General features: G+C 46.6%; 1 protein-coding gene and 1 long non-coding RNA gene across 5 annotated transcripts; both read right to left on the bottom strand.

Moving 5' to 3' along the window:
* Nucleotides 1–19,278: 19,278 nt before the first annotated feature.
* Nucleotides 19,279–42,131, bottom strand: LOC130706900 (ninjurin-1-like). Of its 3 annotated transcripts, none has more exons than XM_057539597.1 (2): nucleotides 41,682–42,131; nucleotides 19,279–20,206 (listed from the first exon to the last, which is right to left on the bottom strand). In XM_057539597.1, exons 1-2 carry the CDS (start codon nucleotides 41,872–41,874, stop codon nucleotides 20,139–20,141), a joined length of 261 nt encoding a protein of 86 aa, XP_057395580.1. In that variant the 5' UTR covers nucleotides 41,875–42,131; the 3' UTR covers nucleotides 19,279–20,138. The 3 variants fall into 3 exon arrangements, with proteins under 3 accessions (XP_057395580.1, XP_057395579.1, XP_057395578.1); XM_057539596.1 differs by lacking the exon at nucleotides 41,682–42,131 and adding an exon at nucleotides 32,852–33,265; XM_057539595.1 differs by lacking the exons at nucleotides 19,279–20,206; nucleotides 41,682–42,131 and adding exons at nucleotides 29,069–32,028; nucleotides 32,852–33,265.
* An 11,202-nt stretch (nucleotides 42,132–53,333) lies between these two features.
* LOC130706901 (uncharacterized) lies at nucleotides 53,334–63,769 on the bottom strand. 2 transcript variants are annotated; one of them, XR_009006941.1, is made up of 6 exons: nucleotides 63,243–63,769; nucleotides 62,643–62,727; nucleotides 62,460–62,510; nucleotides 56,111–56,145; nucleotides 54,680–54,799; nucleotides 53,334–53,793 (listed from the first exon to the last, which is right to left on the bottom strand). It is a non-coding gene; the product is annotated as an uncharacterized LOC130706901 (long non-coding RNA). The 2 variants fall into 2 exon arrangements; XR_009006940.1 differs by lacking the exons at nucleotides 53,334–53,793; nucleotides 54,680–54,799; nucleotides 56,111–56,145 and having other exon boundaries at nucleotides 60,506–62,510.
* Nucleotides 63,770–65,549: the final 1,780 nt, after the last annotated feature.

Below are 65,549 nucleotides of genomic sequence, written 5' to 3'. Positions count from 1 at the left end.
GACTGGTAATTAGCAGTTGGTCATATATGGAATGTGAGGTTATATGAAGAATAACAAACATAAGTATGAAATATTAAAAATAAGTATATAAAGAGGCAAGGTAGTTCTCAGGTTAAGAGCAGTCTCCCAAGTCACACAGACTAGGGCTAAGTCCCAGCCCACCACTCTTGCCAGCTATACGATTATAGGCAAGACCTTACCTCTCAAAACCCAGCCCCTTCACTTTGTAAAATCAGGATAAAAATGGTACTGACTATATAAAATTGTTGGGAGGAAGAAAGTACAGGCTAATGCATGTACTTAGCTATATGATTTTGTATATTTTAAGGACTCAATCAATATTAACTTTTATTGTAATGGTATTCATAGTACCATATTCATGAAAGCAAGAGCATCTACCTTTCAAAATATTCTAAGCAAATCAAGTTTATCTTTGTTAGCATGATAATGATCAAGTAGTTCTGTAACAATGCGGTTTTCTAGAGATATATATCAAAGTAGTAGGGGCAAAATGGTATGATGTCATTTTGGATTTACTTTCAAATACTATAGCAAAAAGGGGGACTAGTAAAGCAAGTGTGGCAAACTATGACTGTTGAATCTACGGGATAGGTATATGGTTCATTACCGCAATCTCTCCATCTCTGTGAATGTTTGAAAACCTTCATAATAAAAACGTAAAAAACAATCAATTGGTCTGTCAACAGATATTTATTAAGAACACTACAGGAGCCCAACATAGAACTGGTGCCATGAGATAAACTATTGTTTTAAAAAAAAAAATCAGGAAAGCAGCAACTGTACCTTTCTGGCATGTCACCAAGAAGCACAAGCTAAGTAAAGAGAAGGGCTCTGATCTGTGAATAGAGATTTCACAGCATCACAGATGGCATTTATGCACCCGACTCACTGGAGAGCCTTAGCCTTTCTTAACCACAGTTCCTCATCTGAACCAGAGAACAAATAATAAATGTGAATGACTACTTTCTCATTCCTCCCAGGAGAAAACTAGTACCCTTCCAAACGCATCAGAGAGAAACTGTTTCATTATACATGATGGATGCCTTAGGGCATTAAGGCTTAATTCTCTTGCAGACCCCAACTGGGGAAGGCTGCTGGAACCTCCACTCAGAACCCTCTTGCTCTTAGTTTTCTCACAATTCTAGAAACCTCGATGCTCTTGTTTCTCGCCTAGTGCATGTTCAAAACAGCAAATCAGAAGGTGGAGATCTCCACAGCAGAAGAGTGACATCCTGATCACACAAGAGGAATCAAACACTTTATTAAAAATACACTCAGTGAACCAAAAAAGTAGGGCAGCCCAGGCACTTTAGAGAAAAGTGGCTCTAAAAGCCTCAGGAGTCCATTTATACCTTTTATTTCTAAAAGTTAATATTTACTGAGTACTTACGATACAGAGTACTTACAAGGACTTACATGCTTGTAATGATGATCCTCCAAGTCGCCAAAAAACAATTAAATTTTACCCAGTGCACTCTACTTCACACAGAGACTAAACCTTCAGAGTTCTGCTTCTCCACAGTATGATAGTGGGCAAGTTTAATTTCATTCTATTTATACATTTTTTTAAATTTCTATGATGACTATATACTACCTATTAGGCAAAAACATCTTTTAAAGATACTTAAGTTAAGGAAAATTTCATCCTAAATGGTATTAATTTTAAACATTTTTCATTCATACTTTGAAAGAGTAAAACCTCCACACTGATTCATTTTCCAAAGTTTTCAGATAGGTATGCCTCTTATGTAGGAGTTATCATCTTTGGTGTTAAGGAACAGGTAATCAATATGGTGAGAAGCAAAGTTACAGAGAAAAAAAAAATCAAAATAATTTAAAAGACATCTACTAAACAAGAAGAATAAGAAAAGGTTTCAGGAGAGTGGAGGGATTTAAGCTTGACCTCCAAGGGGGAAGGTGTGGGTAACAGGAACAGGCCAAATGATCCAGGATCCTCAAAGAGAGAGAGCAAAATGTCTGGGCTTCGCACAACAGGCATTGTAAGTTGCTAGAAAAGGCACTAATGCTTCTTTATTCATTCACTTAACAAACACTAATAAAAACAATTACAGGCACCATGAAAACTACTGTTCTATGTAATATGAGGGACACAGAGACCCAACAAACACAGATGCTACCCTCAAGCAGCTTATTATATAAAGCATCACTACAACATGCAAACACAGGACAGAAGTCAGTAGGTGCCATAAGACAAGGCAAAGGACCTCAGGAGATGAGTGGTGAACAGCAGAGGAAATGAAGCAAGCCTTTAACAGAGGAGGTGAAATAATGAAAGCTGTATTTTCGGAAGATTACTGGAATAATGGCTACCATTGATTGGTCACTCATCAAGTCAAGCGTGATGTAACTATATTTCTCATTGAATATTCACACTAATTCTGCCACGAAGGCAACAGGTCCATTCTATAGATGAGGAAACTGAACCTCAGAGATTAAAGTACTTATCCAAGGTCACACAGCACATGTCAGGGCTAAGATTCAAACAGGTCTCTATGATTCCAAACTCAAGCTATTTCTACGATGCCGTATATAAAATCTTTAGCGTGAAAAGCATATTTACTTAATTCAACTATTTGACATGCAACTTTAACAGATTGTAACAGACATTTCCACTTCCAGTCTTGTAAGAATTCCTATGTGGCTAAACGCATTCATCACCTCCTGACAGCACTATTTCTTTTTTTTAATATATGGTTCAGTTACTTAAAAGGATTCATTCTTTTTTTTTAACTTTTTATTTTATATTGGAGTATAGTTGATTAACAATGTTGTGTTAGTTTCAGGTGTACAGCAAAGTGATTCAGTTATACATATACATGTATCTATTCTTTTTCAAATTCTTTTCCCATTTAGGTTGTTACATAATATTGAGCAGAGTTCCCTGAGCCATACAGTAGGTGACAGCACTCTTTGATTGTCCCCCCAATTCAATTACGCCTTTCTACTAAAGACCGCAATTACATTAATTTGACTAAGTCAGATTTTTTATTTTTCATGAAACGGAAATACATCCTAAAGGAGCCAAATAATCAAAATAGCAAATATGAGAAGATAAGCGTAATTTGTTCTACTTGAACAAACAGCTATAAGGAAAAGTTTAATCAAATATGGATTTTCCTGGGGCAGATGAGAAAGACCACTGTCATGACTTAGCTTTGTGATAGAATGAGCAAAGTGTAGGAATAGAAGAAAAGAGGAAGAGGTGAATCTACAAGGTACTTTTTATGAATGAAACACTAAGACTGAACAATACTCTGCCATGCAGAGGAATGAATACAAAATAAAAGGCTCTGCTTGCATGAAAGACTTGTGAAGTCCAGATGTACATTCATGAAACATCTAGAGAGAAAGAAAATACATAATAGTGTATTTCACTATGTCCAATCATCACGGAATGGGGGGGATAAAAACTGACCACTGGAACTTAGAGCCTTGAAAGCCCGGGAGGACTGTGATGACCGGAGAAGGAGGGAAAGGTATGAATTCCAAGCACAGAGACCATCGCAGACCTACAGCTCCACAGAATGGGAACTCTAAGTAATGACCAGAAGACTCAAAGAACTTCAGAACCAGAAGGACTCTCAGAGATCATGTGTCTGTGTTTTGTTTTGTTTTCTCAATAGACTTCACTCTTTAGAGAAGTCTGAGGTTCCCAGCAAAACTGAGTGGAAGGTACAGAGACTTCCCATTTACCCCCCGCCCCACACAGGCATACCCTCCCCATTATCCACGTCCCCCACCAGAGTGGCACATTTGTTACAACAGATCAACGAACATTGTCATGTGTCTGTTGCACCGATTTGGAAAGCACAAGCCAGGGCACTGGAGTCCCCTACCCAAGGTCACATGGCCAGATGCTGTCAGAGAAAGGACCAAAATGCCTGGGTCCCAATCCTGTATCCTTTCCTGATAAACCACAATGCACTGGGTGAAGCATACATGGCCAAGTACAGATCCCCCGACATTCACTCCACAGGATGCCTGATTTCACTTGACCTGTAAATGTACTATTGTCGGCACCAAAACAATTTAACTCTCTTTCAGAAGCAGAGAGAAGTCTGCTTTTTCTCTGAGGCATCTTCTGTATTATTAGCACCAATGCCCATTGTCTAGACTCTACATGCTAATCACTAAGTCCCACAGCTCCTCTATTTTATGTAATTACTGGCATAATATTACAACCAGCCAAACAATACTCATCTGCAGAATGAAACTGTGATTTTTTTCTTCCTGGAGCCAGATCCATGAGGTGTTTTCACTGATAAAACCCATATGAGATCTCTGCCTCACGCCAAGAGATTCCCCACAGTATTTTTAAATGTTAGTAATAAATATCAATACAATGTTGATGGGTTCATTGTTTGAAACAGGGCAACTGCATATCCCAAGGATGAGCAAAGTCTGCCTTCCTTGGCAAGAGTAAAGCTCTGTGCTTTCCCAGTGACACTTCAAAGTTTGATGAAGAGAAGTTTCTCAAGGCCGGGGCCTCCCAACTTCTATGGCCCTCGTCTCTTTCACAAAGATGTGGATAGTGCTGAGTGTGCACTAGGTACTCTACATATACGTGCTGGATGGAAGGGTTTGAGAGTATAGTAATAATTACCTCCTGAAGAGTCAAAACTTTTTGAAAAAGGAAAATAAACTCTGCTTATAAAGATACAAGACTAAAATACATTTCTTGTTTCTTTGGAAAATTATCAGAAGCATTTCAGTTTCTCCCTAAATACTGAAGAAAAAAAAAAAAATCTCCCCTCAAAACGCCAAAATAGACAGAGCTGGAGCTACTTTGTCAAATACAAATATATAGAGGATTGTCCCCTTCCTCCCTGAGTCCACAACACAAACTTAATAATCTCCAAGGAAATATGAATATGTTCTTTCTCCTACCAGAAAATTAACTAAATTACTCTTTCTGGTAGACAATATCACATCTGCGGGTATTGGGATCTTTAGGGTCTTCCCCCTCCAGTCTCTGAGACCATGGAGAAGATACTCTTGGATAAGTTTCCAAAATCATCATCAGGACCACTGTTTGACTATATTTTTCCATTTAGCCACTGGCATTATTTGAATAAAATATGCTCCATTTCAGATACAATGCACTTTTCAGATATATACACCTATTTAACTGCCTTACACTCCTGATTTTTCCAATATGCCTTCACAATATGCTTTGCACGTTTGGTGACATATTTCAACTAGAAAATAAAAGGCTAACTTCTCCCCAAATTTGCTTACAGAAGCTTTGGCAACCAAATACAAAAAACTATGACATATAAAAGATATTAAAGTAAAGGTAAAAGTGACAGAGAAAGGATTTCTCAAAAAAGTAATACAGTCGTCCCCCGGTATCCACAGGATTCGTCCCGGGAGTCCCATGGATACCAAAATCTATGGATGCTCAAATATCTTACAGAAAATGGCACAGTACAATCAGCCCTTCAGGGATGCGGAACCCGCGGATACAAGCCAACTGAATATAGTAACGGAAGATTCCCTGCAACTCTAATTGATGTGGGTCACTCTGGCTTACTGCAGGGTTCTAAATCTGCAGTGTTCATGAGAACCATCTGGGGAGCTTGTGAAAATGTAGATTCCTGGGCTCCTCCTCTCATATGGGTAACGAAAGCTATTGTGGAGCTCAGGAATCTGCATTTTTAACAAGCATCTCAGGTGATCCTGATTCAGGGCCAGAGCCCAGCCGAGCTCCTACAAAGCTAACGGTAAATGGAGGTAACGCAATCTATTGGAATAAATCAGCAAAGACAGAGCCTGAGTCTCAAGTCCAGTACTGCCTCTAACCAGCCCTGTGACCATAGCTTTACCTTCCTTAGGTCTCCAATTACTCGTCTGTAATACAAGGCGCTATCTGTGAGACTGATACCTAAGATGCCTTCCTGCTGTGAAACTGTGACATGTTTAAAAAAATAAAAGAGGTAGCTTTATAAATGCGGACACTATTTATTTCCCTAGGAAACAGTGTTTGACATATTCCTAAGTAATGTTTATACAAGGATCTCTACATCAGAGGTAATAGTCTGCAGACCTTAAACATGCCAGACACCTAGTTCAATGCCAAATGTTAGACATTGAATGAAATCACACACTTACACACCCACAAACACACCCCTGCCTTGTGGCCATGGGGCAGGAGTTGTGTCCACTAGGTGTTCAGTTGCAAAGCTTACCTGAATCTGAATTACAAGAGCAGTTAATTTGGGTATTTTTACCAGACATTAAACACCACAATCTTGACATTATTAACCACATTCCAGGAGAACCAAAGCACCACTTAAGCGGCACCTTTTTAGGAAGTAATGACCAGAGGCTGCTCTTATCTCAGACTTTGCTTTAGGGGAAGTAGGCCTGACTCTACAAAGACAGAAGTTGCAGCCCAGGAGAGTCTCAACACTTAAAAATCTGTATAGTTTGTTGGAGCAGAGATGAAACATTTATCCTTCTCGTGCGACCACTTTGGTTTCCAGGGAAATGACTGTTAATGGCTGAGGCAGGCAGAGGAGAGGTACATTCACAGATGCACACACACCACACACCAAAGTTAACTGAAAAATTTCAAAGTGCCTTTTTATGCCTTTAACTCAAAGATGAACACATTTCAAGGTGACCCAATCCTCCAGTGACAGGCAGCGTTTTAAAAGGGCCAGCGCTCTCCACTTAAACAATTTCTAGTGACACGTCTAAATCGCATCCTCCAGGGCTCTCTCCACTGTCTCGTTGACTAGTCTTTCTTTCCCAGCAGAGGTATCCCATTTCAAATGAGCGCTTGAAGTTCGCCTTCCCTCCTAACAATTAAAATCCACAGAGCTCAGATGCTTTAAAAAAAAAAATGGTTTTTTTTTAATTAGCAGGCACCATGGAAAACTTTTAATTATTTAATTATACAACAAACCCACATGATTATAGTTCTTTCTGGTTACCAAAACAGTATCAGAACAATAAAACACAGCCTCACCATTCATGTTTATAAGCAAATGGTAAAAGACTTCTAAGGTAAAATCAAAGTTCGAGTTCAGAAAAGGATGCCCAATTTAAAACCTAAAAGCGTACATGATCATTATATTGACTCTGTGGATGAATTTCATACGTAGAATACGAAGGGTTTTTTTTCCTTCTTTCTTCACTAAAATATTACTGTTAGCCATTACAGAATGAGAAGATTACACTAGAAATCTGAAAATTGGGTTCCTATAGTTAATGAAACATGCCAGGCTGTTCTGGGTAAGTTCCTTTGCAGAAACTACTCCCTGTCACAGCCATCCTTTCCAAAAACCTCCCCTGGACTATCTGTAAATTCCTCCATCACTTTCCGATCTGATTCCTTCTATATGGTCACCTGCATCCTCCTGTGATGACGTACACGACAGTGTCCCTTCGTTGACTGTGAGCTTCAGGAAAGCAGAGACCAGGCTATGGTCACTCTGGTATCCCAGCCATTACCATGAGCAACAAGTAACCAGTGCCAGGAACAGCAGGAACTCTACTTTGTTTTTTTGGGGGTTTTTTTTTTTAAATGTGTATAAGTTTATAATACATAAGAATAAATTTTTTAAATGTATTCTGGTCCCCTCCCCCTCCTAAACAATTGTCCTAACCCCCCATCCTGGGAGGGTGGGAGTCATTTGAGCCAGGTCAGGAGGGGGACTCACTATGGCCCAGAGTGGGCTATGGGAGCCCAACAAGCTAGGGGGGCACTTAAGCACGGGGGGGTAGGCCAGAGTCCAATCGCAACACAGAGGGTGTCTGCACGAAGGGACGGGGTAGCCAGACGTGGGAGTCGAGACAAGCAGGAAAAGGAGGCTATCTACATGGATGGGCAGCCTGATCCAGAGAGCAATAGATAGACCTGCTGGGGGGTATCAATGTGGGCAGCAGCCTGATGCAGGCAGGCGGAGCCCAGGCTGGATGAAGGTACCCAGCTCAGAGTGTCAGAACCTGAGTAAGTCAAGAAGAATGTCTACTGGCCGTGGAGTATGTAAAGCCCAGCATGTGAAGGGTTTCAAATATGCAAAGAGAGAAAAATGGAACAAATCCGTGGCACTGTACTGGAATTGGAGGAATCAGTCTGAACTCATGGTTTTCACTATATAGAGAGATATAGATAGATGATAAGTAGACAGTTAACAGAAGTAAATGTGTGGGTGTATGTGTGTACATATTCTCTAGCTCTACCAAGTAAGGGGCTTAGGAGCAGAGACATTCCAGTCACCATGAGCATACCTACCGCCCAGATCCTGGCATCTAAATACGATTATCCACTGAAAGAAACGTTCCTTGGAGAAAGAGCTGACTCTAGTGCTGGGGCAGGGAAAGTATAAGATAAGCCTGGGACACCTTGTTAAGCCAAAAAAGAATGAAGTACTTCAAAAATAATCGTATACATTAAAAAAATAATAATAATAATGGTACACGTCAAAAAGAGAGAGAAACTAGGATGAAGGGGCTCCCCTTAGCAAAATCTAAACAATTTGAGTATTAAATAATAATAGTAACAATTACAACCCATTTGGAAAAAATAGGAAACCTCAAATATATACTAATATAAACAAACATAAATAAATTGAAAATCTGCAGAGAAACAGGGTACTTAAATAGTTTCAGAGTACCACCACACAAAATACACATGAATTACAAAGGTTAAAAAGTAAAAAAAAAAAAAAAAAAGTAACTTTACAGTGGTAAAGCCCAGGAGACAGCACCTTAATCGAATAATCAAAATGAACACCATCAATAATGAGACAAATCAATATCATGTGCTACCTAACAGGATGCAATGAGAAGAACACAGCATCATTTCTGTGAAATTCCTGCCAGAGATCAATAATCTGTATCTAACCACGAAAAAAACACTGCAAACAGAAACGGAGGAACATCCTATAAAGTAACTGGCCCGTATGCTGCAAAAGTCAATGAAACACTGAGCAATCATTTCAGCCTGAAGACTAAAAAGACACAACAGTTAAAGGCAACATATGATTGTGAAATGGATCTTTTTAAATAAAAAACATTGTTTGGACAACTGGCCAAACGTGAATGAAGTTGGTGGATTGGATGGTAATAATGTATCCATGTTAAAGGTCTCACTTTGAGGACTGCAGGGTTGTTGCAGCCTTTGAGGAAACTGCCCTTACCCACAGGAAATACTCAAGTATCCAGGGGTGGTGAGGCATCATGTCAGTCAACCGTGTTCCTCAGGTGGTTCAAAGGAAAAAGTTCTTTCTACTGCACTTACAACTTTCCTAAAAGTTTGACATTGCTTTAAAGTTAAAAAAAAAAAAAAAAAAAGTACAGCAAAAAACTTTTGTTATTCTGGTTTATAATCAATACAGGCTTCCCCTACTATCTGAAAGTAGAGGGCTTCTAGGAAACCTTTGGTAAGCCGAACTGGCACAAAGTGAAAAGTATCACCCACTTTCCGAAAGTTCTCATTATGCCATTTTGCTTTTATGGAAGACCTATGTTAGTAGGTCTAATAACTTTCTGTAAAAGCAAAAATTCTTTTGAATTTCTTTCCGTTAGTGAAAACAGGTACTAACGCAGGCATTTCAGAAGTGAAGTGGCGTAAGGTAACCAAGTGCAGTGGGATACCTGTACTCAGTGGAAGATAATAAATTCATCATGTGTAAGATCAGAATTACATAAAAATAATTATTTTCATATTATCTTTCTTCCCTAGTACCTAGAATATTACATATACACACAGAGGCAGCTATGGTGTAAAGCAAAGAATAAAGAACTTGTACTCAGATGTTCTGGATTTGAATCATTACCTATGAAGTGAAAATAACAACTCACCCCAAAGGATTACTGGGAGAATTAAAAGAGGTAATGTTTGCAAAAGTATCACATTAAACCTAAAGAAATATACATATACTAAGCATTAAAAAGAAAAAATATTGGATTCAGATATAAAATCCACACTAATTTAAAATACGGCACAAATCAATTTTACAGTTAAGAAGAAATCTCCAGTTAACTCCACTTGGGAAATCCCCTGCAGAAATCTAAAAAATTTTTAATTCTATTTTTACCTAATCTTCAATGCCCTTCTGTCTCACAAAAAATAAACAACAAAAGGGATTCTGGAAAGGTAATTCACGTTGTTTCTCACCTGAAATCTATAGACTCCTTAAACTGCCTTCTTTATAACTAAAGAGATTCCAGTTCTCAGGAAACTATAAAAAGAGGTCCCAAAATTAGAAATCCAAAAAAACACACCGAAAAAAGACAAAAAACAAAGACAAAAAAGTCTCCTCAAATCAACAAAACATAATTATCAAAATTTTTCTCGATCTTCCTTTCTTTCTTTCTCTCTCTCTATCTCTTTCTTTCTTTTTCTTTCTACACCTAAAGATCACATCAAGAGACACGATTGGTTTTTAAACCCAGGAAGCCAAAGTTAGCTCAAAGACTAGAGTATGAGAGCTGGGGTTTTCAAAAATACAAAGAGACAAGAAAAAGAAAACCAACCAACCAACAAAAAAACACCCTGACCACTTGGCGCTCACGCGCAGGTCCCCACCCCATGACGCTCTAAGGCACGTCAGCACACCTACCTGAAGAAATCCCAGAGGAAGGCTGGCTTTAAGATGCCACCCCAGAAAGTTTCTTATTCAGTTACATCTAAGCCTAGTCTCATAATCCACCAAAGTTTGGATATTTCCATTCTCCCTCAGGATAAACTTCATCTTCCCCCAGACAAACTGCAATGGTTAAGATGTGGGTTATGCAACAAGACCTACTGTATAGCACAGGGAACTCTACTCAATATTATGTAACAACCTAAATGGGAAAAGAATTTGAAAAAGAATAGATACATGTATATATATATATATATATATATATATATACACACACACACACATATATATATATAACTGAATCACTTTGCTGTACACCTGAAACTAACACAACATTGTTAACCAACTATACTCCAATATAAAATAAAAGTTAAAAAAAAAAAGATATAGGTTATGGTAATAAAACAAAAATCTTTCACATAGACACAGGCAAATCAAAGCTAAGAAAGTCACAGTAAAATTATTCACTAGCTATCGACTTGCCTTCTCTTACATCACAGATCGAGTGCCCCAGGCAGCACCAATAGACCAACTGCAGTGGGGAAGCACGTAGTGTTAGCACCAAACCATCTAGGTGTGAATTCTGGCTCTGCCACATTAGCTCTGCCTAACTGGCTTTTGGCAAGTTACTTCAAACTCTCTATACCTCAGTTTGCACATCTGTAGAACAGAGATCATAATAAAATCTTCACAGGGCTGTTGTGAAGACTAAATGAGATAATGCAAAAAGCACTCAGTATAGTACCCGGCGCAAAACTAAAGCTCTATGGTAACCACCATCATTATACCCAGCACCTAGGCATAGTGTCTAGTGTTAAATAAAGAATTATCGTGCAAGCAACCCATGCTTTGCCTAACTTTAAAGTTAAAGATTCCAGTCAAAAAAATTTTTTTTTAACTTTTCTAAGATAACTTTGCAGTGGAAAAATCACCACCACCAAAATCAGAAGCATTCTACACCAAAGTTATGCCTTAGCACAAGTGGCAGAAATGAGCTCCTTACATTTTGATTCTTATCTAAGTTCTTAAAGGGAAAATAAAAGTTACAATGCCAAGAGGGCCAGAACTCTGTTATGGCAACTCATTTAAGGTACAGTTTAGGCACAACTATCTAATTTCTTAAATAGACAAAAATAAATGGAAAGTAACTGCATATCACATTTGCACTTATTTTAATTGTAGTTTTGGCTCGATGCCCAGCTAGGGATCGGACATAGCTCTGTGAAAGCAGGGACTACCCTTGTCCGTCTTGTATCCCCAGAGCCCAGGGTAATACTACCCAGTTCACAGTCGGTACTCAATAACTATTTTTTAGATGAATAACAGTGCTTCGTAAAATACAAAACCCCATCTTGCTTCTTGGTTTGGCAACTAATCCAAAACTGATCTCGTTTATCTGTATTTTAAGCAAATAAACTGCCCTTTCTGTTTGTTCTGACTTGGATTACAAAAAATGCCCCTACGGAGCAAAACATTCCTCAGTAATCATGGTCCCTGATCATTCCAATTGTGGATATATGCCTAAAACAATCTCTTTTTACTGCAACACAGGAAATTCGTAGAATTGTCCCCATCCCGTCCCACTTAAAAATCAGTTTTCAATTAGTTTTTTTCTGTTTTTCAGATATCTTTGAAAATTTCCTTTCTGTACACAAGACCTTACAGATATAAAGACAGATACAGAGCAGAGACCCTTAGAAGTCACCTAATACAACACCCCCATTTTCCAGATGCCTCCAAAGAAAATCACATTTGAAAGGAAGCCACACTGCCAACATCCTTCGTAAGCCTCTTGAGGTCTCTTTAAAGACAGAAGTAACAAAATTGAATTGTAACGTTATTCAGAAAAGAGGGAGAAGATAGAGACTGAACAGCACCTGTCCACACACAAGGGCCCAGGTGGACACCCCAGTGCTCCCAAGCAAGGAGTAGTTCTAAATTCACTCCTTCATTCAGCAGGCATGTTTGTGGGCCTTCCGTGTGCCAGACACTATCCTAACTGCCTGGGATACATCAATGAAGAAAAGAAAGATCACTGCCCCTGCTTCACCTACATTTTAGGCAAAATTTAACAGGCATCTAGCAGAATAAAGAAAAGAACATCATCGGTCCATTTTAATAGAATGCAAAGGGCCAGAAGCACTCCATAGAGCCATAAAGATCTTTAAGCCAGTGGTTCTCAAATCTGAGTGCATTTCAGAACCACTTCAAAACCACCCAGAATGCCAGGCCTCACCCCCAGAGTTTCTGACTCATTAAGAGATCAATGTGGCCTGAGAATTTGCATTTCTAATCAGCTGTCACCTAATGTTAATGCTGTAGGTCCCAGAACCACACTCTGAGAACCGCTGATCTACTGTTCAAATAAAGCAAGTAGCCTGGCCAAAGCCACAGGCTGGAGCTAGACCAGATTTAGTGTTCTTCTTCCTTCTGATTCCAAACTGGTCAAGCCTTCTCCATAGGAGGACACAGCTGTCACCTACCCACTTAACGGCAAACACTGCCCAAAGAAAAAGAGGTTTTTAGCTTTATGTATAAGTTGGAGAAAATCAGAAATTAATGTTTTAAGTAGAAAATATCTTAAACAGATAGGATTGATCACTAAACACTGACATAAAAATGAACATTAGAGAGTCTGTTCTTTCTTTCTCATGTCCAATGGGTCCATAAAAGAATGTTTTCCTTGAAGGTTTTATCATGAGGGTCAGATTCAGTCTCAAATGAACCTATTTATTAAAAAAAAAAAAGTCTATTAACTAGAAGTATATACATGCACTACAATATAAATTAGTGACTGTATCAGTAATAATTTTAGTTTTGTTCTAATTGTATTTTCTAAAATTTTTACAATAAACATGAATTCCTTCGTAATAAGGGAATAAAAGTTTATTTCTTTAAGAAAGTGTTTATTTTAAAAGACTTTTAATTAGAAAACTCTATAAAAGGCATCAACTAATAAACTGCATAAATTAATACTGAATGATTTTTTTCCCTAGTACATAAATATTTCAAATAATTTATTTTAGCATTTTAGGCCAAATCTCTGTCTGGATTAATGATTAATACCAATGAAGGAAAAACACCCTTGAAATATATCTGATGTTATTTAAACAAAGAGAATAAAACAAAACTATGATCATTTAAATAGCTGCATAAAAATCACATTTACTATTATTCTACATAGCAATTGATTTTCGTCTATACTGTTACTTTTCAACAAATGAATGGATGTAATTCTAATTCTTGCAAATAAAGTAAAAAAAGTTCTATGTCAACTATACCTCAATAAGAAAAAGAAAGAAAAAGGTTTGTGTTTCTTGAAAGAAAAATAAACTGCTAAGTTTTGGGGAAATAACAGTGCATCAAATGGCGAACAAAGTCACACAGCCGTACCCTGAAGATACCAAGGTGACTAAGAACTACAGCCCAACCCTATCCCCCGCCCATCATCTTTCTGGATCTTCCAATCTAGGGAACTCCTTTATTACTATACTAAAGTCCACATTCCAAAGATAGAACTAGAGTTTAAAATATAACCTGCTAAAAGGGCAGTGAGTAAAGGAGAATCAGTTTGGTGAGGAAATCACTTGCCTTTATAAAGACAAGCTCTTACCATTCGACAAAAGTTCTGGACCATCTCATGAAGCCTAGACTCCAATTAAAACAGTCACTTTTAAAGAAAAAAGTGTACCCGTATGACTTACATACAATTTATAGCTAATTTTCTCAAAACTGGCCCCTAAAAACAGAACTCTCCTTTTAATACTATTACTGTACATACTTACTTGGTACATTGTGAGTACCTAGTAAACTATTATATACTTACTATATATATATAAAATACTATTATATACTTACTACGTACTCACAATGTGCCAAACAACATCTTCTCATTTAATCTCCAAACCACTTTATGAGGTAAGTGCTACTATTAGAATCATTTTACAGATTAAGAAATTTAAGCACAGAGTGATTATTTGTCCAAAGTCACAGAGCTAAACTGAAGATCCAGGATACCGACATGCAAGCTATAATACTTAAACTGAGATCCTTAACCTTTGGCTCCATCATGGTTTTGCTATGTTTGAATTACAAATTTTTCACATTTTGGGAAATCAAAACCAAGTTTTCTTGCCAGAAATATTTTAGAACACCAATGAAATGAAATAAATGGCGAAATAATCCAAGCACTTTTAGAAGTCGCTGTACTTCTAAAAATCATACAATTTACATTAAGTTATATAGTCCAGAGACAACTTTTCCAACAGCACGATCACTCTGGGGATACGGCTGTGTTAACAATTACCTATGGAAACCCGGCATTAAACCGCACAAGATAATTCTATTAGGAGCGTGGAAGGGAGGTTTTCACCTGGTTTGTTTGGGGGTCTTTGCGGGGTTTTTGTTGTTGCTGTTCTTCGCAACCAGGTGAGCTAATGAGCTGGAAGATAAAAGTCTAATCCTTTCCTATTCCTTCAGCTTATAAATATAAGGCTTGGGAGTCAAGGCTTGCGGGGTCCACGTGCGCAAGGGCTGTGTCTCCCAGGTGCGGCCCCCCGAGCCTGCGCCTCCCGCCCTGGGGAGCACGCGCCACGGGGACCCCTGGCCAGGGTACCGGGCGGCGCGAGGCTCGAAGAGACAGGGGACTGGGAGCAACGGAGAGGGGAGGGAGCGACCGCGGACCCTTACCGAACTCCGTGCCCCGCTGGTGCGCCGACATGGCTGGACCACCACTGCACCGCCGGCTCCCACGCGCCCGCCCGCCTTAGTTCTGCCCTTCCTGCTTCCGCGCGCGCGCCCCGCACGCCCCGCCCTCTCCGCTCTAGGGGCGGAGCCACCGGCCGGGACGCGGAGGCGGGATCCCGGGTTCTTTTCTCTGCCGGGAAAATCCGCTGCGCGCGTTCCTCGGTTTTCTCCACCGGGTGCGGAACTCGCGTACTAACTCCCGCAAAACATGCTGCCAGAACTCGTGGTGAAACCCTTAAGTTGCTGACTGTACTGAATAAAAGCATTTGGAGACTTTTCACAGTAGGATTACGGAACAAGAAGGGAGAGGATCCTTCCAATTACTGCCTGAGACCAGAGCTCGAGGACCCCACACCTGAAACGGGAGCGGTGATCCCTTAGACTGGTAAGGGCGGCCAACCAGCAAACTGGGGCCCGGTGCCCTGTGACTTCTACGCTTGGCTTCCTGAAGAGAAGCAACTCTGTGGCCTGAAAAACCAGGGGGCCTAGGAGTGGGAACAACTGGGGTCTCAGCTTTGCTCTGGCAGCGATTAAGTGTGACACTGGGCCATCAACTGCCTTTCTAAGCTTCAGTGTCCTTATCTGTAAGAAAGCACCTTGACAACATCTTTTTTTATTATTATTTATTTATTTTTGGCTGCATTGGGTCTTCGTTGCTGCGTGCAGGCTTTCTCTAGTTGCGGCAAGCGGGGGCTGCTGTTCGTTGCGGTGCGCTGGCTTCTCACTGCGGTGGCTTCTCTTGTTGCGGAGCACGGGCTCTAGGCGCGCGGGCTTCAGTAGTTGTGGCACGTGGGCTCAGTAGTTGTGGCTCATGGGCTCTAGAGCGCAGGATCAGTAGTTATGGCGCACGGGCTTAGTTGCTCCGCGACATGTGGGATCTTCCCTGACCAGGGCTCGAACCTGTGTACCCTGCGTTGGCAGGCGGATTCTTAACCACTGCACCACCGGGGAAGTCCCTTGACAACATCTTGGAGCTCTAAAATACTGATTCTGTGATACTAAGAATTTTTTCAGCCTGACTTTTTTTGTGAGCAGGAGGTTAAAGTCATCTGGAGTCACTCAACACAGGCTACTAATCAACTCTGTACTCACGGTCAGAGACAGCTCCACTCTGCTTAAAGAAGGAAATCTCTTAGTTATGGCTTGTTTACCATGAGCCAGTTAATATGCTAGGTACTTTCAGAGAGATGATAGCATTCGAATCCCAGAACAATCCTGCCAAGTATGTACTGTATGTCCATTGCTCTACCTACAGACACCAAAGTTATGAACAGAGGCATCCTGGTGTAATGGAGCAGACTCCAAACGGGTCCAACTCAATACACCAGCAATTCCACCTAATGACTAGCTGGTTCCAGGAATGTTACTGCCTGTAAAATGGGGATGTTCAAAATAGATTTGAGTTGCAAAGGTGTTGTACATGTGTAAAGCATCTAGTACAACACACATCATGGCACATAGTAGGTGCTCAACAAATGGAAGCTACGAATGTTACTGTCAGCTTCACACAGCAATTATAGGCTACATAGGAAAGGTAATCCCAGTCTTTTCCCCCCCACACATAGCTGCCTCTCAGCCTTGTCAGCACAAAGTTATTGTCAAACATTTTGAAAGTGTCTGCATCCCATTCATTTATATAATAGCATTTTACCTATTTCTGTCTTCACCCTGAAAGCCCCGAGCTGGCCTAGCATTCACAGCTAGACCACCGTGTTCCCCAGTAGAACATAAAACAGTTTCACAGAACACCAACATCACGCAAGGCCATTGTGCCCCTGATAAATCAACAGAAGCAAGACCCCTTGTAATCACGTCTGAACACAAAAAATGAACATTGTCCAAACCACAGAAATGACCAAACAACCCCCTAATCCTGACTGTTGTAAGTGACTGTCACTTCTTTACTTGTCAGTTTTAGCCTCACCCCATTCTTCTTGTATTTTAGATAAGAATTAAAATGCCCTGTCGGAATTATCACCCCTTCCTGCCAACATCAATGCAGAGCAATGGCCCACTTCCTTGAACTTTCCCCAAATCACCAAACACAAGCCCAAATCCTATGTCATTTCTGACACCCTCTAACTGAGACACCTCACAGTTCCCCTGGTGAGTATTCTCCCTTATTGCAGCAAGTCAGTAAACCCAAATTTATACCTGGTGATCTTTGGCTGGAGAGGCCTGAAATCCCTAAAAGATACAAAGACAATAAATGGAATTCTATTTTTTAGAGGCAGATAACAACTCTAAGCCAGATTCCAAGCCATTCATTATGCATTCATGGATAATGTAAATGTATTAAAACAAACCCAAAAAAGCTGTGAGATCCTTAGTTGGAAAACCAGAATCAGGACAGCCTCCTCTAGCAAACATTTTTGCAATATATCTGACAAGAATTTCTCAAGGACTTTTCTAAAACTGGCCTGTTGCACAGTACTAACCTGGAATTAATCTCTACAGTTTGAACGTATGTCAAATTGGCAGCATTCAGAGACAGTAGGGATGGAATGCAAAAAGTGAGGTTTTTTTTAATGAAGAAATGTTGCTAAGTTTCACTTTGTGGACTTCCCTTTTAAATGTATTGCTTTCTGGAACTTCTGAAGTATCCATCCTTAAGGTAAGGCCTCTCAGCTCTTTGGACCACTACTACATTGGAATCTCCCAAAAGTTTTTTTCCTGAAACAGATTCTAGGCTTCACCACAGCGCTACTGAATCAGAATCTCTAGGACCTTGGAATCTGTATTCTTAACAGATTCCCTCAGATGATGTTTATGCAAGCTAAATGCCAAGAATCACCAACCTAGAGGCAGAGAAACTATGCATGCAATCTGGAGCTAAAGACCAAACTGGCTCTTACAAGAGTAAAATTGTCTTTATTGTAATCTTTTAACCCATTTTGCATGCCATTCCTTTTTGTGGATATGTTTTTAAATAAAAAGTTACCAGATAAATTACTTATCTTCCCACCCCCACTTCTCCTTCAGTGAAAATTAAAGCTCTAAGAATATGTCATATTTATCTTGAAACCTCAAGAACATACCTGGCCTGGGAGACAGGAATAATCCAAAAGTTAAAGGCCAAAGGGCATGAACTATTGGGTTGGCCAAAATGTTCATTCAGTTTTTTCTGTAAGATGGCTCTAGTGGCACTTAGTTGTCTTTAACTTCATGCAAAACAATTCTGTGGAACTTCCCTGGTGGTGCAGTGGTTAAGAATCCGCCTGCCAATGCAGGGGACATGAGTGCGAGCCCTGGGCGGGGAAGATCCCACATGCCGGGCTTCCCTGGTGGCGCAGTGGTTGAGAATCCACCTGCTGGTGCAGGGGACGCGGGTTCGAGCCCTGGTCTGGGAAGATCCCACATGCCACGGAGCAGCTGGGCCCGTGAGCCACAATTACTGAGCCTGCGTGTCTGGAGCCTGTGCTCCGCAACGGGAGAGGCCGCGATGGTGAGAGGCCCGCGCACCGCGATGAAGAGTGGCCCCCGCTTGCCACAGCTGGAGAAAGCCCTCGCACAGAAACGAAGACCCAACACAGCCAAAATAAATAAATAAATAAATAAATAATTAAAAAAAAAAAAAAAAAAAAGATCCCACATGCCGTGGAACAACTAAGCCCGTGCACCACAACTACTGAGGCTGTGCTCTAGAGCCCGTGAGCCACAACTACTAAGCCTGCACTACACAACTACTGAAGCCTGCGCGCCTAGAGCCCGCACGCTGCAACGAAGAGTAACCCCCGCTCGCCGCAACTAGAGAAAGCCAGTGCACAGCAACAGACCCAACGCAGCCAAAATAAATAAATTAAAAAAAAAAAAACAATTTTGTTAGATTGTATGTGACAGCTGTCCTATCAGCATGCATTTAAAAAAAGACATCAAAATTGGTGAATTTTTGTATACCCATTTTAATATTGAAGATGGAAGAAAAAAGTAACATTTTCGGCATAATATGCTTTATTATTTCAAGAAAGGTAAAATGCAACTGAAATGCAAAAAAAGATTTGTGCAGTGTGTGGAGAAGGTGCTGTGACTGATGGAACGTGTCAAAAGTAGTTTGTGAATTTCTCCCTGGTGTATGCTCCACAGTCGGGTAGACCAGTTGAAGTTGATAGTGATCAAATCGAGACATTAACTGAGAACAATCAACGTTATACCATGTGGGAGATAGCTGGCATACTCAAAATATCCAAATCAAGCATTGAAAATCAATTGCATCAGCTTGGTTATGTTGATCGCTTTGATGTTTAGTTTCCACGTAAAGCAAAAAAAAACCTTCTTGACCATATTTCTGCATGCGATTCTCTACTTAAACGTAATGAAAATGTTCCATTTTTAAAACAAATTGTGACAGGCGATGAAAAGTGGATACTGTACAATTATGTGGAATGGAAGAGATTGTGGGGCAAGCGAAATGAACCACCACCAACCACACCAAAGGCTGGTCTTCATCCAAAGAAGGTGATATTGCATATATGGTGGGATTGGAAGGGAGCCCTCTATTATGAGCTGCTTCCGGAAAACCAAACAATTAATTCCAACAAGTACTGCTCCCAGTTAGACCAACTTAAAGCAGCACTCGACGAAAAGCATCTGGAATTAGTCAACAGAAAACACATAATCCTCCATCAGGATAATGCAAGACCGCATGTTTCTTTGATGATCAGGCAAAAACTGTTACAGCTTGGCTGAGAAGTTCTGATTCATCTGCCGTATTCACCAGATGTTGCATCTTCAGATTTCCATTTATTTCGGTCTTTACAAAATTCTCTTAATGGAAAAAACTCCAATTCCCTGGAAGACTGTAAAAGGCACCTGGAACAGTTCTGTGCTCAAAAAGATAAAGTTTGGGGAAGATAGAATTACAAAGTTGCCTGGAAAATGGCAGAAAGTAGTGGAACAAAAGGGTGAATACGTTGTTCAATGAAGTTCTTGGTGAAAATGAAGACTGTGTCTTTTATTTTTACTTAAAAACCAAAGGCACTTTTTGGCCAGCCCAATACTTGTGTTCGCTTGGTCATACGCCCAGGGCCTACTACAGTATTTGTTAGATGAATGATCGTATATTACTGTTTGTGCTGCTTTCTTATAGTGTCCACTGTTTTAACAAGTCCAATTTTATTCGACTGTAGTCTTTATGATTTCTTAGAGCAGTCATTCACAGGTTCCTTAGGTAAAAATTCACTTAGATTATGGATTGTCAACAGTATTTCTAAATCGGATGGGGGAAAGTGTAGAAACAGGGAGGACTAGGGGAGAGTATGAATATTAGAATCAAAATATTTCAGAACTGCAGAGAGACTTCTAGAACATCTAGTTCCTACTTCATGGTGAAATAAGAAAAATAAGAATTATACTGCCTCTTTTATGAAGTTTTATTCAATTTAAAGAACAGTCCTGACACTATGCCCTTCACTACCAACTTGGATTTTAAAATGACCTTTCTTTCATGAATATTGTGCTGGTAGGTGTTTTAATAGCCTCACTTGGCAAAATTAGAGTCAGACCACTCAGTCTTGCCACCGACCCCCACCTAACCCCCCCTGCCTTTTTTATCTATTTTTCCACCAAATCCCAAAGTTGGGGAATCACTGATAAATACATAACACTAGCTAATATTAAGTGCTTCGTATGAGTTAAGCCCATTCCATCAATTATTTGATCCCTCCCCACCAAATCTGTTCAAACCCAGGCAATATAACCTACAGACCACACACTTACTGTTCCAACTATTTGTTTGAAGCCAAACTCATTAGACAAGTCATTTAACCTCTGAAATAGTTTCCCATATGTATAATGGAGATACTACCTATCTCCACTGGGTTATTGGAGAGATTAAAAAGCAACAGTATTTTGGGCTTCCCTGGTGGCACAGTGGTTGAGAATCTGCCTGCCAATGCAGGGAACATGGGTTCGAGCCCTGGTCTGGGAAGATCCCACATGCCGCGGAGCAACTGGGCCCGTGAGCCACAACTATTGAGCCTGCGCGTCTGGAGCCTGTGCTCCGCAACAAGAGAGGCCACGATAATAAGAGGCCCGCGCACCGCGATGAAGAGTGGCCCCCACTTGCCGCAACTGGAGAAAGCCCTCGCACAGAAACGAAGACCCAACACAGCCAAAAATCAATAAATTTTAAAAAAAAAATGCCACCTCAAAAAATGCCACTTTGGCATAAATACGGTTTTGAGCTGAAAGCCATTGAAAATCAGCAGATGCAGGAAGAAATCTTCCCTCCCCTTTTCTCCCTAAAAGCAGGGCATGAATTTTCCCTGAGACCGGGGCCCCCTCGCCCGAACCAGGAAGAAGAGAGTGACTCTTGTCACCAAAGGTGGAGAATGGGCACTGAGGTGAGTCTACATAAACAAACCTTATGAAAATAGCGCTTATCTCCCATCAGTTTCCCCATTCATTTCCTACTCACTTTCCTCCAAACCCCCTTTCCTTTCTTAAAAATGGAATATAAGCCCCCAAGTCTAACTACTTCTTTGAGTTTCACTTCCTTCCTGTTGGACTCTTTCACACAGAAAATATTCATTAAAATAATTTATTTTTTTCTTCCATTATTCTGTCGTTTGTCAGTTTACTTTGCAGGCCCCTACGAATAAACCTAAGAGGGTAGAGGAAAGAAATTTCCTCTCAGACATTAGCAATGAAGGGGAAAAAATGTTTTAGTGGTGACATGGGAATGAACTTTGGAGTTGGTCAAATCATCACAATGGTCACATCAGTCATCTATGCTGAGCAACCCTCCCTTGGTATTCTTGTCCTGCCTCTATTTCTCATGATATCTGGTAGCACTGCAGTGCCCAGGAATGTAATGAGCTCTCTCCAAGGTGCGGCCTATATGCAGATATTATTTTATAAACTATTTCCAGAATCTTGTTCAAGGTAAAACCATACAATTCATGTTCTAAGTTCGAAGGCAGCTCAGCTCACAGAGAAGACCTTTGAGAAAGCACAACATGCTTACGGGTCTCTGGCATGGTATCAATGTCAGCCTCTAGACTGTGTCAAAAGCAATTCTGCACTCCCTCGTATTGACCAAACATGGGTAAAATACCTCTTCTGGTGCTTCCTTCTCTCTGATGATGTAGCTACCTGGGAGCCTGTAAGAACTCACTAATACTATGCTTTCTAAGAGCAGTTTCTGCTCTCACTCAAAATTGTATAGTTTTTCTTTAATCATGTGGATAGCTTCAAGATTAGTTTTTTGGATTTGGTATTTTTTACAATGGGATAACTTGATAATATATCTGAGAATACCCTTCCCAGTAATTCTAGTCTCCTTGACATCAGTAACATACGGAAGAGAAAAACCTTTGTAAAATGGTGTTAAGGAAAATTATCCAAAAGCCTGAAAAAAACTAAAGGGACTTTTTGCCTGTTCTTTCTTAGTTATGCTAGGGTTTGATTATCAGGCCTGCCTGAGGATTATCTGAATCTCTAGGCATGTACCTTTGCATCTTTGTTTAACTTGTTATTTACTATTGATAAAGGTATGGTGTAATTCTGAAGGGGTTGATGTTAATTGGTACCTTGATTTCTGTCAGAGAGCAATACAAATAATGTCTGTTCAGTAGGGATGCAAATGATTCCTTTCTGATGGAAAATACAATTTCCAAAATTCAGAATGTTAGCTGATTTTCCCTACAGAACATTAGCTATTTTTTATCTAAAATCAGTAATCCTATTTAAGAATTCTTCCAGCTACTATAAAAGCTTCCACCCCATTTAGTTCTTTTGAATCAGCACTACCATCATGCCAGTTCTCTTATTAATGGGTTCATTAAATCTGTGACATATACTCATTTTACATTTGCATGAGAGTCATGAGTTTAATTTATGAAAATGATACTTTGACAAGGAGCAATTGTGAGTAGCACAATGTGCACCAGTCAACAAACCATGGGCACACAAAGTAAGGGCTACCTGCATGGACATACACACCAAAAAACTGGTCACTTTCAAACAGTATCTCTGCTATCTTTTCCCTGCTTTTATTTGGGTTCATAAGAGCTCAGATTTCCCAATATCTAGTAGATATGTTAAGTTTCTCTGTTACAAATATGTAGGCTTATATTTGTTTTAAGTTCATATATTATTTTTAATCAAAATTTTGGACTCTGCCCTTTTCCATAGGATAGTTAGTGCCTAGTGATTTGAGGGTGGGTCTGATAACAGGCTCCTAGCCAAAGCTGAGATTTATTCTGGAAAGTTTAAGCCTGCAGCTCCATACTGTAGGTGTCCTTACACCTACAACACTGAGGTGTCCTCACTCACCACCACCTCCCTGCCCTGCTTGTTCCCGCTGTCTGCCTGGAGAGAACCTGGGGAGAACCTCCACCACTGCCCCACTCTTCCTTCTTTTTGGTCTTCCCCCTTACTTGGGGAGATTGCTTGTACACTTCTGCTTTTCCTTCTCCCTTCCCTTTGCCCCTCTTTTACCAAGTCTAATCATACTCCTTTGATGGGACTATTTCCCTTGCAATCAACTTCATTGCAATTGTTTTGATTAGTGGTTATTGGCACCATTCCCCTATCAAAAAGAACTAATCAAACACCTGACCTGGTGGGTGGGGATCAATTCCACTATGATGAGCAAAGGAGAGCTGAGAGGACACTGATTTCATAAATGGACTCGTGAATGTTTTAGTTATAAAGAGTTTTGTGTCCCTATACCATTTAGTAATTGTAGGCCTGTGAAACTGAATTTTAAATTAACAAAAACTCTGCATTGTTCAATTCAAAGGATAGATTCTACTTACTATTTTGTACCAGAACAAATGTTGAACTGGCACCAAAGATGAATGACACATCCTACCAGCCCTCAACGAGGTCACAGTCCAATGGAGTTGAGAGGCATGTACATATAACATGCAAGATTTCTTTTATAAATATTGCAGAGGTATAAACCAGGTGAAATTAAGGCATAATTAGGGAGAAACACATGATTTAAGAATCTAAAAAGGCTTACCGGGGGCATTACATTTTATTTTATTATTATTTTATTTTAATGAAGTCCTGTTGCATTTTATATTGAGTTCTGTGATCCATTTAATGTATATGAAAAGTGTAAGGTCTTTGTCTAGATTCATTTTTTTTTTTTTTGCATGTAGCTGTCCAGTTGTTCCAGCACCAAAATTACACACGGAGAAACAGACAATCTCAATAGGCCTGTATCTATTAAAGGATTTGAAACTATAATTAATAACCTGCCAAAAAGAAAGCACTAGGGCCAGATTGTTTCACTGGTGAATTTTAACAAATATTTTAGGGAAAATGTATGCTTATTCTCTAAAAATAGAACTAGAATGAATACTTTCTAACTCATTCTATGAAACCAGCATTATCCTAACACCAAAAGCATACAAAGCATTACAAAAAAAAAGGAAAAATTCAGACAAATGAATATAGTTGCAAAAATCCTGAACAAAATATTAGTCAATCAAATCCAACTATGTATGAACAGAATTATACACCATGGGCAAGTGGGAATTCTTCCAGGTATACAAGGCTGGTTCAACATAAGAAAACCAACTAGTGTAATTCATCATATAAACAGGTTAAAGAAGAAAAACTATATGGTCCTATTAATAGATACAGAAAAAGCATTTGACAAATCCAGCATTCATTCATGACAAAAACGTTCAGTAAACTAGAAATAGAAGGGAACTATTGCAACTTAAGAATGAGAATTTACAAAACACCTACAGCTAATATAATATTTATTAGTGAGAAACTAGATGCTTTCTCACTAAGATTAAGAACAAGGCAAGGGGGCTTCCCTGGTGGCGCAGTGGTTGAGAATCTGCCTGCTAATGCAGGGGACACGGGCTCGAGCCCTGGTCTGGGAAGATCCCACATGCCGCGGAGCAGCCAGGCCCGTGAGCCACAACTACTGAGCCTGCGCGCCTGGAGCCTGTGCTCCGCAACAAGAGAGGCAACGATAGCGAGGGGCCCGCGCACCGCGATAAAGAGTGGCCCCCGCTTGCCACAACTGGAGAAAGTCCTCGCACAGAAACGAAGAGCCGACACAGCCAAAAATAAATAAATAAATAAATAAAAAGAACAAGGCAAGGATATCGCCTCTTAACACATTTTTTCAACATTGTCCTAGAATTCACAGCTAATATAATTAGACAAAAAAAGGAAATTAAAAGTATATAAATTGGAAAGGAAGAAATAAAACTGTTTTTGTAGATGACATGATCATCTATGTAGGAAATCTCACAGAATCAACAAAAAACTTTGAGAACTAATAAGCAATTATAGCAAGGTTGCAGGATACATTTTTCACGTATACAAATTAATTGCTTCCCTGTACACCAGCAATTTACAACTGGGTTTTGAAATTAAAAAACACAATATCGGGCTTCCCTGGTGGCGCAGTGGTTGAGAATCTGCCTGCTAATGCAGGAGACACGGGTTCGAGCCCTGGTCTGGGAAGATCCCACATGCCACGGAGCAACTGGGCCCGTGAGCCACAGCTGCTGAGCCTGCGCGTCTGGAGCCTGTGCCCCGCGACGGGAGGGGCCGCGATAGTGAAAGGCCCGCGCACCGCGATGAAGAGCGGTCCCCGCACCGCGATGAAGAGTGGCCCCCACTTGCCGCAACTAGAGAAAGCCCTCGCACGAACCGAAGACCCAGCACAGCCAAAAATAAATAAATAAATAAATAAATAAATAAATAAATAAATAAATAAAAATTAAAAAAAAAAAAAAAAAAAAAAAAAAACAATATCATTTACATTAACACCCAAAAATGAAATACTTAGGTATAAGTCGAAGAAAATATGTGTAATATCTATATGAGGAAAAACTACAAACCTGTGATGAAAGAAATCAAATAATTTAAATAAATGGAGAGATACTACATGTTCATGTATAGGATGATCAAAATTGTTAAGACGTCAGTTCTTCCCAACTTGATCTACAGATTTAATTAATCCCAATCAAAATCCCAAGTGATCTGGTGGATATTGACAAACTGATTCTAAAGTTTGTAAAAACCCAGAATGGCTGACACAGTATTGAAGGGAGAGAACAAAGTTGGAGGATTAACATTACCCCAAATCAAGACTTACTATAAAGTTAACAGTAATCAAGACAGTGTGGTATGGGCAAAAGAATAGACAAATAGATCAATGGAACTGAATAGAAAGCCCAGAAATAGACCAAGACATATACAGTCAACTGATTTTGACAAAGGAACAGAGGCAATATGATGAACAAAGATAGTCTTTTCAACAAACAATGTTGGAATAACTAGACATCCACATGCAAAAAAAAAAAAAAAAAAAAAAAAGTGAATTTAGAAACAAACCTTACACCTTTCACGAACATTAAGTGAAAATAGAGCACAGACCTAAGTATAAAACACAAAGCTATAAAACTTCTGGAAGATAACATGGAAGAAAATCTTCCAACTCTACAACACTCTGGAAAAGGCAAAATTATGGAGACACTAAAAAGATTAGGGGTTGCCAGGAATTAGGGACAAGAGAGGAATGATGAACAGGTAGATTACAAGAATTTTTAGGGCAGTGAAACTATTATGTATGAGATTGTAATGGTCAATACATGTCATTATACATTTATCCAAACCTATAGAACGTACAACACAAATAGTGAACTCTAATGTAAAACTTAATTAACAACAATACATCAGTATTGGTTCATCAATTGTGAAAATGTACCACTAATGCAAGATGTTAATAATTGGGGAAAAGGGAATGGGGCGTTGGCAGGAGAATAGAATAAATGGAATCTCTATATCTGCTTAATATTTCTGTAAACCTAACACTGCTCAAAAAAAAGTTTCTACTTAAAGAAATAGTGGCAGAGAGAGTTGTAGATTTGTAGCAAAGTGCTGATTCATGAAGGTTTTAGAGATTTAACAAATATGCAGTAAGTGATTGCTTAGGGCTAGGAGGCTTGTGGGGATAGTAGGGTGATAGGTATGGGATTTCTTCTTGAGGTGACAAAAATGTTTTAAAATTAACCGTCGTGATCACTGCACATATCTGTGAATATACTAAAAACGACTGAATTTTACACTCTAAATGGATGAGTTATAATCATATGTGAATTATATCTGAATAAATCTAGCTAAAAAATTATATGGCCTAGATCTGTGTTATTAAATTAAATAAACAGCACTTAATAGTTTTTCTATAGCTGAAGTGTATGCTGTAAGGTTCTAACATATGACTTCTTCCCAGGAAGTCAATAATGTTTAAAAGTATAAAATTTCAGAGTTAATATCAATTTTTTACAGATTTCAATGACAAGAGAATCACAGATGCAAGGGCCAAGAGCCATTAAAATAGTTTCCTTCCAGATCACGGACTAATGAATAAGATTTCCAAATGTCAATATTGATGGCATGGAAAAGTATACACTATTAATTTGGAGTGAAGCTGTCAGCATTTATTTTTGAATGAAAACGATTACAAAACCCTCTTCCCCAAACACACACATACAAATGCCGAAGAGTGCATCCTCCTTCGTGAAGCTACCAACTCAGCAGCATTCAATGAAGGGCATACAAAAGATGGAGCGCACTACAAATTTCCATTGTTGCCACCACCTCAATAACAGAGGAGTGGCTTTATCATCGGAAGTAATCGAAAGAAAGAAAGAACAGATGGACGTCTGGTTTATGGGGACTCACACAGTAAGCGTCACCCGAGGTGGAGGGCTTGCCACGAATAGAAATTAGGTGTTAGAAAGAGGGAACATGAGCGCAACAGAGAGGAAGACGGTTTGGAGAAGGGATGCTCAATTATTTTATTCGGTTGTTTTATTTTGTGATATATGTCTGACAAACTGCACAGAATCGCATTCTCTTACTGAGTGAAACTAATTAGTGTAATTATTTTAAATTGAGGCTATCTTATAAAAAAGCTTAAGAACTCGGGGGCTTCCCTGGTGGCACAGTGGTTGACACTCTGCCTGCTAATGCAGGGGACACGGGTTCGAGCCCTGGTCTGGGAAGATCCCACATGCCGCGGAGCAACTAGGCCTGTGAGCCACAATTACTGAGCCTGCGCGTCTGGAGCCTGTGCTCCGCAACAAGAGAGGCCACGATAATGAGAGGCCCGCGCACCGCGATGAAGAGGGGCCCCCGCTCGCAGCAACTAGAGTAAGCCCTCGCACAGAAACGAAGAACCAACACAGCCAAAAATAAATAAATTAATTAATTAATTAAAAAAAAAAAAAAAAAGAAAACCCCAAACATGATAAATATCAATACAAAGAAAACCAAGCCTGGGCACATCATACTCAGATTACTGATGAGTAAAGATAAGGAGAAAATCTTTAAAATATCCAGAAAATAAAAGACACAACACATACAGAGGAACAAAAAAAAAAATGCTGAAGAACTAAAACCAAAAAAAATGATTTCTTTTGATTCTTTTAAAATATCCTATGAAAAGCTAGCTTTTAATAGGGACTTTAGATTGCTGTTATTTGGGGTATTTTGTACACTCTCTTCTATAGTTTCTAAATCACCTCTGTTTCATCAAGTGAAAAATCACATTTCATTGTACTTGTGCTCCATTTGTTCTCCATATAACATCTTCCCACCCTTGTTCTAGTATTATCTAAGATCTTGGGAGATTTCAATCAAAAACATGTGGATGATTTTGGACTCTAAGCTTGGAGCATCCACCAATTATGTTTGAATTCACGAGACTGAAATAGCTATTGGCAATAGTGTAACCAAGAGAGGAGATCCCTTCTTACACCTCACACATGTACATTTCACATGAGTGCCTTTACTGTAGCTTTATGACAAAGATGTTTAACCACCTGGCAATTAAAAAAAAAAAACACTTTGGTGCTCTAAATTCTTGTCATATTCTTCAAACTTATTGTCCTAAAAATATTTGTATAAACAACTGAATTTCAAAGGCATATTTTTAAAAGCTTTCTTATTATATATGCATATAGATCAACTTCTTAAACACTGTAAGCTGTAAGATGGAAGAATTTCTGCATCTAAGTGCATGCTTCTTTTCTTAGACATATTTGCACAATCATTGCAGGCTAAAATTGATGGTGCTCCTGAATGCAAGTTCCCTATAAGGTAAAATTCAGTTTCCTGTACTTCATTCCTATAATCTATAAATATTGAAATGAGGTAACTAGAAGGTAAGTTCATTTAAAAATTTAACTAAATTATTTTTGTAGCACATTGAATATTGTTTATTAGCATATATATTTTAAGGCACTGACTTACATAGGAATGATTCCCAGGGTGAAAACATGTATGTGATGTTTTAGAGAATAAAACAAAATTATTTTTATAACATATGTATATATATATAAATGCATATATTAGCCAATATCCATTTGTAAACCTTTATTCTATTCAAACTTAATACTCCACTTCCAAAAAGATATGTCCATGTAAAGTTGATAAAGTTCACCTCTTAAAATATGTCTATGTTTAAAAGAAATAAAGGTGCACTATACACCAAATTCTGTTCTTTAAATTTGTATTTCATATATAAATTGGACTACACTGCATTATGTAATACTCCATAGGTACTGAATAAGTAATAAAAACTAAAAATAGTATTTATCTAGATGATATGATTGACCAGAAGGTATGTCCTGGATTATTATAAATATTTCAAGAGGAGGAGGATTATCCATAAAACCTTTTACATCTGAAGTCCTGGGTCTTATTAATGTTTTGACAACCTTTAAGTACAGAAACGCCTACAGAATCAACTGGTGAGTAAGTTCTTTCAAATGGTGAGAACAGACTATATATATATATGCTACAAAAACCTGCCTTCTAAGTATGGAACCGTAAATCTCTCCACACTGGAATCCCAGAATGGCCAAGAACAGATAGAAAACTAAGAACCACCTCCCAGGGTCTTGGGGCATGCACAGATAAACTTGAGAATGAGAAGGAATGTCCTGCCCGGGCAACATTCTAACCCCTCTTCTTGGCTGCTTCATCTGGAACCCTGATCAGAGAAAGGGAAATAATGAGGGGGAATAACGCTAGTGGGTCTGGTGACTGATGGTCAGCCATAGCAGCAGGTCCCCACTTGGCAAACGGGGGTGTCAATGGAATGCCCTGCCATCAGCAATGCACTTAGTGAATGACGAGTCTGTGATAACAGAAAGTGCATGTACTATAACTGAATACAACAGGTTACAAAACTTTTGTAATACAGGTACACACATTCATACACACATGCACAATACAACCTCAATTATGTAAAATAAAGCATATGAAAACCATAAAGACAATACACCAAAACGTGGGTTGTCACTGACTGGGAGATTATGGGTAATACTTTTCCTCTTTCTACTTTCCTATTATTTTTTTCCAATTGTCTATAATCGTGTATTGCTTGGATATCTAAAAAACGTATTTTAAATGTCAACATAAATTCAATGAAATTTAGCAAATTTCACGTTTTAGCAAGAGAGAAAAATGAATACTCTTCAAAACAGATAACGATCCTTCCTACAAACGACTTTGACCATTGGCCTGATGATAAAGGTTGATAATTAGTAAATAGGAGGACGCTTTGCAAATGTTGGCGTCAGCAGCCTGCCCCAGACCCCTCTCTCTGGGTCAGATGGTTCTCTTTTCTGTGAAACATTCTGGTCTATCCTAGAGGACTGGGGAACGTGGAGGGAGAGAGGTGTAAGGAGAGGAAAACGGTTAGAAATCGGCTGGGTAACGGATATAGCCTCAAAACTGCTCTGAAAGTGTTTGCAGCCTGTACCTGCACTAAACAGCCCGATCTGTTTCACACACACCAGGGCGTGGCCCACGAGGAAAAAACCCGCGCATCCGTGACATTTTAGACCTTAAGGGTATCGATACTTCCACTTTGCAAGGAGCCGTTGCTCCCACCACATCCCCAAACGCAAGCCTCAAGGAGGGTGTAGGTTTGGCTCCGGCCAAAGTGCTGCGGGCAGTTTTAACTTTACGTTCCTGTAAGGCTGCCCTGTTCATCTCCTGATCTTGGTTTCGGGAGCTCTGAAGATCCGTTTAAGGTTCTTTTCATAGACTGAGCCTCTAGGCCTTTGTGTCTAGAGAAACCCAAGCCTCCCTCACCTGGGGACCTGTGATCTGACCCTCCTACACCATCAGTAAAGATGCAGGTGCTCAAACTGCAAGAATCAGGGTCTGTGTTTAATGTCCCCGGGGCAAGCACGTCGGAGAAGGGGTGGGGACAGGCCAAGTGCGAGTGCTGGCAGACCATTCCTGCAACAGTTCTCTTGGAAACCCCTGTCCGCGTCGTACTTTTTCGGCTGGTGGGTGGAGGCAAAGACTGTGGACGCGTGGGCTCATCACCATCACCCTCCGCGCACTGGCAACTTTTGAGTGACGGCAGTAACTTCCGGGTGAATGGATTTTTCACTCGATTTGGGTTGGGGATGGATGATGGGGACAAACGTCTGGGAGTGTCGACTTAAAAGAGTCTATCGACTTTATGGAGGACTTGTGGACTTCCACAGAACACCCAGTGAAAAAGAGGGGTTCGGGAGGAGGGGTGCAGAGAAACGAGGGTGCGGGAATAGGCTGCCGTAAACCGGACAAATACCCAAAGTGAGTAGGGGGCGCCCGGCTTGGCCAAAGCCGGGCTGATGCCACCGAGGAGGGCCACCTAGAAGAAGGAAGCTCAGCGTGGGCGCCTTGACCCCGCTCGGGTCTCCGCGGCTCGCTCCCGCCCCCTCAGGCCCCCGCGCCTCGCTCCCGCCCCCTCAGGCCCCCGCGCCTCGCTCCCGCCCCCTCAGGCCCCCGCGCCTCGCTCCCGCCCCCTCAGGCCCCCGCGCCTCGCTCCCGCCCCCTCAGGCCCCCGAGGCTCGCTCCCGCCCCCTCCGGCCCCCGCGCCTCGCTCCCGCCCCCTCCGGCCCCCGCGCCTCGCTCCCGCCCCCTCCGGCCCCCGCGCCTCGCTCCCGCCCCCTCCGACCCCCGAGGCTCGCTCCCGCCCCCTCAGACCCCCGAGGCTCGCTCCCGCCCCCTCAGGCCCCCGCGCCTCGCTCCCGCCCCCTCAGACCCCCGAGGCTCGTTCCCGCCCCCTCAGGCCCGCGCGCCTCGCTCCCGCCCCCTCAGGCCCCCGCGCCTCGTTCCCGCCCCCTCAGGCCCCCGCGCCTCGCTCCCGCCCCCTCAGACCCCCGAGGCTCGTTCCCGCCCCTTAAGGCCCGCGCGCCTCGCTCCCGCCCCCTCAGGCCCCCGCGCCTCGTTCCCGCCCCCTCAGGCCCCCGCGCCTCGCTCCCGCCCCCTCAGGACCCCGAGGCTCGCTCCCGCCCCCTCAGGCCCGCGCGCCTCGCTCCCGCCTCCTCAGGCCCCCGCGCCTCGCTCCCGCCCCCTCAGGCCCCCGCGCGACGCCGGCGCGAGCCGGCCCGACCAGACCCCGGGGGGCAGCCTCAGAGGCGGCTGAGGGCTCGGCGGGCGTCCCGGGGTGCAGGGCGCGGCGAGGCGGGTACCTTGGTGCGCTGGTAGAAGTCGTCCACGGACCGCGAGCCCATGAAGGGGAACTGCGTGTGCGTGTCGATGCCGCCAGGCAAGACCAGCTTGCCGGCGGCGTCTAGGACCCGCAGCCCGGCCGGCGCGTCCCCAGGCGGCAGCAGGTCGCGCCCCAGCTCCCGCACCACGCCGTCCTCCACCAGCACGTCGGCTACCTGCGAGGAGTCGTCGTTGACCACGCGCCCACCGCGTATCAGGAGCCGCGACGGCGCCGCCATGGCGAGGGGCGCACACGCTGCGGAGCCGCCCTCCTTCCGGCGGCACGGGGCGGGCGCGCTGGCCCGGCTCCGGGTTTATCAAGGACCCGCTGCGAGGGGGTGGGGGAGGAGCGGCTCCACCCCCGGGGGGCTGGGCCTGCGCGAAAGGCTGGGGCGGGCGCAGAGGTCAGCGGGGTTCTGACCTGAAAGTTCCGCTGACCTGAATCCAGGTGTATGTCCAGACCCTGGATGTACACCGAGATTTTTTCCCTTCCAGTCATTGGAAGGGAAAAATCTTGGAGGCACTTTTAAAGACGAGGGACGTTTGTTTTCCTTTCTAAGAAAAGGCACTTTGGGGAAAGAAATCCACCTCATTTCTTCCCTTTATGAAGAGTGTGTCTGTACCAAAACGCAGAGAGACAGGCAGAGAGAGAGAGGAAGGGAGGGAGACAGACAGACACCACCAGCAGCAATGAAAATACCCACGCCCCGAAGAACCACTTGATCTGGATTTCCTTTTAAATATTCTTAACTATGTGAGGAACAAAGATAAATGACATTCTCGTCGTCAAGGAGCTAAGAGCCAACAGTGACACACATACATATTTCAATGGATAACAATAAAGAAACCAGAAAATTCTACCTTCGAGAGAGGCTAAAGATACGAGTTGAGAGGAAAGGGGGAGTTTATTTCTGCCTTGAAGGAAATTAGCTATGGAAGATTCACAAAGAGGTATCTGAAGCAGGACGCAGAGGACGTGGACATGGAGAGAGGAGGGGTGGGAAGAGGGACGATGCTCTGGGTGAGGGAACAGCTGGATAAAGGCGCCAAGAAGGTGATGGCAAGTTGAGTGTGACCTCCACGTGGTCAAGCTGAGGGGATAGGGTTGGACAGCTGTGGACCACCCCCTTCCTCCTCGTCTACTGCTGCCCCCCAGGTGGGTGCTGCTTGGCCAAGCCTCAGCCCAGTCCTCTCCAGACCATGGGGCAGAGCCCTGCCGGATGGACGGAGGCCTACACCTGAGGCCCCCTACTTGTGGCCCAGCGTGGCAGCCCTGCGGTTCCTTTCCTGCCATGCTGACCTTGTCAAGGTCCTGTGTGGGGAGCCAGTGGCAAGCAGGCCCACTCGGCATGGGGACCCCACATCACTCAGGTGTGGGGCTAGCGATGCCATGAGGCTGAGAGAAGGCGCCTTCTCGATGGGTTCTGAGACCCCCTTGTCTTCCAGACCCCAAGGTGCTGCCAGGGGCCCGGCGTGTCCTGGGCTTCTCCCCTGTCATCGTCGACAGGCACGTCAGCCGCTTCCTGCTGACCTTCCTCACAGATGACCTGGGGGGGGCTCTGACCAATCCCAGCCATGCCCGCCTGGCTGCTTGCTGCCCTGGGGCTGGCTGGCTTTTCTAAGTGTTTACGTTTCACTGTTTATAACTTATGTAACAAGCACTTTACCTTCACTGTACAGAGGTGCTCAACAATATTAAACGTTTGAGTCTTATCCCTTCTCTCAGGAGTGTTTTCTAGATGATACCAACACAAGACATGACAGCATGTCTAGCTGGGGCTGACCCTGTGGGCTCTTGGCTTCCCGAGTCCAACCCAAGACCCAGGTCCTGCTCAGGCCGCCTTCTCAGACCCCTGTGGGCCTGGGCCTCACCCCTCCATGTGGGCTACCTGCCCCAGATGACCCCTGCTGTGTCCCCCAGTGCCCACGTCCAGATATCCCCCGCCACGTGTTCCCTTCCCTCCCTCCCTGGCCGCCTTCCACTGCTTCTCTCCAGAACTCCCTACCTTGAACCCCTCCTGCCATCCCCTGCCTGGGTGTTGTTGGTCCCCACACCTGCCCCTGCCCATCTTCCCTCCTTCCCTAGCCCTCAGCCCCAGGTGGCGAGGAGGGACAGGGCCCACTGGGCTGCTCTGTTACCCGAGCCCTGGGCCATGGAGGGGCGCCAGCCAAATGCCTCACGATATCTAGTACCAGCATGTGTTCATTTGATTCCTCTTAGCAGCCCCAGGAGGTGGGCTGCTGCCCCTGCTTTCCTGATGAAGAATCTAAGACTGAAAGGAGAGATCACTCAGCCAGGAAAGGGGGGCCCAGTGCATGAGAGGCTCCACCACCATCGTCATTCCCTTCCTGTGACATGTCCCAAGGAGATACCCCCTCCCCCATCATCCCCCTTGTCTCTGTCCAGTCACCAGAGCCAACACCCAGCTCCTGGGCCCTCGAGGCCCCGCAGACTACTATCCTGGAAATGGAGCCCCTCCCCCCTGGGAGGCGATGACCTGCGCTTGGCGGGTCTGGGGAGGGTTCAGTTGACACGGATGTGGTCAGAGCCTAGAAATAAGTACAAAGTCTTGTCCCTGATCCCAGGTGGAGAGGAGGTTGAGACAGAAAAAAAAGAGTCCACAAAAACTTCTAGAACTTTTAGAGATGAAAAATGTAATTGTGCCATCTGAAGTCTTGGGCTCTGGCTCCTCACACCTTCCCCCAACAGCCTGGGGTTTGGCCATACCCAGCACCTTGTCCTCCTCAGAGCTGAGCCCCTGTATTTGTCTTGGGGACATGGGCCTGTCCCCTTGACCAGGGTGTTTGTACCTATCTGTCTCACCTGCCGGCCTCAGGCGTAGGATCTTGTCATGGAAATGTCCCTCGTGGACACAAGAGGGTGAGTGTACATGTCCAAGAGGGTGCTCTGCCTTTGGCTCTGGGGGCCCTGTGAGCCAAGTCCCCAGTGCCTACTACCCTCCTGCAGGCTGTGGTTGTCTGGCACCTGTCTTTTATGTGGACCCCTGTCACCACCCTCATTACTGATGAGGAAGCTGAAGCTCAGAGCCCAGGACCACACAGCTGCCAAGAGTGCCCTCCCCACGCGCGTGCACGTGCACACACAGGCATACACACATACACGAAAAGTGTGCACATGTACACGTGCACAATGCTCAGAGACACACGTGCACCGCACTAGCCATGGGCTGCCGGGGCCTGGGCCTGGCCCCTGATGGGTTCCTCTCCCCATTGCCCCCATCCCGTCAGCTCCTCCCTCTCCAGCCTCTTTGGGGAAACAGAAGTATGTTTGTCAACCCAAGAATCATCATGAGCTTGCATTTTCCATAGGGGGTTTCTGGAGGAACCCACAGCCTGACTCCAGGAATGACGCTACCATTGGGCCCCCAGGAAGGGTTCCACTCCCAGGTTTTAGCCTCTCAGGGCATGTGGGAAGGAGACAAGATGGGAGGCAGAGGAATCAGCTTCAGGACATGGTCTCTGGCTGATTCATTCAGCCAGCTTGTGGGCTAGTTCACTCATTTGCATGCCCAGCCATTAAAGTGAGGGCCAGGGCAAGGGAGAGCCAGGCATAAGAGCTCTCCTTTCTACCCTGAAGCCCGGGACAGTGCAGCTTCCCACTCGCTCCTCCACCTCTGCACTGCAGGCTGTGGGTGTGTGTCTCCAAATTCTGAGCCTTAGTTTACCCATCTGTAAAAAGGGACACAACCTTGGGACCCCTCCTTGAGCATGGTTATCCTGAGCTGGATAGCACTGCTCCAAGTACTGTTCTCTGGAAATTGCTTCATGAATTTACCACTTTGCTGGAAGGCACAGCTAATGCATGTTCTCTCTGGGACAGACTCCCATTGGGTGAAAGGAGTGCAGTTGCCAGTGGTCAGCGGGGAGGACACAGGTGCCGCCCTGAGCTGAATGGGCTGAACGGATCCCCCAATGGCTGTGAAGGTTCCTCTTGATCTTGTTCAGAGTCCAGGGTTAGGGATGCTGTGAACGTGCCCACTCCCTTCCAGCCTCAGGGCTGTGAACGTGCACCGCCGCACTCCAGATCTCTTGCAGACAGATCCCCATGTAAACTGGCTCTTATTGCAGCAGAGACTGACTGGAGGCCACCTTCCCGGTTGGCCAGCCAGACCAGGGGACTAGTCCCTGCACCTGCTCTGGACTCTGAGCTCAGAAGGTGGCAGGGGTTCTCGAGGTCAGCAGACTCCTGAGGCCCAGCCCAGCATGTCCTGTCCAGTCTGCAGCCCCTCCACCCATTGTGAGCGAGCGAGATTGTGATTCCGAGGGTAATTGCTTCCTGGGCAGATGCCTGGGGTATTTTTGATGCTTGTCCTGCTCTCTGACAGACACGCTTGGGTAAAAGTGACACATGCCCGGTGAAAGTGACAGACACAACTAGGTAAAGGGCACTACTGGGTGAAGGTGACAGACGCCTGACTGTAGGTGATAGAGACATCTGGGCAAAAGTAAATGAGACCACTGTGGCCCCGCAGGCCTGTGGCAGGGAAGGCCTGGGTACTGTCCACCCCCTGAGACCTGTGAGGCCCTGTGGCAGGGTTCCATCCCCTGAGCGAGGGGCAGTGAGTGCCTGTCCCAGGTCTCAGGACCCGTCTGGTGAGCTGTGATAGTCCAGGACACCTATTCCCTTGGCTCGAGCTGGGCTACTTCTTGAGACTGCTGACTTTCTCCTTCCATCCATGACCTACCAAGGCCTTGCCCTGGAGGTCCAAAGCAGCCCCCGAGCTCAGGCTGTTCTTGGACCCTTCCGTGGATCCCTGCCTCAACGGCCCCTTCCCCGACTGTGCCTGGACTCCATGCCTGCAGCTGAAGTCTGCAACAACAGCCCAGACCAGCAGCCAGGCCCCTCTCCCATCTGCCTGCCCCTGGCTGGTCGCTGCCATGCAATGCCTCCACTCCTGGGCTGGGACTGAGGGAGGTAGAACAATGGGGCATCCATGTCTAGGCACAGTACCTCCCTGCATGAGGCCATGCCCTGCCAACCACCTTGTCAGTCAGTGACCATGACCTGGAATGAATTAAGTTCATCAGGATGTGAAAGACACCGTGGGCCACCGTCTCCCCTGCTGGCCCCCTGACCCTCTGTCCCCTGTCCCCACCTCCATAGCTCAACAACTGGAACTGCCCATGATCCAAGCCTCTGCACCTTTGCACATGCTATTCCCTCGGCTGGAACACTCTTTACTAACCATCCGCCCTCCACCCCCCATCTACTCAACCTGGGTCTTTGGTAAAATGCCATCTCCACCAGGAAAGTCCCCCCAAAACTCTAGTAAGAAAAGAGTAGTTCCTCATCCTGGCTACCACAGTGCTGGGATGACTCCCATCTCCAGTCTGCCTGGGGTGGGGAAGAACTCCCATGTGTAGGGAGAGGAATGAGGGAGGGGGTGAGGAGGATGGGAGGGACGGAAGTGATGCGGGCATTTGGGAGAAGTGTGTCTGTGAAGAAGAAGGCGTGTGTGTGAAGAGTAGTGGTCCTGTGATGGAGGGAGTTAGGACCCTAGATACTCTTGCCAGCAGTGATGTGGTTCAGGCCGGATGAGGTCACAGGATGGTGTTTGTGGAACCAGAAATGCAACTGCAATTTGCACAATGCAGGGTTTCCCTCTGGGGGGAGGGCGCAGGGTCCAGGTGGGGGTGCTGACACTGTTGGAATCCGGGGTTGTTATATCCAGTTCTCGCCAGGTCAGTGCTTTGTGGACTATCTCAGAGAAGATACTGCTCACCCTGTGCCCCCAAAACCTCTGCATAAACCCCAGGCCTGACCAAGCCCTGGGTCAGGTCCCTGCTGTCTGGGCTCTGGGACCCCAGTCTTGTAGACTGGATGGGGGTTTGGGAGCACGGAGCAGGGGCCCTTCCTCATCGCTGGCCATGTGGCAGCTGGGACCTCAATTCTTATTCCACCTAGAGGCAGGACTGGAGCCCCATCTCCCCTCTGAGGACACCAAGGGCTGGGGCAGGGCCTGGGGGGCATTGCTGCCATGGGGCATCTTCCCTGGGCCACACACAGATCCAGCAGCTTAGCTTAGTTTCCCCTGAAATAAATACTTGAGAGAAAAGGAAGAAAACTGTTAAAACATTCAGCTCCTTGATTTTTATAAATAATGTGGTGAGAAAAGAGGAATTAAGTTCAATTAAAGGCAGGTGGGAGAGAAGGCACCTAAGAGGGGAGGGAAATGGGTAGGTGGGTGTGGCAGGTGTGGGAAGGAGGAATGACCCAATCCTGCAGCAAAAGTCCACCTTCTTGGTCCACTGGCCCCCATCCCATCCTGGCCTACCTTCCTCAGAGCCCCCTGACTCACCCTGTCCTCCCCCCACCCAGGTCAAGTGGGCCATGGCCTTGAAGGGTGGACAGTGGGGATGGAGAGTCAGGGAAGGAGAACGTGTAGAGTGAAACGGACCTAGAATACTCCCAGGGTTTGAGCCAGGTGGGAATAAACTGTGGTGTCCTCAGACACATGCAGGGGACATGAGAAATGAGGAGACAAGAACAAGGGTTCCTGGAGGGACAGAGGGGTCCTGTTTGGGCTTCCACTGGCACAGAGCTACTTCCTCATCTGGTGACTCTGCCAGGGGTGACCTGGGGATGACTCATCTATCCCTACCCCTATCTATCATCTATCTATCTATCTATCATCTATCTATCTATCTATCATCTATCATCTATCTATCTATCTATCATCTATCCATCTGTCCATCAATCTATCATCTTTTCGTCATCCATCCATCAGCCATCATCTCTCTATCTTTTACAGTAAGAAGGTTAAGCACACAGTCCCCCCAGAGCTTGCTCAACAAGCTCTGCATGACTGCCCCCTCCGCTGCACTGACCACCCCACACTCCTTCAAAGCCAGCCCCAGCTCACGTGGCCTCAGGGCTCGTGCACCACAGCCTGTCTTTTCCTGGGGCTCCCTCCCGGTCCTGGGTCCTAGAGCATCGGTCTTGAGAGCTCCCCAGCTCTCGACTTCCCTGTGTGTCCCTCTGTGGAGTCCTCCAACTTGGCACATATGTTTCCTTGTTTCTTACTCCTTAAGGGTCTCTGCCATCCCCAGGGAGGGCAGAGAAGTGTCCCCGGGTGGGGCAGCTGCATGGTAGGGCAGAGGGGGTAGTTAACAAGCAGTGGATGTGCTAGGGTCTAGGAGGACTCCCTGAGGGTTGTCACACCCCCTGGGTCTGGCTTGGCCCTGACTCGCTCTCTGGGCCTCGGTTTTCTGTCCATCCCTTGGCCACTGTGACACATGCACAAGGCTCGGAACTCGAGGAGGAGTGAATCTATTGCAGATATTTACTAAGTACCTACTGTATGTCAGACACAGTGCTGGGGACATAGGCTGTGGGTGGTTGCAACCGGTGGGAGAGCCAGGTCAGGCCAAATAGAAGTGCAAGTATGAGTAGGGGTCCACCTCCTCCCCCAGCTCAGGCAGAGCTCCCTCAGCCTTCAGGGAGTTGGTGGGCAGGACCCTCCTTCTCAGGGAGCAGCCCTGGTCTTGGGCCAGACGGTGCAAGGGTAGTCAGGGCTCAGATATGGGCCCCAGGGGGACACTGTGGGCAGTGACGCTAGCCAATGGCACCAAAGGCAGAGTAAACCCAAATGGCCCACCATGACAGTGACCAGCAGTGGTGGTCAGGAGGGCCAGTGGGGAAGACCTCAGGGCACAGCCCTGACCCTAGAGGGCAGCAGCACATGCCATGGACCTGAGACAGGAATACATCTGGAGTGAGGGTCAGGGGGCCGGAACTGTAGAGACATGAGCCTGGGTGCTGGTGGGTGGGCAGGTGGGGGGCTGTCATGTGTACCTGTTGTGGGAGCAGCTGGGGCAGGGGCTGTAGGGGGCTGGGATGCACAGACCCACCCTCTGTCATGCCCTGTCCCCAATGCCCCTAGCACCCGTGGAGGCCAGCCTGGCTTGGTGACCAGGGACCCAGTCTAGCCATCTGGGGCTTAACCTCTGGCCACATCTGGGCCAGCTTCCTGTCCTGGCCAAAGGAGGAACTAGGCCATCTGTTGGCCACGTCCATGGTCCACACAGGCTGGCATCCATCTGGTATGGCTGCCAGCCAGCCCACACCACAGGCCACAGACTGCTTCAGGCTACACCAGGCATGTAGGGCTGGGCAGCATCCACTTGTGCTGGGCCCTGGGCAGGGCTGGACCTGGGGGCATGGGCCCGGACACCATTCTGGACCCACCATGAGGGCCAGGTGGTAGGGGAGGTTCACAGCCGGGAGCCTGACCTCTGCTGCTTCCTGGCAATAACAAGACAGCCAAGGTAAGATGTGCTCATAGTGAGCGGCAGGAGGGGTGGTCCTCTGTACCACTTGCTCCCAGGGCCCAGCCACCTGCACAGCTCTGCATCTGACCCCTCTGGCTGGGGTGGCCCCAGGTTCATTGGATCCTCTGGGAACATGTGTCCACCCACTGCCTACCTGCTGGTCTTGCTTCTTCATGGACCTCATCCCATGTGTGGATCACCTTTAAAAACCTTCTTTATGGGACATTCAGACACTCAGAAGAGCAGAGAGTGGTTATGACATTTTCCTGTGTCCTCAGCTTGGGTGAGTGGAAAGATGGAGACATGGGGGTCCCTCTGGGGGCCACGATGGGAGTTACATTTTGGACCACGTGCCTAGTGAGAAGGGCCGGGGCCTCCTTGCAGCTCTGTGAGGGCCTGGAAAACACTCAGTGGGGTAAGTGACGCATCCCAGGGTGCGTGCAGGCAGAATCAGCTGACCGTGGGGCAGGGGTACCCCAGGGCCCTCCCACTGCTGGGGCCCCCTGCCCAGGCACGCACCAAGGAAGATGAGCAGCACGCCCACACCAATCTGCAGCATGAGGGAGATGGAGATGAGGACCACCAGAGGGATGAAGAAGGCGAAGCCAGGGCCCTGCTCGATGACAGCCTTCAGCTGGGAGGCGTTGGCCAACAGCAGTGCGATGTCCAGCATGCTCTCTGCCGCACTCTTCTTATTGGCATAATGGTTCATGTTGATGGGCCGGTTCCTGCCCCAGCGGGGTGCCTGCAGGGAGGGGGGTGGTCAGCCCGGGCTCTGTGGCAGGGGGCTGCAGGCCTGGGCCCACCCTGGTGTCCGCCCCTTTGAGCCTGGTCTCCTTCCCAGGGATGTGGGGGTTGATCGGATCAGCAGGTGAGGGCCCAGATGAGGGCTCGAAAGGGAAGTGCTTATTAATAGAACAAGAGGCCCAGAGAAGGCTGTGCAGCCCCTGCAAGACCCACCCTACGAATCAAGTCCTGGAAGAGAAAGGAAACAAAACACAACCTTAGCACACACCCTGGTTTTAGATGGGAAAATGCCGCCAATTGTCTGCCTGCCATGGGCGGGGCCGTCTGGTAGCCTTCCCTGCGTGCCCCTGCCTGCCCTCCTTTCCAGGAGGTGATTGGTGCCAGGGCGGGAAATGACGTGACGGCAGCTGGATCCCAGATTCCTGCATACTCGCCCAGACCTGCAACAAGTCTTCGTGGGATGGCCGATCCACCCAGGCCATCTCCCAGCTGTGCAGTCACACAGCAGGTGCTCAATAGATGCCTCTGCATTCTACAATGCAACTGAGCTCAGCTTCTTCCTTAATTTTTATTAAAAAAAATTTTAAAACCACTTTACTGCGGTGTGATTGACACAGAAAAAGCTGTACATAATAAATGTGAACAACTTGAAGAGTTTGGAGCTAAATGTGTACCGTGACACCATCACCACATCCAGGCCACCACACATCCAGAGTCTTCTCCTGACCCTTTATTATTAGTATTTGTGATAATACTAATATCACCCTTAGAGTGCTGTACTGGTCACGACATGCTGCACAGTCGACCTCCAGGGCTCATTCTGCCTTCACGTTCACGTTGATAAAACAGGAACACAAGTTCTGATACCTCTTCCCTCACTTCTGCCTGAGAACATCCCCAGTCCTCAAGGCCAGGGCCCCTGTCACTCCCAAGTGCCCTCCATGCCCCAAGGCCCCACCCAGAGCTGACTCCCCCTGTTGGATAGGCTCTTCTCTCCTGGGGCAGGAGTGGGGAGGGTAGTTAGGCAGGAGAAGGCCTGCCTCCGAGGCTGGAGTCCAGGCCACAAAGACCCCTCCCAGGACTGGAGTTTACCTCTTGGGGCGGCTGTTTCACTTGAAGCCAGCTCTAAGCTGCCAGGCCTCCTCTTTGTATCCAGCCCATCTGCCCTCCTCAAGCTGCCCCTGGCCAGGCCCCTCCCCAACCTCCCAGGACAAACCTGTACCCCTCAGCCCTGGCCACTTGTCCACAGGAATCCCTGAGCCACTAGGCCTCCTGGGGCCATTCAGATCTTGTATCTAGAGTCATGAAAGATGCAGGGATGGGAGGTGGGGGTTCTGGGGAGGGCAAGCCTCTACTTTCTGCAGCTGGAGATATTTCACCATGGAAATTACAGAACTACAGAAGGGCGGGGTCTTCATTTTTACATTATGTCTTTTAAATTTAATCTAGAATAACATGCCCAGGAGGGAGGATGGGAAAGTAGGTGGCTCTGCTATGTCCTGCTTTCCCTCAGTGTCAGTTGTTCTTAAGTAGCAAATCCACTTGGTTTAAAATTCTAGACCCAAGAGCCCCCAGGGAAAGCCTCCTCCGCTGGACCCAGGGCCCTGGCCTACTCTTTGGGAAATTCCATGTGCAGCCTGGGGTCTCCTCTTTCTTTCTTCAAGTCTCCCCTTTGCCTCTCCATGCCAGGCCTACAGCTGCACTCACATCTGGGTGGGCCACACCCCCAGACCAAGAACACCCAAGGCACACCACTCCTCCCCAGGGTCTGTGCCCCACCCCCCTCAAAAGCACCAGGCTGTCTCCCAGCTCTGCTCTTGCAAAGCGGCCCAGCTGGCCATGCTTCGCCATGTGTGTGCTCCTCTGGGTGCGGGCATCCTGGAGACACTGGCCCGCTGGCCATGTGCCCCTATGTTTCATAAACCAGAAGTGCCAAAATGTCTTCCACACACACGTAAGTACCTAATACACATCTCAAGCACAATACATATATGTGTGTAAGCATACACAAACATGTAGACACAGTACACATGCACAAACACACATGAGCACACATGCACACACACGTATACATACATGTACACACACATATACAATACATATGTATATATGCATTGACAAACACACATACACACACATATGTACACATCCAGGCTAACTGTGGAGGCTTCTGAGGAGGAGGGAGAATTCTTTTTTATTCTGAGCTCTCTTGAACTGTTTAAATATTTTATGCCCATGCAGCCACGTGCACATTCAAATACAGAATGACACCATCAGCAGCAGTGCCCCCAGAACAGGGCGCCTGTGCCCCGCTGTTCTCCACCTTGGGTGCCCAGGGCACAGTCCATCATCTTACTCACCCTTTAGCTAGGTGCTTTCCTCCAGGGAGTTCCCCCCTGTCCTCACACTCCACTTACCAAGGGTAAACTGAGGCTATATGGGGAGGAACCCTGCCCAAAGCCAATGGCAAGTGAGGGTTGCACTGGGATTTGAACCCAGGTCCCAGGGCTCAGAAGCCCTGAGAGCTGACACCACAGTCCCCTTGGGCCCTGCAGTGGGGGTCTGGGGTCTGGGTCACCTGTGAGCCTGAGTGCTCAGAAGTCTCCAGCCCCTGGCTCTAGCTGAGTGACCTCAGGATAGCCAGCCCCCTCTGGGGTTCAGTCTCCCATGTGTGCAACAGGGCCACGGAGCAAACATGCCGGGAGGTTCTGGGGGGTCTGGCCACTGTCTCAGGGCCCCAGTTAGCAAGCAAGGGCCCCAGGCCATGTGCCCCTCCTGATACAGGGCACTTCCTGCCCATATGGCCATCTGCTTCCTGTTCAACCTGTGCAGTGATAAGGAGCGCTGGCCAGAGGCTGCAGGCCAGGGGGCTGGTGGGGGGAGCTCTGGTCAAGCCCCAGTTCACTATAGCCTGGCAGTGTAGCCTTGACAACATGCTCCCCCTCACTGGGCTTTAGCTTCCCCATTTGTACACCCCAGGCCACAGTCTGGGAAGCTCTACAACCCAAGTGCCCCCACTAACACTGAGAAAGAGCACTGTTCTCCCATTCCACAGAGTGGGAGACTAAGGCTCAGGGGGGCTCACCCAGGGCCACTGTGAGGGAGGGGCAGATCAGAATTGGAACCAGCCTGTCCACCTCAGAGCTTAGGGCCACCCAGGACATGGCACAGCTTCATGTCCACCCTGGTCAGGGGGCCCAGGAGGTTTGTGCGGTAGGGGCTTGGGTGGGGAGGAGGCTGCAGGGCTGATGCGCTTCTCCCATGCCTGACCTTGGTGTCCTAGGCCTTCTGCGGAGGGAGGGGCTTTGAGCTGTGGAGGGAGCTCTGGGCCCTAGAGGTGACTGCTGCACAGGTGAATCCCAGGGAGGCTGCTATCTTGAGAAGGTCAAGGGCTGGGGGGGCGGTCAGAGCCCACCTCTCACAGGTGCGGAGCTCTATGGGCCTGGACAGGCCACCTGCCCACCCAGCTGCCAGGAGCCATGCTGGGACCCTCTCACCGAGACCCCTGCCCATGACCTGGGCAGTGCAGGGAACAAATACCCAGTTTAACGTGTCCCTAGGGCCAAGAGGACTTCCCTGAAACCTCAAAGGCATCCCAGAAGCTGAGTAAGCTCGGGGCTGCCAGACTTTTTCCCCTAAAAGCCAGGAAGGAGCCTGTGGGGAGGGAGCTGGCTTTGGCAGTGGTGCCCACAGGGCTGGCTCCTTGAGCCCACTTTCTGTGGACAGAGGGTCTCATCCCAGCCATTGGTAGGCAGCTCGCAGGGACCCAGGCCACCTGGCCCAGGGGCACACTGCTGGGCAACCTCAGCTTGGACAGGGAGGGGAGTTGGGACAGAAGCAGGATTCAAAGCAGATCTGTGGTACTCAGAGAACCCAGTTTCAGCACAATGCATCCTCCAGTCCACCCTGGGCTTGGATGGGCTGCCCATGGCCTCCGGCTGGGCCCAGGAGGTCTGGCCCACCCCCAGCCTCCTGCCTGTACACTCTCTGCTCCCCTGGGAGACAAGGGCAGGCCAGGGCCGTGGCCCACTGAACCCCTGCAGGACCCCTCAGGGTTTTGGTTATGGACTTCCTCCAATCCTGCCTGCCCCAATTCTGCCACTGACTCCAAACCCCATGTACAAGTATGGAACAAGGAGCCCACATGGGAATTCCTGCCCACGCTCCCAGAGCCCAATTTCACATCTGTAGAACCAAGCTCCCAACAAATCTATGAGGCTCATCAGCTACCCTGGGAGGAGCTGGGGTGCAGGCCTTCCATCAGCACCTATCTTTCATCATCCCCATATCCTGCCACACCACGGACCAACAGAGTGACTGGTCTGTGCCTCGGTTTCCTCATCTATAAAATGGGCACATAAGGGGGAGTGAATGAAGGGCTCAGAGGCCCAGTGGCTGGTCAGAGCACAGCTGGTGCAGGGCAGGACTGGATGTTCCTCTTCCTCGCCACCCAGGCCTCACCACTTTGAAAGGTTACCTCCCAAACGAACTGTACCAATTTGTAATTAATTCCATTTAAAAAATCCATAACAAGGAAGAGAAAGTACTAGTCCCAGAAAATGCATGAGCTGAGTGAGACCCAGGGTGCACTGGAGGTCCAGCTCCAGATGCTGGGCTATCGCAGCCACTCCTGCATAAGGCCCCTCCCCTTGGGCTCAGTGGGCAACAGTGGATGTGCGGGCTCTGGTGTCCTTGCTTCTGGTTGGGACCTGAGAACTGACTGAGTAGGATCTGTTGGGGCCTGGGGTGTCCCTTGTCTGACCCACTAGTGCGGGGCGTAAGCAGTTATTGTGGCCACTGCCTGGACTCAGCATGAAGGCACCTGCTTCAGGTCACACTGGCTTACTCCTGCACTGTCCCCATACCGTCAGCACCCAGCCAGCCCCGAGATGTCTCTTGCTCCATGTCTGAGCTCATGGCAGGAAGTTTCCTAGGGCGGGGGGCGGGGGGGTTTCCCTGCTGCAGCTGGGCTGGGTTGGGCAGTCCCGCTTCCTGTGGACTCAGCAATGGCCAGCAGTAACCCCGCAGCCACGTCAGGGCTGCCTTTTGGAACATGGCCAAGACCCCACCAGCCTCGGGATCTGCCAGGAGAGCAGAAATGAGAAAAAGAGCAAACTTGGGACTTCCCTGGCGGTCCAGTGGTTAAAACTCCACGCTTCCAATGCAGGGGGCATGGGTTCGATCCTTGGTCGGGGAACTAAGATCCCATATGTCGTGCAGCATGGCCAAAAAAAAAGTTTAAGAGAAAAGGAGCAAACTTCCCCCAGCAGCTGAGGCTGTGCACGCCCCCCTCCCTCCCAGGACTTGGCTTCCAAGCCCAACTGTAGCCCCAGGAGCCTCACTGCACCCTGTCCTGCCACCTCCCTGCTGTGTCCTCAGCTGGCTGTGGTCCCAGAGTCTGCTGCAGGGTCCAACGCAGCTGCCCCTTGAGATAAATCCCTGGGCATGACACAGTCAAGGGCCACATTTATTTTCACAATAAAATTGCTGTTTACTACTCCTTCTGCTGCCAGCCAAAAGTGAGCTGACTTAGTGAAGACTCCAACTCACTCCTGCGGGGCACCTGAGCAGACCGGCCTTGCATGGAGGCCATGGGGATATGGGGCACGTGGAGGGGGACATCTGCAGAGCTCCCCCACCACCCTGGCCCGACAGGTCTCATCTGCCCATGGATTACACATACAACTCTTCCCTGAGCCCAGCCACCCTGGGAGGTGAGTGATCCTGCCCACTTCACAGAGGAGGAAACTGAGGTTCAGAGAGGGTCTGCACTTGCCCAAGGCCCCATGGCAGGGCGTCTCGAGACCGATGGGGGCTCTGGGCCTGGGCCTCCCACTCAGTCCTCTTGCAGCCAAGGACATAGTGGTGACCCAGCCCACACACCCTGCTGTCTGGGGCTCTTGCTTAAGTGGGGACACATCTGAAGATCCTGGGGTTTGCCCCTCCTCCCAGCAAGCCTTTCTACCCCTCCTCAAGCAGGAGCTTGGGGCTCAGATTCAGGCAGGGACTGCCGGGAGAAAAGGCTGTGGAAAAGCCAGGTGAGGTGCAGGGGGAGAATCTTCTGCTAAACCCTGCTCCAGGTCCTCCTCCTGACCTGCTGCCATGTCCAAACCATTTGTGGTAGAGGACAGACTGGGGGCCATGGGGTGCCCACAGTACTGGCTGAACCCAGCTGGGCGCTCGCCCGCTGTATGTGGCTGGTTTCCGTCTCCATTCAGTGAGGTGTTTGGATTTCATTCCTCAGTGCTCTGCCCATGGTGGGGGCCTAGTATCTAGGGTCTGTATGGGCTGCCCTGGGAGCTTGTCCTGACCTTAGCCCTGAAGTCCTGCAGCCCACAGTTCAGACCGACAGGTATCCCTTTTGTGCAGGTGTGGGCAGGGCCTGCCCAGTCGCAGCACCGCTGAGGGCCCAATGCATCCCAACGGGACATCAGTTCTGCCCACACACAGCCGTCTCGTGAAGGAGGAACTGCTGTTGGCCCACTTCATAGCTAAGGAAACTGAGGCTCACAGAGGTGGCTACTGCCTCAGGCCTAGTTCACAAAGACACCATGAGTGGGGACACAGCAGTGCCTGGGGGTCTGATCAGGCCTGGGCATGGTGGCCATTACAAGTAGCAGTTACTGTTATTCTCACATAACCCACAGCTAACTATTCATGAGCAGCTGGAAATCCAGATATTTTAAGTTGGTATTATTCATACAAAAGCACTAGCCTCTCTGCCCTAGGGGCAGTGCTGGCTCCTGGAGGGGCCAGGGAGAAGGCAGCCAGGAGAGAGGGCTCTGAGGTTGCAGGGGAGGCCCCAGGTGCGGGGGTGGGGCAGATGAAGAGAGGCGGGAGGAGAGGGCTTTGTTCCTGCCTGTTTGCTGAGTGAGAGGGTTTCGGTGGGTGTCATAGGGGTCTCTCATGTGGGCCACGTGGCAGCTCTGTGCTGAGGTTCATTATTCCCTCTGTCCAAAAGGCGGGAGCGAGGGAAGATCGTGGTGGAATAATTGGGCACTTAAACCTGGGTTTGTAACTGCTCTGTACTGACCACCAGGGACTCAGGCAGGCACTTCACCTTCCCAGGGTAGACCTGGGGGGGGCTTGGTCAGCCCTGGGCAGGGTCTCTTTCTCCAGGCGTGCCTGTCCTCAGGGAGGGACTTCCCCTGTCTGCTTTGTCGTTTTCATTTGCCTATGCTGTGTCTGTTTACCAGATTGTTCCCAGGACAGACTGAAAGGGGCAGTGCCTACCGTGTGTCCTGACATCTACCTGGTTTCAAATTCTAATGCTGGAGAGACCAGTATGACTGTCCAAGGCCGGTTCCCAGCTGCTGCCCGTGAGGCTTGGGTCCAAGGGGAAGTGACAATTGGGTAATGTCCCAGGAGAGGGGGTGGGCTGGGGAGGGACAGGGCCAGCAGCTATGCTCCGGCAGAGAGACACATGTGATAGACGGACTGTATGTGCAGCCAACATACATGTGCAGACACACACATGCAGCATGATGCTGAGTTCACCTGCCCCTTCCGAGCTGTGTGACTGGGGATACATTTACTGTCTGTAAAATGGGGATGCTGTGAAGATGAATTGACCCAGCCCAGGTGAAGCCCAGACCAGTTCCCGGCATTGAGGGTGATGGCGGCCTTGACCTAAGCCCCCTCCTCATGCTGCTGCCTTGAGCAGGTGCTGAAACCCTGCTGGCCAGTGACAGCCCAGGGCCGCATCACCAGAGTCTGGTGGCTCTTAAGGCGGTGGCTTCATGCTCTGGGTGATACAGAGATGAGGATGCCTGACCGGCCTCACTCATCAGGAGGGATGGGGGTCTCATGGCTAGAAGGGCCTGGGCCCCACTTCACCCAACACACCACCAGGAGGGGGATGAACATTGCCTGTGCCCCCGAATTACTGTGGGGAGATCATGACTGTGTCACCTGGGATCTGGGAAGATGTGCATTCGGATAGACCTCATGAACGGGAACCTTCGAAAGTGGCTGAATCCCTGGCCCTTTTCCATTCCTGAGAGGCAAGGAGGCAGAGATGGCATTTCCATTTTACAGAGAGAGAGAGACCAAGGTTGGAAACATGGTGTGGCATGTCTGAGGTGCCCCAGGCACCTGCGGAGTGAAGCAGGCCTGTGCTCAGCACTGCCCTGGGAGGCTGGCTTTGCAGCTACAGCTCCTGCCTCTGCCAGGGCCCAGGCTGGCCTACACATGCCCACCAGCAGGGAGTGCGGGAGGAGGAGGCCAGCCTGGGGCAATGGGCACTCCCTGGGAGCTGGTGGCCCGCCTGCCCGCCACCCACCTGAGGGGAACCATCTCATGGCAGTGGGGTGGGCCTAGGATTCTGCATTCCTGTCAGGCACTTCCAGGCTCCACTGCTCCCACTAGTTCAGGGCACAGAGCCGGGAGGCAGGGCAGGGCTGCCACCCCATTTCCAGAAGGACAGAGGAAGGAGGCCAGGCCTGTGAGGAGGTTCTGTGTCATCACCCCCATTTTAAAGACGGGGGTGGGGAGGCACTGGCCAAGGTCATGCAGACATGCCTGGGTCAAGCATGGTAATGGACTAGGTAGCATGAGATGGGCACCCAGGCAGGCATATGCACCACCTCACTTGATCCTCTAGTGAGACGTGACATGCCCAAGGTCACACAGTAAGGCCCTCAACCCCAAAACAAAGTGAGTTCCCCCCATGAGGTTGTCGCTGAGTTATGCTCATCATGTTCTGGACTGTCATGTAGCTATCGACAGAGCTAGTGAGAGGCAGGTCAGCTGGCTTGGAGGTGCCCACCCAGTACTGTGGAGAGAGAACAGTGAGATGCAGCTTCCTCTGTGGAGCCCTGATCCACCCATCCGTCCTGCCTGTCTGTGCATTGGTCTCTCCCCAGTCCCCGAGGGGCTGACTCCACTTGCCGTCTATGGGTATCTATGCCCAGCAAAGTCCTTGTCCCCAGGAGCAGGGCAAAGGTGGCAGGAACAGTGGTCATCCCTACTATTGGTTCTTCCCTTCTCTCTTAGTCACAGGCTCCTGATTTTTAGCTCAGCAAATGGCTTCCCAGAATAGGGGTCTCTCCTGCATTTCTTAGCCTCTCCTGCATCGAAGTGTGGCCGTGTGGCTACATTCTGGCAATGGAAGGGTTGTGCAACATTAGGGAAGAGACCTTAAACAGAGGACGTATGCCATTCTTTATTACTTCTGCCTTCTCATTGGCTGGAATGTGGCTGGAATGGCTGGAGCTCCAGCAGCTATATTGGAACATGAGACTTTGGGCATGGGAGTCTCACACAGCAGAACCAAAGACAGAAGGAGCCTGTGTCCCCAATGCTTGGATCACAGGCCTTCCCTAGGCTGCCCACCTCAATACTTCTTAAATGTGAAAAAAAAAACCAACACTGTCTTGTTTTAGGGTACTGTAATTTTGTTTTTTTCCTGATACATCTGATCTCAGTCCTAGTTTTTATATGTTATATTTTTCATTGATAAATAGGTTTTTTTTTTCTTTAAACACAGGACATATAACAGATTAAAACACTCATCCCTCCCCACAATCCTATTTTGAAAAAGTAAATCAGATTATATCACTGACCAGCTTAAGTCCCTCTGAAGTCTTCTGATGAAAATCCTCACTCCTGGAACCTGTACAACTGAAGCCCCTACATCCTCCCCTCTCCTCACCCTCCCCATTGCCCTTCTGTTTGTTCCTTGGACTCATCTCTACTTCAGGGCTTTTGCACTCCCCATATTCCCTACCTGAAGATCCTACCCCCAGGTCTCCATGTGGCCTGCTTCTTCATAACCTCTGATTGTAGACCACCTGTCTGCAGTAGCCCCTGGCCTCCCTTACCCCGTGCACTGGGCCAGCTCCTGAAAGCACCATGCTTGCTGTTTGTGTGTTGACTGCCCCCTCCCTCGCAACCACAGACGCAAAACCCCAGGTACTGCTGACCCTCAGTCCACACCTGGTGGCTGCCCGGGGCATGCCCTGGCCGTGTGGGCTTTGTCCAGTCTCCAGGAGTTCCTCAGCCTAGCCGGCTCGGCCAAGCCCATGCTTTGCAAACCACTAATGATGGAGCGCCATGTTCTTGGCTCTGACATTGACCGCTGACTCAGACCACGAAACCACTGGGCCACAGGTGAACGTGGGAGTGAGGACAGGTGTCTGGAGCTCTGCTGGGGTAGGTGGCTTGTGGTTTGGCAAAGAGGTGTCTGCTGGCAGGTCAGGTCTAGTCTAAGTACCCCCCTTCCTTTCCCGAAGGTTGATTGCTAGCCTTGGCCTGTCCAGGGAGCCAGCTGGGCAGAAGGCCCAAACTCAGGCCATGAGGAGGTCCTGTGGACAGGCGATGGCTCCTCCATAGTAAACTGGGTCTGAAAGCTCCACACAGGTGTTCAGAGAAAAGTTGCTGAGGGACTGGTGGGGCCCGCACATACCCAGCCTGAAGCCCCCCGCCTTCCTGCCTTTCCTGGCCCAGGGTCAGTCTCCTCATTATCCAAGTCTGGGGACTGCCTCCTCCAGGAAACCTCCAGATGCCCCTGAGGACATGCTTTCTGCATCCCCAGGTCTTTCCCACCACCTTTCACGACCCCCAGCCCCACTGAGGCTCTGGAGGCTCAGGCTGGGGGCTGTCTCCTTTAGCACCCACAGCTTCCCACAGGTTGTGGACAAGTGGAGACACTGCCACTGAGAAGCCAAGGATAGAACTAGCAGGCGTTGCTAAGGGACCCTGGTCTGGGGCTTTGGTGTGCACTATCTCACTATGAACCCATTCTGCATGTGGGGGAACTGAGGCTCTAAGAGCTGAGATTTTAACCCAGGTCCCCTGAGTCCACCCCACCTACCCCAGATGGGTGTTGGGAGCTACCGCGAGGCTGGGGTGAGTCCCGCAGGAGCACTCAGCCATCTCAGGCCCTTTCCTCTCTACCCTGGAGAAGCGTGGCCCACCTCAGATCGCAGGCTGACCCATGGCTTCGCTTTCCTTAGGGAGACCCCTGCGAATGCCCTAGGAGCCACAGCAGGGGGGGGGGGCTTCGAGCACGGGCGTAGATCTCTCCTGCTCTGAGGTGGGGAGGGGACAGTGGTCGGCCCCTGTGCCTGCCGGACGTCAGGCAGTGCCATCCAAAGGGGTGTCCTTGTTCTGATCCTGCTTAGGCCAGCATCAGAACTGCTGAGAGACGTTCCTTGCTGCCCACCCCCTGCATTTCTACCCAGGTCCCAGGGAGGCTGGTGTGGCTGCTTTGGGGACCCCACCCTGAGCCCCAAGGTGGGGATTTGAGTCGAGTGGATTTGACTGAGGGGTGCAGAGGGGAAGAGACCCCGCTTCTCAGCACCTGCCATGGCACCTCTGCACAGATGCGCTCACTAATTGCCCCTCAGCACAGGGCATGTGTCTTCTGCTGTGGAAAAATTGACTGCTCAGGGTAGCATGTTAGAAATGACTACACTGCAAAGGCACCATTTTTAGTTATTTTACTTGCATAAGTCCGTGAAGAAAAGAGTCCTAAAGAGGGATCCTGTATAGGTTCCAGGGTCAGCCGACACAGTTTCCATGCTGGCTGGGTTCCCGATGACCAGGTGATGTCCTGTCATCGGTCATTTCTCACAGTTGATGAGCAGATTTGGTCCAACAGATAGCAAGGCCACCTTCATCCTGGTAAAGCCTATGTCATCCAAAAGCAGGAGTTCCCAGAGGACCTTGTTTGCTAAGAACAACTGTAGGGCAACGAGGTGAGGGAGCAAGATGGTTTTACTTTAACTTGCCTTTTGCCCTCTGGCCGCTGCTCGCCTGCTGTAATGCCTGGGCTGTGCTTCTCGGTCTGAAAATGTTGGTCCCCACAGCCTCTTCTTTCAAGTTTCTCTTGAATCCTGTTTGGTTGGCTAACCCCTGGTTCTTTCCTTGCTTTCAGCTAAGGCTGATCAGAAGAATTTGGAAGCTGAGATATTCCATTTCAATTCCACAACTGCTACCTCCCATCTAAGGGAGAGGGTGTGGAGGTTTGAGGGGTGAATTGGCCTGCCCAAGGAAAGGACCCTTGTCCCTTTAGGAGCAGGTAGGAAGCAGGTGTGTCCTCCTGGTCTGACATGGAGTGGGATGGGAGCTGGCTGACCCCAGGGCCTGGTTCTGGGGCCACAACTGCTTGGGGGCCGAACCACCAGACCACTGGGGCCTCCAGCTGCATATTCAAGGCAGGTCCAAGAGCCAGGCCCTGCATGTGACCCACTGGCCTCTCCATGGGGCCAGCTGCCTGTCCAGCCCATGGATGTTGTCTGCACTGTGCAGATGCTAAAAACTCCGGGGAGTCTCCCCAAAACGTCCATCTCCTGTTGCTGGCTCTTACGGTGTCCAGGCTGGCAGGCCTGTTGCTGGGCAGAGGCTGGGCAGAGTACAACCAGCTCTCATTAAAGACATCTCATAAGTTGATGGAAACCCATCCAGCACAAAGGGGCATTTATTGGGCTGGATGGTGTGTCTCCATCTGAATGCAGGGAGGAGAGAAGTAGCCTTTCACAGAGTGCCAGCAGGGCTGGGCTCTCCTGCTCTGAGGGTGTCAGTTTTCCAGCTCTTTCTCCAAGCTGTGCAACCTGTCCCTTTTTATGTGAGTTACTCACCCTGTCCTGGGCAGGGGACTCGCTGATCCCTCTCCTGCTAAAACTGTTAGAGAGTGAGGGAAAAAGGGGGAGAGCGAGCAAGAGCGGAGAGAGAGAGACTAGAGACGTGAAAACACAGGTTGAGTTTCCATAGGGATGCTCTGCCTCAATGGTTCTCCATGATGGGAGTGACGTGCATTTATATCTTACCTGACACCCTCTCAGTAAGATGATATCAGACGGTGTTATGCCCCAGGAAGTGACTGTTGTGATTTTGAAAATGGCTGTCATTCCCAACTTGCACAGCTTTGCTTGTGCTACTCCTTCTGCCTGTAATGTTCCACCAAAAATGTACAATTAACGGGCTTCCCTGGTGGCGCAGTGGTTGAGAATCTGCCTGCCAATGCAGGGGACACGGGTTCAAGCCCTGGTCTGGGAAGATCCCACATGCCGCGGAGCAACTGGGCCCGTGAGCCACAACTACTGAGCCTGAGCGTCTGGAGCCTCTGCTCCGCAACAAGAGAGGCCGCGATAGTGACAGGCCCGCGCACCGCGATGAAGAGTGGCCCCCACTCGCCGCAACTGGAGAAAGCCCTCACACAAAAACGAAGACCCAACACAGCCAAAAATAAACATAATAAATAAATAATAAATAAAAATTAAAAAAAAAATGTACAATTAAGCAACAATAAGTCTTATTTGACACCTATACATAATTTTAAAAAATGTAATGTGCTAAAGCCAATGCTAGTAATGTTCTGGAGAGGTTAAGAAGTAGCTCAGTTACTAGTAATAGAGGTCTAAAATTCAAAGACTTAACTAATACTGGATTTATCTTACCCTCACATTGAAACAAGCCTGGAGACAGGAAATCTAAGGCTGGCATGGCTCCTCCACAGTATTATTATTATTATTTTTTTTTCTGCTGTAACGTGCTTATTATGTGCCAAAAAAAACACTACACCATAGCTTACTCCAGACATCTGTAGGAGAGTTCAGTCTTGCCTGCATATAATACAATGAGATAGAGACTTCACACACAGTTTCACAAAACCCACAGAGCAGCTGGGATATGCAACAGGGCAATGTCAGCTCAGCAGGAGGGAGTGTGGGAGATCTTTCTTTTCTGCCTTGCATAGTGTGGAGCTTCCATCCTCAAAATAGCCTCATGGCCCAAGATGGCTGCTGGAGATCCAACCATCACAACAGAAAGCAGGCATGGGGGCAAAAAGGGCTCATTTCCAGTTATCCCCTCTTAAGGAGCTTTCCAGATGACTCACTCAGTAATTCTGCTTACATCTCATTAGCTACCCATAGATACAGGGTGGGATGGGCAAATTGCCCCCCACACTCCAGAATCAAATCAGGTCTCATTTCCTGAGGGACATGCAGTGGGTAATCTGTGGTGTCTTCTACAGGCCGGCACACCTGTAAGTACAGCTGGTGGAGAGGTACATTGGCTGATTCCTTCTGGAAGGCAAACTTTTAAATACATATCAAGAGCGAGTAAAATATTCATCCCCTTCTGTGTGTCTCAAGTCTGTGATTTTATCTTTGGGAAGCAAAGGGAAAAACACAATGCACATACATGAATATATTCATGGTCACACATTCACTAAACGACAATTCCGAAATACAGACCTCCTTGGAGATATTGCAGCTTTGGTTCCAGACCACTGCAATAAAATGAACAATTCAATGAGTGAGTCACACAAATTTTTTGGTTCCCCAGAGCAAATTAAAGCTATGTTTATACTATACTGTAGTCTATTAAGTGTGCAATAACATTATGTCTAAAAAAACAATGTGCATACCTTAATTTTAAAATACTTTATTGCTAAAAAATGCTAACTATCATCTGATGCAGGGTTGCCACAAACCTTCAATTTGTGAAAAATGCAGTATCTACAAAGTGCAATAAAGCAAAGCACTGTAAAACAAGTTATGCCTGTAACTTAAATTTCCAGCAGGTAAAACACATGAGAATGCTGTTATATTCACTTGGTGGGATATTCTGTCATCACTGTAAATGTTACTCGTGAAGGACATATAGTAACAAAAAGAGTGTTTACAATGTAACTTCAGAGAAAAGACAGGATATCAAAATGTGCATTGTGATTATCACTAGTTACGGTGCATTTGCAGGAGGCAGGGAACAGAGAGACAGGGTGGCCTTAAGGGCAAGGTTTTCTTTTTAAACTTCCCAAAACCTTGTTTTACACATACACACACATGCACACATTCTTTATATAAAATAATAAAAACATTTAAATAAACAATAAAAATTTATATAAATAATATAATATAATTAAATAATAAAATATAATATATTATATAAATAATGAATATATTGAATAAAATATATAATTAGTTAATATAATAATATAATATTATGTCCATTTCAGAAAATTTAGACAATGAAGGTAAGAGAAAAAAAGGAAAATGATTCTATCATGCAGGAATAACAGCTTTTCCTAGTTTGATGTTGTATCATCAGTCACAGCCATCGTGAATACTAGGAGGTGCAGGAGGGTGAGGGTGTACGTCTTGCTTTTGCACCTGTGGGTTGGATGGGGCTCAGCCTCAGCTTCAGGTGTGGTCCAGGTGTGCTCCGCATGTCTCCCATTCTCCTGGGACATGCTTCTCGGCATGCTCCTCTCCTGTTGGGAGTCCGGAGCTCCCAGATTGGCAAGAAGAGCATGGAAGTCCTCTGAAGGTTTAGGATTGGAATCGGCTACTGATGCTGCTGCCAGAGCAAGCCATTTGGCCAAGCCCAAGATCAACATGGTGGGAAAGTGTCCTCCACTCACATTTGAAGGGGAGGTGTGTGGATACATGCCCATTTATAATCCAAATTACCCCAGACGTATAGCCTTTCATACCTTTTCTATGCTTTTTTATAAAGACATGTTCTTTACACAACAGAATCATTCTACTTATGTTATTTTGTTGCTTAATTATGTTACAAACACAACTTTCCGTGTCATAAAAATTCTTCTGCGACATATGACTGCATACAATTCTATTTTAATGTCATATTACGCCTTATTCAACTTTATGGAATTTATGTCCCCCCCCCCCCCACCTTTTTCTTCTGCTTCTAAAATCAATACTGCAATGATCATCCTCTCCTGGTACCTAAATCTTTGCACATACCCATGGCTTTTTTAAAGAATAAATTTCTAAAGCAGATTTAGGGAGTGAGATAGCTGGCCTCAAGATGCGCACAAGGGACTTCTCTGGTAGCACAGTGGTTAAGAATCTGCCTGCCAATGCAAGGGGCATGTGTTCGAGCCCTGGTCCAGGAAGATCCCACATGCTGCAGAGCAACTAAGCCCGTGTGTCACAACTACTGAGCCTGCACTCTAGAGCTTACGAGCCACAACTACTGAAGCCCACGCTCCTAGAGCCTGTGCTCCACAATAAGAGAAGCCCCCACAACGAGAAGCCCGTGCACCGCAACGAAGAGTAGCCCCCTCTCCCCGCAACTAGAGAAAGCCAGTGTGCAAAAATGAAGACCCAATGCAGCCAAAAATTAAAAAAAAAAAAAAGATGGCCACAATAATCCTTGCTTTCATTTTCACACCCTTCTGTAGTCTCTTCTTACAGTAAATCAGAGCTAGTGTATATGGCCAATAAATTACAGCAGAGGTGATGGTGTGTGACTTCTATGGCTTGGTCATAGAAGGCACTGTGGCTTCTGTCTTCCTCTCCTGGATCACTCTCTCTGCGGGAGCCAGCTGCCGTATTGTGAGGATGCTCAAGCAGCACTGAGGAGAGCCCAGTGTGGGGAGGAGCTGAAGCCTCCAAGCAATGGCCACCGGTACCAGCTGGCCATGAGGGAGTGAATCACCTTGGAAGTACATCCCCAGCTCCACTCAAATCTTCAGGTGAGACTATAGCCCCAGCTGACATCTGACTGCAGCCTCATAAGAGGCCCTGAGCCAGAGCCACTGTGCAGAGACACTTCTGAATTTTTGACCCACAGAAACTATTAGAGACACTAAATGATTATTTTTTAAAGCCACTTATTTGTTTTAAAGTGATAGATAACTAATAGTGTGAGTATTTTGGTCGAGAGGCCAAACTCTGCTGTGGTATCAGATAAACCCCAGCATTTTGGTGGCTAATACAGAGTGGTTTATTTCTCACTCTCACACACCTGATGTGGGTAAGGGGGCTCTCCTGCTTTTCAACCAAGTGGTGCCCAGGGACCCAGCATATTTCAATCTAGTAGCAGGTCACTTCCTCTCACACATGAGAATTAGTCATGTGATCACACCCAGATGTATGGGACCAAGAAAATAATTTGACAAACTCTGAGCATTGTCTCTGCCAGTGAATCAAAAGAAATATAAAGGGCTACCACATATTTTAAAAAATAGGCTCAGAGCTAAAGACCTATATGTTGAAACCATGATTCACAATGAACAACAAACCCTGAATGTACACAAATTTCCACAGTTGCTACATGAGAAGCATCTGCAAACACAGTGACTGACTCTTCCACACAACAATTTGGCAATATATATCAAGGGCCTTTAGAATATTTATATCCTCTGACCCAAATAATTTTGCTGCTGGGAATCTATTCTGAAGAGACATTGTTTAATATGATAAAAGCATTATGAATAATTCACCATAGCATTATATGAAGTAATGAAAAATTGTAGGCAACTTAAATGCATGCCAGGGAAAGGATGATTTGTGGCCCCTCCGTGATAGAATATCATGTGACCATTACAAGAGATGCTTACAGTGCAGCTTGTTATGGCTGACACTACACTGTTATGGGGAGAGGTTGCAAAATTAAGTGATTTCAATGATACAAACACACTTCCTTAGAAAAAACCCACTGAAATGTTAACCATGGTTTTCCCTGGGTGGTGGGATGAGGTCTTCCTCCTAATCACCTTTGCTGACTTACCAAGCTTTCTCCAGTGGGCATGTGACACCTTGTAAGCCCGCTGGCTTCTTTCTTCATCCATAACAAAAATGGCATGACAAAAATGCCTTTTTTTTTAGAGGACTTGCCTCTGTCAGTTACAGTTCTGTGTGTATACTTCCTACATTATTTTATAACCAGACAAAAGAGTTAAAAGAAACAACTTAAAAAGTATTGCTGGTCTTTTTGATCCCTAGTCAAAGGCACGTCTATTGGCTTCACTGTCCCCTCTCAGGTGACAGCTTCCCCAGGAGTGGATGCAGGAGAAGGCACAGGCCAGGTAGGATCAGGGATGCTTCAGAGAGTACCAGGGTCCTGGTTCTGCATCCCCAGAGATGGGGTGGGGATAACCCTGGGCTCCTGGGCACCACCCACTCAGGCCAAAGCGAGAGCCCAGCCTAAGACTGGGGACATCTCCCACCTCACTGGCCCCAGAGGCTGATGGCCCCCATGATGCTCATATTCCCCTATGATGTCCGTGTCCTCCATGATGCCCACAGCCCCTGTGATGCCCATGTCCTCCCATTATGTCCATGACACCCCATGATGTCCTTGGCCCCCTTGGTGCCCATAGCTCCCATAATATCTATGGCCCACATGATGCCCATTGTCCCAAATGCCTATGGCTCCTATGATATCCATGACCCCCACAGGCCCCATGGTGCCCATGGTCCCCATTATGCCCATGACCCCCTGTGATGTACATGTCCCCAGTGATGCTCATGGCCCCTGTGATGTTCATGACCTCCATGATGCCCATAGCCCCCCAGTGATACCGAGGGACCCACCCCTGCCCCCCACCAAAGGTGGCCTCTGCTCCCAGCCCACCACCCACTGAGTGCACTGTCCATCACACACTCCTTAGGGAACGCCCTGTGTCAGCTGGGGTGGCCAGAGGTGTGCAGGTGGCTCCTGGATGCAGAAGTTAGTCACCAGGGTGTGGACTGGGGAGGGCAGAGGGAACCCGAGGGACACTCTCGTCTCAAGGCTGGCCTCTGCCCTCTGGCCGTGCAGCCTCAGGCCTTGGTCTTACTTCTCTGAACTTTGCAGGGAGAGCCCGTGTTCGAGCTACCTCTCCAGCCAGGGTGAGATATGCTTTAGATGTTAGCAGTGAATTATAACTCACATACACCGAAAAAGCACTCATCTTGGAGGTCCAGACTGATGTGTTTTGAGAACTGTTTAGATGGACCATCACGAATATCAAGTCTTAGAACATTGCTGTCCCCAAGAAAGTTTCCTCTGGCCCCTGTGCAGTCAAGCCCTCTCCCCCCACTGCAGAAGCCACCACTGTTCTAATTCACTTTGCCTGTTCTGGAACCACAAATAAACGGATTCATTTATTATATGTCTGGCTTCTTTCACTCACAAAATATTTCTGAGGTTCACCAGTGCTATTTGTGTATCAGCAGCCCATTCCTCGATAAGCAGAAGTTTTCCATTTTATGTAGTCCAGTTTATTAAATTTTATTCAGATAAATTCAGATAAAATAATAATTTTATATTATTTTACCAGTTATTTTTTTTGGCATCCTGTACTGGAGGCCTCTTATTCTCCCAAGGTCAGTGTACCAGTTCATTGCCTCTGAGCTCCAAATACCCTTGGACGTTTCTCCTTCCTGGTGAGCAAAATGTCAGGCTCCCCCAGTTCAGGGCACTGGAGGGGTGGAAAGGGGAGGAGGCTCTGATGCCTGGGGGTCTGAGGTGTGGGGGTCAGGACATTTGGTGCCCAGCCATGCACCCCAAATGACATTCCCTTGTGACCTCGCAGCCCCACCCTGGTGATTACCTTTCCAAGGCCTCTAGATTCAGCTTTCCCGCTCTCAGCCCCCACCTGCATCCTGATGCCCTGAGCTTGCTAGGTACCTGGCCACCAGGCACAGCGCCTGCGCCATGGTGGCTGCAGACCAGCCTGGCCCACACAAACCAGCAGATTTCCCTGACATCTAGTGGGATCAGGCATGCCTTCTCCACTGAGGCCTAGCTCCTTCCAAGCTGACCTCCGCGAGTGCCCTCCCTCAGCCCTGGGTTCTCTGGAGCTTTCTTTTATGTCTCATCAGTGCTTACTAACTGGGCCTATTAGACATCCTGTTCGGGTCACTGTGTGGTCCCTACCCTCTGACTGGACACAGATTGACACAGTCACAGAGATACTCTCCAAGAAGGTCTGTGACCAATGAGATACAAGAGATCTATCAATATAGATATAGGTAGGTAATCTTTTTTCTTACCACTTAATCATTTCTAAGTGTGCAGTTCAGTAGTGTTAAGTGTATTCACATTGCTGTACAAAAGATCTCTAGAGCTTTTTCATCATTCCAAACAGAAACTTTCCCCATTAAACACTAACTCTCCATTCCCTTTCCCCCAGCCCCTGGCACCCCACATTCTACTTTTTGATTTTATAATTTGATGACTGTAGATGCTTCATACACATGGAATTGTACAGTATCTGTCCTTTTTATGACTGGCTTATTTCACTTAGCATAATGTCCTCAAGGTTCAACCATGCTACATCATGTATCAGAATTTCCTTCCTTTTTTTTTTTTTAATGTCTGAAACATTTATATTAACATATTTCCATACATATTTCCATACAAATACAAATATAAGATTTTTAGAAATTTCATGTAATGTCTGAAACATTTATATTAACATATTTCAAATACAAATACACTACTCAGATTCTCACCAACTCCATAAATACACAAATAAACTTCACGCCAGGAATTCATGGAAACACATTCCCAATAGACTCCCAAATAATGATATACATAAAACCACCCACTGCCCATGAGGTCCTACAATCCCTGGAAGATCTACAAATAGGCATATACAACATGACACTTCCAGATACACATAAACACCCACAACTCCCCAATTGCCAAAAACAAGGATGTAACTTCTTAATATCCTTAAATACAGACACTGAACTCCAACAAGCCACAAACGCACATATATGTAATTCACACTACAAACACACCCACACAGTACTTTCACAACCCCAGAATACAAACATAAACTACCTTAAGCCCCATACGCACCTGCAGTGGTGTGTCATCAAGCAAAGCCTTAATAACCTGAATCAGCACTCCCTAAAGAAATGTGGAGATATATACCATATAATTAATTTTAAAGATATAATGGATGTGTGCACATAATTTACAAATAACTGAAAATGTACACTATTCTTCACTGTAAATTCTATATACTGAATTGATTCTTACCTAATCCTTTCGTTGATTTTTGCTGAACTCTTGCATCACCAGCCAAACTATGCTTGCAATTCCGTCATGATCTGAGAGTATCAGACTACGAATACATGTTTATTGTTAGATTCAGCAAACTTACTCCTCTCATTGACAAAAGAGTACCGTTTGAACATAAGTGTTGTTTGGTATTTTTATGTTAAAAAGTTACTAGTGAAGCTATGAGGATGTTCGCTAGATCTTCACTCATTTTCCAATCACCTGAGCTACACCTTTGGAACCAGATGAGGGTTTTCAACTCGCAAGAACGTCCCTCTAGCTTTTGTACTCTTCAGAACGCGCAGCCTAGAACGGCACCTGGGCACCTGTTTAATAGCTCACACACACTATTCCCCCCCCCACTGTAGGCCCCGCAATCACTGAACCCTTCATGCAGCCGGCTCCCCAGTGGTGCCAATAACCCTGGGGTAAACCCCTCACGGGACTCGAGCTCTATGGGGGCGTGAATCCACATTGTGGGGAGTCTCCTTACACGGACAAGGGCACAAACAACCCACAGGGTGAACAACAGCGCAGAGCGGTGACACCGGAAGGGTGAAAAGTCCCCGTACCCCTTACCTCAGGGTTCCTGGAATTGACTCCAGAGGCGGCCATGACAGGCCCCGCCCCCGCCGGACAGCCGTTGGGGCCCCAACCTCCGCGCTCGCGCATGCGCTCCTGTCTTCCGGAGCCAAGCCAACTGCCCCAACAGACGCCAGGAGCTGTTGGAGGACGGCGGTCCGCGTGCCTGAGAGCCCCGCCCCAGTGGGCGTGCGCAGGCGTGCAGGCGCGGGGCACGCGGGGATCTGTTCCAGGAGGTCTCTGCAGGAGAGGAGAGAAATGCAGGGTCGGGCACGCTACGCAGCATCTCTGGCGACGCTCCTCGCCGGGAACCTTCGTGACAGTGTCTTCTTAAAACCAGCTCTTGTGAGATGTGCACTCGTGATTTTTCTATTGCACACGTGAAACCCATGCACTTAGCTACAAAGAGTTCTGGAGAGCTCCGCTCTAAGCACAGTAGCCTCAAATTGGGGCAAGTGCTTTCATGCCCTTTGGACTGCAGTTCCTTGGTTCTTGTTTATGCCTTTCAAAAAACAGTAGGTCCTTTTTCCTTGCAAGCCTGAAGTTTCCGCTAAAGAACAATTCTAGCAAAGAATTCAGACCTGGGAAACACTCTTAAGATACTGTCTCCTGACTCCGTTCCTAGAGTCTTTCCAAACGCATTTACTCTACTAGAATATTTTTTCTCAGTGTATTTAATACATGGAGGTTTTTCAATAAATGTTGATTCACAGGTGTTTCCTTTGTATGGTTTTTTTTTTTTTAATAACTTTGAAAGAGAGTGGACAATCTGGGCCAATTTCAACACAGCAGGTAGTATGGGAACAATTTTCCTTTCCCTCCCTCCTTTTTTGTAATATCTTGCAGACTTTCAGTTGGCATTAAAAACAACAACAACAACAAAAATAGTAGCAGGATCAACTAACTGACCTGACTTTGTAATACTTCCCAAAGAAACTTCAATCATCAGATCCTCTTTCTGGTCAATTGCAAGATTAGAGCATTTCTCACTCAACAGGATGCCTCTGAAGACCCCTCACGTCTAACAGCACTAAGCGCCTCCAAGTGCACAGACTTGAAAACTCCACAAGACACAAACATGGTATCTCTTCGTTTCCTTAACGTTTCGTGATTGAGTGGAAGATGAAATGTCTTCTGAGGCTTGTGATGCATGTCCAGAATTATTTTTTCTCAGTAGTCAATGCCTGCCTGCAGCCTCTGTGCAGGACTAGTCAGAGATCATGATCCAAAGGACTTTTAGATACTCGCTTCTGTGACTGGTCTTCCCAAATTACATTTGGGCTAATTTGATTATCTCTGTCTCTGGGGTGTAGGATTTTGAAGTATTACAAAAGTGATTGCAGAATTGGGACTGGCTAATTTTTGCACAGTGCAATTTTTGTATCAGTGGCCTTGAGAAGAGTCCTTCAAATACTGTATCAGAATTATGAGTGAGAATCTTGTAAATAATTGGTTGAATGACTGAACAAAGGGAGGAAGCAACAAGGAAGCCTGCCTTTCTCGAGTGCCTGGGTACAATATTTTGCCTCACCGTCCCTCTAGTATGAAGTTATTGGTTGAAAATCATATGAGTTTTCCCTCATTGTAAAAGCTCCAGTACTGAGCGATATTCCCAAACTGTTTATTTTTTTTCAGTCCCCGACAGGAGTTTCTTTAGATATAAAGTTCACCATGCTGTTGCTTGAAATATTCTCACCTTATCTTCTCATCTTCTTCTGAGTCAGTTTTTCCTGACAAGAGGCAAGGAACTTCTTAAGCACCAACAGGAGTCTTTTTCACACTGTGGAACAGTCCTTCTAAACCTCTGTTTCCTTCCCCAACACCCCACAATCAGGTGGAGTTCTACTGCAGCTACAGCAGTGAGAGAATCTCGTCTCGCAAGAGATTTGGTTGCCATCCTCTGAGGTTTTCAGCCTTCATCTCCCTTGACAAGTTTCCTAACAGTCCTCTCTTCTCACAACACAAAACACGAATACTCTTTCATATCCTTTTGATAGTGGTAAACTGACTGACATGGATTCTCAATATGAAAATAATAATCAGACAAGTTTTGTAAAAGGAATGCTACCATCATTCCCATGCAGATGGGGCCATATGCAACGATGAGCCTAGATTGTAAAGAGCAAGTGTATGTAATGCAGACAGGAAATTAACAAACTTGTAAGCAGGGCTTGCAGGCTAGGATTTAGATGGAAGTGGGCTTGTCTGAATGGGGATTGGACACTGGTGGATAAACTCTTGGCATTGTGTCAAGGTGCACATCCATCTCATGGGTAGTGGACTTTTAACACCTAGAAAAACCAG

The sequence above is a fragment of the Balaenoptera acutorostrata genome, unplaced genomic scaffold (assembly GCF_949987535.1).
Source record: "Balaenoptera acutorostrata unplaced genomic scaffold, mBalAcu1.1 scaffold_1171, whole genome shotgun sequence".
Lineage (NCBI taxonomy): Eukaryota > Metazoa > Chordata > Mammalia > Artiodactyla > Balaenopteridae > Balaenoptera > Balaenoptera acutorostrata.
The sequence above is the reverse complement of the archived record's forward strand: the minus strand, read 5'-3'. Positions and strand labels throughout refer to the sequence as shown.

Excerpts from the sequence above, each read along its gene's own strand:
- LOC130706900 (XM_057539595.1), bottom strand. The coding sequence starts at position 33,109 with ATGGCGGCGCCGTCGCGGCTCCTGATACGCGGTGGGCGCGTGGTCAAC. Across the intron at positions 32,029-32,851 it reads ACTTCTACCAGCGCACCAAG|GTGGCCCTCCTCGGTGGCAT; the intron begins GTACCCGCCTCG and ends TCCTTCTTCTAG.